The 72089-nt window shown below is 34.6% G+C and overlaps 3 protein-coding genes and 1 long non-coding RNA gene across 4 annotated transcripts in view; 1 reads left to right on the forward strand and 3 right to left on the reverse strand.

Moving 5' to 3' along the window:
* Positions 1-28400: 28400 nt before the first annotated feature.
* LOC137839441 (uncharacterized) lies at positions 28401-30909 on the reverse strand. The gene is made up of 4 exons (XM_068648556.1): positions 30766-30909; positions 30500-30571; positions 29119-29429; positions 28401-28842 (listed from the first exon to the last, which is right to left on the reverse strand). Exons 1-4 carry the CDS (start codon positions 30907-30909, stop codon positions 28401-28403), a joined length of 969 nt encoding a protein of 322 aa, XP_068504657.1.
* Positions 30910-46916: 16007 nt separating this feature from the next.
* Positions 46917-48631, forward strand: LOC137805839 (probable galacturonosyltransferase-like 4). The gene has a single exon (XM_068605747.1). It carries the CDS (start codon positions 47046-47048, stop codon positions 48090-48092), a length of 1047 nt encoding a protein of 348 aa, XP_068461848.1. The 5' UTR covers positions 46917-47045; the 3' UTR covers positions 48093-48631.
* A 17139-nt stretch (positions 48632-65770) lies between these two features.
* Positions 65771-67542, reverse strand: LOC137806940 (uncharacterized). The gene is made up of 2 exons (XR_011080453.1): positions 67149-67542; positions 65771-66209 (listed from the first exon to the last, which is right to left on the reverse strand). It is a non-coding gene; the product is annotated as an uncharacterized lncRNA (long non-coding RNA).
* A 2058-nt stretch (positions 67543-69600) lies between these two features.
* Positions 69601-72089, reverse strand: part of LOC137806941 (AP-5 complex subunit mu) — a 4765-nt gene continuing 2276 nt past the window's right edge. Inside the window, exons 5-8 of the mRNA XM_068607337.1 lie at positions 71542-72089; positions 70484-70540; positions 70113-70160; positions 69601-69979 (exon numbers count right to left, since the gene is read on the reverse strand). The exon at positions 71542-72089 is cut by the window's right edge and continues 348 nt beyond it. Of these exons, the coding sequence (XP_068463438.1) occupies positions 69908-69979; positions 70113-70160; positions 70484-70540; positions 71542-72089 (725 nt within the window). The 3' untranslated portion in view covers positions 69601-69907. The remainder of the gene's footprint in view (positions 69980-70112; positions 70161-70483; positions 70541-71541) is intronic.

A 72089-nucleotide genomic window follows, 5' to 3' on the forward strand; every position in this document is an offset into this window, starting at 1 on the left:
ATCTATAATTATTCAAATTCATATTAGTTTTAATCCATGGATTTTATCTCAATCCAAATCCATGTTTTTGTATTTTAAATCCAATCCATTTAATGGATATGAATTAGATATAAATTGGATACATTTTTGGATTATCCAAATTGCATTTTGAGTTGGATTTTGACTTGACCCAATTCAGGTTGAGCCAGGACAATCCGGGCCCAGGTTGAGCAAAGTCGGCTCAAGTCCACATCGAGCTGAGTCGTTCGGACCAAGTCGAAATTGAGTCGGTGTGGTCCAAAGTTGAGCCCAAGTCGTTTCGGGCCAAAGTCGAGCCGAGTCAACCCTGGGTTGTCGAGCTGAGTGGCCAATTGAGCCGACCCAAGTCGGTCGGGCCGATATCCAGCCGAGTTGGTCAAGGTCAATGTTTAGTAGAGTCGGTCCAGCCTAATGTCGAGCTGAGTTTTTGAGTTCGATATCGAGTCAAGTAGGCCTGGACCGATATCCAAACGACCGGGCCAAGGCTGATGTCGAGCCGAACAGGTCCGGGCCGATGTCGAGACGAGCAGGCCCATGCTGATGTCCAGTCGCCCCCGTGCCCAAGCCGATGTCGAGTAATCTTTGGCTTTGGACTGATGTTTTGAGCCGGACCCGGCCGATGTCGAGCTGAGTGGGCTCGGTTCGATGTCGAACCTAGCAGGTTCGGGCCGATGTCGACCCAGCGGGTCCGGGCCGATGTCGAGCCGAGCGGGTCCGGGCCGATGTCGAGCTGAGGGAGACTAGGGCGATGTTGAAGCGCGGTATAGGTCGATGTTGAACCGAGCGGGCTCAGGCCTATGTCGAGCCTAGCAGACTCGGGCCGTTGTCGAGCCGAGTGGGCCTGGACTTATGTTGAGCTGAGTGGGCCCGGGCCAATGTTGAGTCATCTAAGCCCGGGGTGATGTCGAGCCGAGCGGGCTCGGGATGATGTCGAGTCGTCCAGGCCTGGGTCGATTTCGAGTCGTCCAGGCCTGGGCCGATTTCGAGTTGTTCGAGCCCTGGTCGATGTAGAGTCGTTTGAGTTCGGGTCGATGTTGAGTCATCCAAGCCCAGAATGTTGGGTGGTCCAGGTACGGGCCCAGGTTGATGTCGAGCTGGTCCAGCCCCAAGCCGATGTGGAGTTGTCCGAGCCCGGGCCGATGTTGAGTCGAGCGGGCTTGAGCCAATGTCAAGTCGAGCAGGCACAGATCGATATCCAAACGACCGGGTCATGGCTGATGTCGAGTCGAGCAGGTCCTAGGCCATGTCAAGTCGAGCGGGCTCGAGACGATGTCAAGCAGAGCAATCCCGGGACGATGTCGAGCCGAGAAGGCCCATGCTGATGTCCAGTCTCCCGTGCCCAAGCCAATGTCAAGTAATCCTGGCTCGGACCTGTGTCGAGTTAAGCGGGCCCAAACTGGTGTCGAGCCGAACCCAGGCCAATCTCAAGCTGAGTGGGCCCTGGCCAATGTGAGTTGAGCGGGGCCCGGTCAATGTTAAGTAATATGGGCCCATGGTGATGTCGAGTCGTCCAGGCTTGGCCGAATTCGAGTTATTCGAGCCGGGTCGATGTCGAGTCGTTTTAGTCTGAGTCGATGTTGAGTCGTCCAAGCCCTGGATGCCGAGTGGTCCGAGTCCGGGCTAATGTCGAGCTGAGTCTTTCGGGTTCGATATCGAGTCAAGCAGTTCTAGGCCGATATCCAAACGACCGCGACCAGGGTTGATGTCGAGTTGAGCGGGCCCAGAACTGATGTCGAGCCGAACGAGCTTGGGCTGATGTCGAACCGAGCAGGCTCTGCCCGATGTCGAACCAAGCGGGCCTGGGATGATGTTGACTCTTATGGACCAAGGCTGATGTTGAGTCGAGCAGCCAAGGTCGATGTCGAGTCGTCTGGGCCCGAGTTGATGTTAAGTCGTCCACGCCGAGCCGATGTGGAGTTGTCCGAGCCCGGGTCGAGGTCGAGTCGAGCGGGCCCGGGTCAATATCGAGTCGAGTAGGCCCAAACCGATGTCCAAACGACTGGGCCAAGGCTGATGTCGAGCCAAGTAGGTTCGGGCCCATGTCAAGTCGAGCGGGCTCGAGCCAATGTCAAGCAGAGCAATCTCGGGCCGATGTCGAGTAATCCTGGCTTAGACCGATGTCGAGTTAAGCGGACCCAGACTGATGTCGAGCCGAGAGGGCCCGGGCCAATGTCGAGCTGAGTGAGCCCGAGCCATTGTCGAATCGAGCGGGTTCGAGCTGATGTCGAGCCGAGCGGGTCTGGGTTGATGTCGAGCCGAGCGAGACTAGGTCGATGTCTAACCGAGCAGGCTGAAGCCGATGTCAATTTGAGGGGCTCGGGCTGATGTCGAGCCGAGCGGGCATGGACTAATGTCTAGCCGAGCGAATCTGGGCCAATGTTGAGTAATTTGGACCCAGGGCGATGTCGAGTCGTCCAGGCCTGGATCGATTTCGAGTTGTTCGAGCCCTGGGTCGATGTCGAGTCGTTTGATTCCAGGTCGATGGCGAGTCGTCCAAGCCCGGGATGTCGGTGGTCCGGGTCCGGGCTGATGTGGAGTCATCCAGGCCAGGGCCGATTTCGAGTTGAGTCTTTCAAGTTCAATATCGAGTCAAGCAGGCCCGAGTCGATATCCAAACGACCGGGCCAAGGTTGATGTCGAGCTGAGCAGGCCCAGAATTGATGTCGAGTCGAACGAGCCTGGTCGATGTCAAACCGAGCGGGCCTGGGTCGATGTCGAGTCGTCCGGGCCCGAGCCGATGTCAATTCGTCCAACCCTGGGTCAATGTGGAGTCGTTCGGGCCGATGTGGAGTCGTTCGAGCCCTGGCCGATGTGGAGTTGAGCGGGCCTGTGTCGATGTCGAGTCGTCCTGGCCCGGACTGATGTCGAGTCGTCTTGGCCCGGGCTGATATCGAGTCGTCCGAGCCCGGAACGATGTCGAGTCGTCTTGGCTTGGGTCGTTGTTGATTCGCATCCAGGTTGAGTCGGTTTAAGCCCAGTTCGAGCCAAGTTAGTTTGTGTCCATATCAAAATGGATTTAATGTAATTGACAAAGTTGTTGAAGATGGTTGCTGCCCCTTCAAGATTGTGTTTGATGAAGACTTGTATGTTGTGTTTGATGAAGACATTTATGTACTTTCCATGTATTTTGTGCTTTGCTTTAAGTGTGTCTTAGTTAGTGCTTAGAGGTTGTCTAAGAGTTGCTTTTTGCTGGGTATCTCACCTCATAACCACTGGTCATGTGTTAAGAACAAGCATAAGTTTTCTAAAACTGTTTTGCACATGTTTTACACAAAAACACGTTTTACTGCATAAAAATAAATCTGTTCTTTCTAAATAAACAGATTCATTTTCTTCACTGATGCCTTGGCTAAAGTCTTGTAAAAATTGGATTTTTTGCATCAGGTATTTTGACTAAGTCTTCTTCTTTTCAAAACGACTGAGTTTCAAATAGTTAAACTTCCTCTGTTTTCGTTTTGAAAAATAAATCTGTTCATCTGTAAATGAATAGATTCTTTTTGACTCTGGTGCCATGTCATGCTTAAACGTTTTTCAGTTTTATCTCAGCACCAGAATGGTTGACTAAAGTCTCCTCACTTAACAGATTCTCTAACTGCTTTTGAAAATAAATCTGTTCATTTTATTTTCAATCTGTTCATTTTATAACAGCTTTAACTGTTTTTCAAAATTCTGTTATAAGCTGACTTTCTATAAAATGCAAACTTGTTTCTGAGGTTAATAACGATTCAAACAGTTTATACATTTGCAAAAAAACAAGTTTTAACAGCAGAGAGTTAAGTGTTTTCAAGGATTAGCATTTGTTCTTCAAAGATTTCAAAATCAAAAAGTGCTTGTTCTTGGTTTGGTTCCAAAAGCTTGGTGTGAGGTGCAGCTACTGTTCTAGCAATCTTGCCTACTGGTTTAAGGCAGATCTTTGTTACCTCAATCAGGTGTAGTCGTTTCACTTCTTATTACTTGTAAAAGTTTGGTTGAATCCTCTTCTTGATAGGTGTTCTTGGAGAGTGGATGTGTGTGTATGAGTGCTGAAATAGGTTTTTTCAGCAAGAGTACCTAAGTTCTTATAGGTTTCAAGAACAGTGGGAAGTGTACTTGATTGTACTGTGTTAGTGAATTCCACCTGTTGTTGGTGAAGACTGGATGTAGCTCAGGTTGAGTGAACCAGTATAATTGTTTATGTTCATTCTCTCCCTCACTCTGCAATTTCGTTTCTGCATAATTGATAAAACAGCAAAGAAATAAATCTGTTCAATTGAAAATAAATCTGTTCTTTCTGGGCACTGTGCATACTGTTCTTGATTTCTGAAAAAGCTGTTGTAATCTGATAAGAACATACATAATCTGCTAAAACCATTGGAACAGATTGACTGTGATAGGCTGATCAAGAAACTGTCAATATCATTAATTGAACCTTAAACAAATTGCTAAAAGTTGAAGCTTGCTGTTCTGTGATTAAGTGTTCTTAATTTCTGGAAAATTGCTTAACATCAAGAAGAACATTCATAGTCTGTTAAAGGCCACTGGAACAGCTTGTGTGCAAAGATCACTCAATTAATTAGCATACTATCAATTGAACCTTAATCACTTGCTTGAAATTGAAGCTTGCTGTTTTGTGTTTCACTGTTTTTCAAATCTGATATCTGTGTGTGTGCATCTGGAAATTCTCACTGCATAATCTTGTGATTAACCTTGCTGAATTAAAAGCTTTTCAAACAAAAACAGTGCTGAAATAAATCTGTTCATTTTAACATAAATCGATTTATTTTCTGTAAAACTGGGTTAAACACTGTTTCTGCGAGAAAGTTTTAAAAGGTCAATTCACCCCCCCTCTTGAACTTTGGCACTATTAAACCCAACAATTGGTATCAAGAGCTAGGACTTGTATTTTAATCAAGTTTGTTTGTAATAATGTCTGAGTTCAATGTGCTTTTTGCTGAAGGTTCTGCTGTTAATAGACCACCTATGTTTAATGGAATGAATTATGCATTTTGGAAAGTTAGAATGAGAATTTTTATGGAATCCATTGATGCATTAATTTGGGAAGCTGTGGTCAATGGACCTTATGTGCCAATGCAGGTTGTCAAGGATGAACAAGTTGAAAAGCCAAGATCAGAATGGAATGAGACCGAAAGGAGGAAGGCTCAACATGATCTTGTGGCCAAGAACATCATAACCTCTGCATTGACCATGGATGAGTTCTTCAGGATATCTCAATGTAAGTCAGCTAAGGAGATGTGGGAAGTCTTAGAAGTGACTCATGAAGGTACTGAAGATGTGAAAAGGTCAAGGAAACATGCACTCATCCAAGAATATGAGCTGTTCAGAATGCAACCCGAGGAGAGCATTGCTGATGTGCAGAAGAGATTCACCCACATTGTGAATCACCTCACTGGCTTGGGAAAAGAATTTGACAGAGAGGAGCTCAACACAAAGATATTGAAGTGCCTCGACAGAAGCTGGCAACCAAAGGTGACAGCTATCTCTGAAAGCCGTGATCTGTCAAAATTGGAAACTGCTGCACTGTTTGGAAAGCTGATGGAGCACGAGCTAGAGCTTAAAAGACTTAAAGAGCAGGAAACAACAGAGAGAAAACCCAAAGGGCTTGCACTGAAAGCAACTGAATTGGATGAGATCAAGGAAGAAAAAGAAGATGCTGAAGATGATGATACAATCAGCCTTCTTACAAAAAGATTCAGCAAATTCCTGAGGAAGAAAAGCAAAAATAAGAACCAGCAGAAAAGAAGGTATCCTAAACCCAATGATTTAAATTCCTCTAAATATACTTGCTTTGGATGTGGCAAAACAGGGCATATCAAAACAGATTGTCCAGACAATCAAACAAGGGACAAATCTGCCAGCAAGAAATTTGAAAGGAACAAAGGAAGAAGAGCCTACATCTCATGGGAGGAAAATGAAGTATCCTCAACTAGCAGCTCTTCAACAGAAGAAGAGGAGAACAATCTGTGTTTCATGATGAAGGATGAGGAGTCAAGCTCTGAATCAGTAAGTAATTTTTCTGCTGATTCTGATAACTATGATGATTTGCTTGCTGCCTTCAAGGAAACACATGAGGAAGCCAATAGGCTAGCTGTAATATGCAATAAGCTGTAAAAGGTAAATAATGTGCTTGCACCTAAAGTAAAAACACTTGAGGAAGAATTGCATAAGGCCAAAACAGATTTGGTAAGCCTTGAACTGACTTGCTTGCATGCCTCTATTAAAAACTGTGAAAACTGCAAAAGATTGGAAAAACAAGTGGAATATTTGTTGAAAACCCTTTCCAATTTCACCAAGGGAAGAGAAAACCTTGAGTCTCTCCTTGGATCACAAAATGCTGTTTTCAATAAGAATGGACTTGGTTATACCCCTGGAAATACAACCAATGTCAAAAAGCTTTTAAGGTTTTTTGTTCCAGCAAAATCAGTTTTTCCAGCTTTTAACAGTGGCAAAAAGGCATCTCATGTAACCTGTTTTTACTGCATGAAATCTGGTCATACATCTAGGTCTTGCATTGCTAGAAGACATCTTGTGCCTAAGAACTTAGCTAAATGGCTACCAAAGAGAAGGTGTTAATCTGTGCTGGACCCTATACTGAAAAAGGGTACCATTTGTGAATTTTTTTCTGTTTTGCAGATTGGGAGCAAGAAAAACCAGTGGTACTTGGACAGTGGCTGTTCCAAGCATATGACTGGAGATCTTACAAAGTTCACCAGCTTAAAGCTCAAAGCAGAAGGACATGTGACCTATGGTGATAATAACCGAGGGAGGATTTTGGGCAGAGGAACTGTTGGAACAGGGAATTCAACAACCATTGAGAATGTGCTGTATGTAGAAGGACTCAAGCATAGTCTTCTCAGCATAAGTCAGCTTTGTGACAAAGGATACAAAGTGAATTTTGAGTCAAGTGGCTGCACAATCTCAAGTAATTCATCTAGTAAGGCACTGTTTACTGGTAAGAGAGTGAATAACATTTACTTGTTGAATATCATGGAAACTAACTCTTCAAATGAGTGCTTGCTGTCCAGAAGTGATGAGTCTTGGTTGTGGCACAGGAGGTTAGCTCACATACACACAAAATCACTTGAATAAATTGAAATCTAAAGATTTAGTTTCTGGTTTACCTAACATTAAATTTCAGGATAACAGGCTTTGTGATGCTTGTGTGAAAGGTAAACAAATCAAATCCTCTTTCAAGTTAAAAGATATTGTCTCTACAAAAAATCCATTGGATGTGTTGCATATGGACTTATTTGGTCCATCTAGAGTTGCTAGCTTGGCTGGAAATTTGTATGCTTTAGTTGTTGTGGATGATTACTCTAGATTTACATGGACTTTATTTCTTGCACATAAACATGATGCTTATTCTGCTTTTAAGAGATTAGCAAAAATTCTGCAAAATGAAAATGGTTGCTGCATTAAATCAATTCGAAGTGATCATGGGGGAGAGTTTCAAAATGCTAAGTTTGAGAGGTTCTGTGAGAAGCATGGGATAGCTCATACTTTTTCAGCCCCTAGGACACCCCAACAAAATGGTGTAGTTGAAAGGAAAAATAGATCACTAGAGGAACTTGCTAGAACTATGTTAAATGAATCTAAGCTACCTAAGTACTTTTGGGCTGATGATGTTTATACTGCAGGTTATGTCTTAAATAGGACCTTAATAAGACCAATTCTTAAGAAAAAGCCATATGAATTGTATAAGGGCAGAAAACCTAGTGTGAGTCACCTTAGGGTATTTGGGTGTAAATGCTTTGTATTGAATAATGGCAAAGAAAATCTTGGTAAGTTTGATGCTAAATCTGATGAAGGTGTGCACATTGGTTATGCTTTGAATGGTCATGCATATAGAGTCTTCAATAAAAGGCTGCTTATAGTAGAAGAATCAATGCATGTTGTGTTTGATGAAACTGATCATAGTATATCTAAAGTTGCTGATGAACCTGACAGTAATGAATTTAAATCTGTTTTAAATCAAAATGAATCGATTCATTTTGATACTGCTGATACACATACTGTACAAGAATCTACTGCAGCTGCAGGTTTGCCAAAAGAGTGGAAAACCCCAAGAGACTTAACCCTTGATAATGTCATTGGGAACATTGAGAAAGGAGTGTCAACTAGAAAATCCTTGAACAATTTCTGTGAAGCAATGGCCTTTGTATCTCAAGTTGAACCCAAGAATTTGAAGGAAGCTCTCAAGGACAGCAACTGGATTTTAGCTATGCAAGAGGAACTGAATCAGTTTGCTCTTAATGAGGTCTGGACTCTTGTTCCTAGAATACCAGAGATGAATGTAATTGGAACAAAATGGGTATTTAGAAACAAGATGGATGAGCATGGAGTGATCACCAGAAACAAGGCTAGGCTTGTAGCTAAAGGGTACAATCAAGAAGAAGGAATAGACTATGATGAGACATATGTACCAGTGGCTCGGTTAGAAGCTGTTAGACTGCTGCTTGCCTTTTCATGCATCAAAGGGTTCAAGCTATTTCAAATGGACGTGAAGAGTGCCTTTCTAAATGGTTATATAAATGAAGAAGTATTTGTTTCACAACCACCAGGTTTTGAAGACCATCAACATCCAGAATATGTGTTCAAACTCCAAAAGGCTCTCTATGGACTCAAGCAAGCTCCTAGGCAATGGTATGAGAGGTTAAGTGATTTTCTCACCTCTCAAGGCTATGACAGAAGCACATCAGATAAGACCTTATTCATTAAGAAGAAAGGAGATGACTCAATTCTAGTCCAAGTATATGTGGATGACATCATTTTTGGATCAAACAATGGAGAATTGTGTGAAGCTTTCGTGAAAGTCATGAAGAGTGAGTTTGAAATGTCAATGATGGGTGAGTTGAACTATTTTCTAGGCTTGCAGGTCAAACAACTCAAGGATGGCATTTTCCTAAGTCAAGCCAAGTATTGCAAGGATCTGCTGAAGAAATTTGAAATGGACAAGTGTAAACCAATCAGCACACCCTTCTCAACAAGCTGTCATTTGGATCATGATGAAGCTGGAATTTCTGTTGATGAAACCAAATACAGAGGACTAATAGGATCACTGCTGTATCTCACTGCCAGCAGGCCAGATATAATGTTTGCAGTGTGCATGTGTGCAAGGTTTCAGTCTGCTCCTAAAGAATCACACTACAATGCTGTCAAAAGGATTTTGAAGTATTTGCAAGGAACTAAAGAAGTTGGCTTGTGGTATCCAGGTAATATTTCATTAAGCTTAACTGGTTATTCTGATTCAGATTTTGCAGGTTGCAAAATTGATAGGAAGAGCACAAGTGGAACCTGTCATTTGCTTGGATCAAGCTTGATCTCATGGCAATGCAAAAAGCAGGCTTGTGTAGCTCTTTCCACTGCTGAAGCAGAATACATTGCAGCAGGGAGTTGCTGTGCTCAAACTATATGGCTAAGACAACAATTGAATGATTTTGGTATCTTACTTAACCATATACCTCTGCTGTGTGATAATACAAGTGCAATCAACTTAACCAAAAATCCTGTCATGCATTCAAGAACCAAACACATTGAAATAAGGCATCATTTTCTAAGGGAACACATATCTAATGGAACATGTGATATTAAGTTCATTGGTACTGATTTACAACTTGCTGATTTGTTCACAAAACCATTAGCCAAAGATAGGTTTAATTTTCTGCTCAATGAATTGGGTATTATAAATGTCAATTGTACCTAGCAGTGAAAAATTAAATCTGTTTATTCGCAATTAAATGTGTTTATTTTCTGCACTGATACGCATTGATGACTAGGAAAGAGAAATTCTGATCTTTGACTGCTTTACTGACTTAGTGGGCATTAACCTCTGTACCTTTGACGGTTTTGGTCATGGTTATGTAACCGATTTGATGGTTTGGGTGCTCAATAAGAATTTGAGTGTATGCATCGTGACCCTAAAGATTTGGTGCTTATTTTCAAAGATACTCTGCACAAAATTCAGAAGCATAAAATCTTCATGCATATCTTCTCATAACTGCCATATCAATCCATTTATTCTGCTATAAATCTGTGTGAATACTTGCTACCCACATTGGCCATTCTCTTTCTATTCTCACCATTTGAAATCAAGAAAAGAATTCAGGTTACCATGGCTTCGTCTTCAAGACAAAAACAGAAAGGCAAGGGAAAGCAAACCACCTCTCAAGGTGTGTTAGAAGGATGGTTCGCTGGTAATGAAGAAGGCATCAATGCCTACATTCATGAAACAAGCAGGAAGCAGATCAACATATCCAAAGTGCTGGATTTCAACTGGCTGAAATCTGAAAAACTGATAGAAACAAGGGCTGTGTTGAAGCACCAGAAACTGAAAAAGATGCTGGAATTAACGGGTAATGTCTATCCTGACTTGGTTAAGGTGTTTTATACTAACCTCACATTGGATGGGAAGAATGTTGTCTCTTATGTGAAAGGGACAAAGATGAAGATCACAAGTGAGGTGTGGAATTCTGTGGCTGGAATAAAATATGCTGGACTGAAAGTAGGGAAAGGGAACACCAGTGGAATTTCAGAATTCAACAAGCTGCAATATTACAAAAGTTGCATGAGGAATCCTACAGAAAGCATAAACAGATTCCATGCAGGGCATTTGAACCTCACTCCACGTCTAGTTGCATACATCATAGCTTGGCAACTGATTCCTAGAGGGACAAACCATGCTGTCTTACATGAAGAGGATCTCATTCTCCTATATTGCATCATGAACCAGATTAAGGTAAACTGGGTGTTCATTGTCAACGAACACATGCTGAAGTCAAAAAGGTTGGCTGATTACAGATTTCCCTATGCTATTCTTGTTTCCAAATTAATTGATTACTTTGGTATTGATGTTACAAATGAGAGAAATGACCCTATCAAAGCTGTAAGTGAGATTGATACTTCAACTCTCACCAAAATGGGTTTTCACAAAATTGAAAACAAGTGGGTGGTCCTCAAGGAGAAGGACACTCAAGCAGAACATGAAGATGAGGATGAAGCTATTCCTATGGATGATGACTCTCCTGCTGCCCAATCTGAACATGAGGAAGTTGCTGCAAATGTCATAGTTGCCTATCAAAGTCCAGAATACCGTGGAGAACCAATGTCTATGTTTGAGAGGCAAGTGCTGTACCGTCTTGATGTCATGTCTGCAGAACAAAGGGCACACTTTGAGACTACTCATGCAAGGTTCCAACACCTTGATCATCAGATTGAAGGAGTTCAAGCACAGCTTGCAGAGCTTTACTACAAGGATCAGTAGTTTTCTGTTTTTAATGCTTTCATTATCAGTTTTCAAGTTTCTGTAATGCTGAACAATTTGGTTTTATGTTTCTGAACTATTATGATTGTGGTTTCTGCTTTATATCCCTTTACTCCCTATGCTTATATGCTGTTTGATGAATCCAAAGGGGGAGAAAAATAGCTCACCATGCTAGGTGAAGCTAGCTGAAATAGGGAGTTAATTCTGCACTTTAAAACCATGTCTTATGCTATGCGATACTGCTGTTTTTTCTGGTTTAAAATCTGGTGCAGTGCAGGTGCAAGTCTGGCTTAAAATCTGGTGCAGTGCAGGTACTTAAAGCAACAATGCTATGAGGTTTAGCTATGGGGATTTGTCTCCATCAAACAGGGGGAGATTGTTGAAGATGGTTGCTGCCCCTTCAAGATTGTGTTTGATGAAGACTTGTATGCTGTGTTTGATGAAGACATTTATGTACTTTCCATGTATTTTGTGCTTTGCTTTAAGTGTGTCTTAGTTAGTGCTTAGAGGTTGTCTAAGAGTTGTTTTTTGCTGGGTATCTCACCTCATAACCACTGGCCATGTGTTAAGAACAAGCATAAGTTTTCTAAAACTGTTTTGCACATGTTTTACACAAAAACACGTTTTACTGCATAAAAATAAATCTGTTCTTTTCTAAATAAACAGATTCATTTTCTTCACTGATGCCTTGGCTAAAGTCTTGTAAAAATTGGATTTTTTGCATCAGGTATTTTGACTAAGTCTTCTTCTTTTCAAAACGACTGAGTTTCAAATAGTTAAACTTCCTCTGTTTTCGTTTTGAAAAATAAATCTGTTCATCTGTAAATGAATAGATTCTTTTTGACTCTGGTGCCATGTCATGCTTAAACGTTTTTCAGTTTTATCTCAGCACCAGAATGGTTGACTAAAGTCTCCTCACTTAACAGATTCTCTAACTGCTTTTGAAAATAAATCTGTTCATTTTATTTTCAATCTGTTCATTTTATAACAGCTTTAACTGTTTTTCAAAATTCTGTTATAAGCTGACTTTCTATAAAATGCAAACTTGTTTCTGAGGTTAATAACGATTCAAACAGTTTATACATTTGCAAAAAACAAGTTTTAACAGCAGAGAGTTAAGTGTTTTCAAGGATTAGCATTTGTTCTTCAAAGATTTCAAAAATCAAAAAGTGCTTGTTCTTGGTTTGGTTCCAAAAGCTTGGTGTGAGGTGCAGCTACTGTTCTAGCAATCTTGCCTACTGGTTTAAGGCAGATCTTTGTTACCTCAATCAGGTGTAGTCGTTTCACTTCTTATTACTTGTAAAAGTTTGGTTGAATCCTCTTCTTGATAGGTGTTCTTGGAGAGTGGATGTGTGTGTATGAGTGCTGAAATAGGTTTTTTCAGCAAGAGTACCTAAGTTCTTGTAGGTTTCAAGAACAGTGGGAAGTGTACTTGATTGTACTGTGTGTTAGTGAATTCCACCTGTTGTTGGTGAAGACTGGATGTAGCTCAGGTTGAGTGAACCAGTATAATTGTTTGTGTTCATTCTCTCCCTCACTCTGCAATTTCGTTTCTGCATAATTGATAAAACAGCAAAGAAATAAATCTGTTCAATTGAAAATAAATCTGTTCTTTCTGGGCACTGTGCATACTGTTCTTGATTTCTGAAAAAGCTGTTGTAATCTGATAAGAACATACATAATCTGCTAAAACCATTGGAACAGATTGACTGTGATAGGCTGATCAAGAAACTGTCAATATCATTAATTGAACCTTAAACAAATTGCTAAAAGTTGAAGCTTGCTGTTCTGTGATTAAGTGTTCTTAATTTCTGGAAAATTGCTTAACATCAAGAAGAACATTCATAGTCTGTTAAAGGCCACTGGAACAGCTTGTGTGCAAAGATCACTCAATTAATTAGCATACTATCAATTGAACCTTAATCACTTGCTTGAAATTGAAGCTTGCTGTTTTGTGTTTCACTGTTTTTCAAATCTGATATCTGTGTGTGTGCATCTGGAAATTCTCACTGCATAATCTTGTGATTAACCTTGCTGAATTAAAAGCTTTTCAAACAAAAACAGTGCTGAAATAAATCTGTTCATTTTAACATAAATCGATTTATTTTCTGTAAAACTGGGTTAAACACTGTTTCTGCGAGAAAGTTTTAAAAGGTCAATTCACCCCCCCTCTTGAACTTTGGCACTATTAAACCCAACAAGAACGACCGGTCATGAAGTACAAGAAGCTATCCAAAGGTCCCTTGCACATGTCCCACTTCTAGCGCCTATAGTGAGGTATGAAGGGTCAACTACTAGAATGTTCTAAAACTAATATCTAAATATGCTTTACATAAGAGGTATCTTTAGGTTTCCCTCTTAGCACCTTCCTAAAAACTATATATTTAAACATTTTACATTTTATACAAAAGATACTACAAAAAGATAAAACATTTGACCATTACTTCCTAATTCTTTAAATTTGCTCCTTGTAATCCTTTGAGGTAAAAAGGATGATGAGCTAATATCCTCTTGAGAATCTTCATCTTCGGCTTCTTTCTCTTCTTGATCTTGATCTCCATCATCACCTTTGTGCTAGTTTCAAACCTATACCTTTCAATGAGGTCATTGTCTCCAGAAAACCATCCTTCTAGTCTCCCTCCAAACTTTACTGCTCTGGTTTTAACTCTCTTTGAAGTGGGAGGTGTTGATTCCATGATAGCAGAAAAAGGAGCAGAGAAAACTCACACAAGAAGAACAAGAGATATTGCAAGAGATGGCTCAATTGGTTGTTCTTGTGAGAGAGAACAACTGCAACAGATTTTAAAGCAAAAACTGAACCAAACAGCATTCAATGACATGAGTGGGTTTTAGATTTTCAGAGAGAAAAGACTTGACCAAGACCTGCACAGAAAACGTCAGAAAAAGTAGAAAATCACATGGTCATCACATGTGATCTTTGACTAGTCATAAAAGCTCTTAAATTTTCAAGATTGTGGAATATATTCCTTTATGACTTGTTGTAACTTCTTTCTAAACGTGATCAGCTTTCAACACAGCTTCATTGACCAAGGATTCTTTCACATATGTGATCTGCAACAGATAGAAATTCAAAAATAATTAAATCCATTAATTCCACAGTGTTGTCAGACACAAAACAATCGGTTGTTTCGAGGAAACAATCGGTTGTTTTTCTACAACAGTAAAACTGATTTTCAATTTTTAATCATGAGCAGAAAGGATTCAAAGCAGATGAGTTTGAACATTTTAAAAGAGATATTTAAGCATGAATATGAACTTAAATAGGAATTAAAGATAGAGATAAGGAAGGTCTTATCCTTTATGATGTTCCTTCAATGAGCCATTTGCTTTTGATCAAGAAGCCTCTTTTGACCATTGAGAGCCTTTGGAGAGATACAGAACATTGATTCAACTTCAATGTTAGTCTTTTTCTTCCAAGAACTTGATCAGATGACTCAGTCCCTCATATTTCTCTAGATTTCCTGCATAAACATGAATTCAAGCAACAAGGTTTGGTCCCCTTACAAATGTGGGTCCATTTGGTTTCTTTTTCTCATTTGAAATCTCACAACCTTTAGGAATCCATTTCATGAAGCCTCTAGGAACTAAAAACTTTTTTATTTTGCAAAATCTAACCGAATGGCCTTTTTTTCATGCAGTAAAAGCATGTAACAATCGGTTGTTTCGACTTAACAATCGATTGTTTTACTGGCTTTCTTGAGAAATTTTTTGAAAACTTATCTTGTTTGTTTTGTGGATTAAAACCTAAACCAGCTTTTCCAAAAAACACAGTTTTGAGATTCCAAGACATTCTCAAAGTTAGATTTTGCTTTCGAAAGCTTATCCACAATATTAACAAGATAATTCACTTTCTTTTCAAGGTTTTCACAATTTTCACAAATGAGAGTGTCACACTTGCAAGAAGAGTTTTTGAAATGAGTTTCAAGACTTTTAAAATCCGTCCAGCTCTTCTTCAAGTGTGTTGTTCACTCTCTTTTCGAGCCAGCTGTTAAGTTCTTTCAATCGGTTGTTTGAAAGAACCAATCGATTAGCTTCATCATGTGTTTCTTGTAAAGCTTCAAGCAATTCACTATAATTTTGTTCATTTAAAGAAGCACATGAACTTACTTCACTTCAGTTGCAAGACTCATCATCTCCTTCAGCAATCAATCAAGCATATATTTGCCCTTTCTTCTTCACTAGATGATGAGCTTGATGAGGATACTTCATTCTCATCCCAAGCTATGTAAGCCCTTTTAGTCTTTCCCTTCTTCTCTTTGTAGCTTGACTTCTTCTCCTTGCTTTCTTTGTTTGGGCAATCTGCATTTATGTGCCCTTACTCACGACAACCAAAACAAGTATAGTTATTGGAATAAAAATCACTGGATTTTTTGTTTCCATACCTTTCTTTGTTGTTGTCTTTGTTGCGGTTCCTTTTAAAGAATTTGCTAAACTTTCTAGATAGCAAACTAAGGTTCGCTTCATCACTATCATCACTGGATTCTTGCTTGCCTTTGTGCTTGACAGCTTTTAAGGCAATACTCCTTACATGCTTGTCTTCGCTTTCTTGAACATTGAGTCAATTCATCTCTAACTCATGTTCCCTAAGCTTGCCAAACAAAGAAGCCATACTCAATGATGTTAGATCTTTAGATTCAGATATTGCAGTTATCTTAGGTTGTCAAGCTCTATCAAGACATTTGAGAATCTTGATGTTTAGCTCTTCCTTTTCAAAGGTCTTGTCAAGGCTCATGAGATGATTGATGATGTGCGTGAATCTTTTCTAGACTTCAGCAATTGTCTCACCTTTGAGCATTCTGAACATTTCATACTTTTGTATTAGAGTATGCTTTCTAGCTCTTTTCACCTCATTGGTACCTTCATGAGTTACCTCCAAGGTGTCCCACATTTCCTTTGTTAATTTGCATTGAGAGACCCTGAAAAACTCATCTGAATTCAAGGCAGAGGTTATTATGTTTTTAGCAATGCAATCAAATTTGGCCTTCTTACTTTCAGAATCAATCCATTGAGACCAAGGCTTTTTAGTGGAAGATCCATCTTTTTCAAATTTTGGGACAAAAGGACCATTTTCAATTGCATTCCAAATACCTTTGTCAAGTGATTCCACAAAGATTTTCATTCTGACTTTCCAAAATTGGTAGTTCAAACCACAAAACAGAGGTGGTTTATTGATTGAAGCACCTTCCCCAAAAGGTAGTCTATCAGCCATTAAAAAACAGTTTTAGGATCACACTTGAATAAATTTCAAGAATGTATGGCTTTAAACTAAAGGGGGGGGAGGGGGTGAATGGTTTAAGCAGGGTTTTCGCAAACTTTTAAGTCAAGAATGAAATTACTTCGAGAAACACTTGAATCAAAATTCAGTTTGCCAAAACACAAAGCAAATAAGCACAACACCAGAAAAACAATCGGTTCTTTCGCAGAAAATATCGGTTGTTTATACCAAATCACAAATATAAAAACTGAATTTAAAGAGATTAAGGATAGAGAGAATGCACACAGAGGTTTATACTGGTTCACTCTAAACCCAGAGCTACATCCAGTCTTCCCAGAAACCACTGGGAATCCACTAAGCAATCAACCCTAGATTACTTACAACACAACCAAATAAGTGACCTTGATCCCCTCAAGACACACACTTCCTTTGGTCCAGCACAACACCACTAAGAATGCTAATCTTGATCCCCTCAAGAACAGACAACACTTCTCAGCTATACACACAGAGTTTCTTTCAAAGTAAAAAGGATTACACTTGTTACAGAAAAGATCTGAAATCAATACAAGATGAAAATCCTATCTCACACTCTTTGATTAATGCAATCTCTAAGCAATTCTCAACTTTTCAAAAGCTCCTTCAGTGAAAAACTCAATTTTTTTTTCTATATTTAAAACAAAGTTGTTTGTTGCATAACTTTAACAAACTATTAATTGCATTTAAAGATTGGTCAAAGCATTAAAAACTGGAGCGTAAATAGTTACAAAATCATTTATTGCTCAATCAAAGCACAAAACAGTTTTCTGTTATGGTCCCAAAACAAACAATCGGTTGTTTCCACGAATCAATCTGTTGTTTTGGTTTGACAGCAAGTCAACCATCAAAAACAGTTTTCAACCTTTCTAAAAACTCCTAAGTATAAAACAATCGGTTGTTTCGACAAAACAACAAGTTGTTTTTCACTTAGTTTGAAAAACACTTTTCAATTAAAAGGTTTAAGAATGCTTATGCTTTGGATTCAATCAAGAGTGGATATATACAATTAATCTACCCCAGATCCTATCTAAAGACAGCTCAGCAACACCAAGCACATTCAGTCTTTCATCAACCTTCAAAGGGTTTGGATTCTTCAAAGCCTGAACATACTTGGTTCAACATCTTTTTGGCCTCATAATTACGATTAGGTAAAGTATTTCCCTTTGGAAGCATATCCTTCAACAACCGAAGCAATTCCGTGAAGCTTTTATTAGTCCATCCATTTATTGCCTTCAAATTCATCAATCTTAACATCGTCGACAACCGTGTGAAGTTAGTTGCTCCAGGATACTATGGAGTCTCTGCATCGCTTGACATACTTCCATATCCATGCACTTTTGTAAAAGACTGAGCTCCCACATAAAGAATCATGTCCTACAATCGATCATCATGTACATCATCATGTACTGCATCATCCATGGTGGACCCCATATATTCTTCAGTTACGGAAACATGTGGTAAATTTAACAATTTACCATGCCATGTACAAGTTTTATAAGATCGAAGAAACTCATCACATAGTAGGTGCTCCCTCATTATCTTAACATTCAGTATTCTTCCATTTAAACAGTTAACGCAAGGACACCTGATCTTTGCTCCATCATGACCACTATTAATCGCGTTACGTTGTGCAAATTGTATAAATTCTTCTACTCCTCTTTCGTACTCATCACTTATGCCAAGAGAATTTTTCCAATTTCGATCCATTATATTCTGAAATAGTCATTCAGGTGTTTTCTAATCAGTGTTCTATCTCACGCGTTTGCCAAGGTCGAACACCCCTAGACTCAATATCAACACATATAAATTGTCGAGGGTGGAACACCCTCGGACTCAATACAAACACGATAATTTAATTCTAAACTAACAACTAACATAATATAAATACAAATTATAATAAACACTAAATAATATAAATTTTAAAAAATAAAAATTATAATACATAAAAAAAATCATAACATTAAAAAAAATCAAAAAATAGAAAACATCACCAACCTTGTGTGTGAAGGCAACGTTGGTCAAGAGTGGCACGTCAGCGGCAGCAGACACGAAGTGGACGCGGAAGCAACGATGGAGCACACCAGAAACCAAAGAAGAACTCACGAAAGGAATGCAACAGTACTTTGAGTTCAACAAACCAAACAAAGTAAGATAAAGGAAAAAAATATATACATTTATGAAGAAGAAAGAGAGCTCGAAGAAACTTACAGAGGCACAGGCACGATAGCAAAATCAATGAAGCTGCAAGAAGAGATGAACAGTAAGCGCAAATGCGAGCAGGAGCGCAAACGCGAAACACGAAGAGGAGAAAGAAAATAAGAAAGAGTAAGTGGCACGCTTATGAAATTAGGATAAAAATGATTTTCGAGTGCGACTTTACCTATAGTCGCACTTGTAAGTCAAGCGCTTGATTTACGAGTGCGACTATTACAAATAACCGCATTTGTAAATGAACTTAATTTCAAAAAGGTCACCATATTTTTAAAGACTGTGTCTGTTCATAAAGACGCACTTAATAAACAGTATTTGTTTCATTTTGCACTAGTGATTCTAAATGAATAAAAGACATTCCTCACGAGTTAGGTGTCATATTTCGTGTATTAAGTAAATTAGTTTATTTTAAAATAATTTAATATAATTTAATATCTTGTGTATCCTTTTTAATTATATTAATGATACTATTTTAATTTTGTAATTTCATTGATAAAGAGAATGAAGAAGACATGCCATCACCATAATGATCTTTAGTTGATAATAATATTTATGGAGTTTAACATATATGCTGATATATTTCTAGACTTAGTAAACTAGTTTTATAATATTTTTGTGATATTTTTGGACTTAGTAAATTAATTTGACATATATATTATGATATTTTTGAATTTAATAAACTGATTTGATATTATTTAGTTTGACATATATCTTGTGATATTTTTGAACTTATTAAACTGATTTAATATTAATTGGTTAGGAACATTTTATCGATAAAGAATATGTGGTGATATATATATATAATACATTTTAGCTAATTCTTTGTCAAGTTCGATTGCCTCAAGAAATTAATCACTTTTAAAAGAAAGCTAAATGGATAATTTATACATGGTGTGTGATATCATATCCAAAATAGGGTTCTGCATTCCGGATATACATATATGGAAGAGTTAAATGTGTTCTGGATATAGGGATGTGGAAGTATACTCATAACCTTTCAGACGAAGCCTTCCGCAGCACATAAATCACTTCCGGATAAGAAAATCTGGAAGTCAAAAATCACTTCCGCATAAAAGAATCCAGAACGCACAGGGCATGTTAAAACTCACATTGTCTTCTTCGATGACTTCGTTCTCTGTTGTTGTCGAACTCTCTCACAGACGATGCCTCAGTGACCACAACAATGGATGTCCTTCGCTCGTAGGTTCGTGTTCGTTGAGTAGCTCGTTCAAGTGAAGCTTCCGCTGCCTTAGAGGAGTAATGCGAACGGGAGAATGGAAAAAGGACGGTGGCTGTTGGGTTGAGTGCGAAAACGAAAACAAAGGAGGCAGTGACAACTGCTGCATTGCCTGCGAAAATGAAGGGGGTTGAGTGTTGTTATTGGGTACAAATTTCACTTAACCTAATTTCAATTCTACGAACCAGAAACTTCAACTGCAAATGTTAAAGAAGACAATGGCAGAATGGATTTTTAAAAAGTTCATCGGGTCAGGAAGCAATTGATTGGGTGAGGAAGTAATTGTCTAAAATTATTATTTTTATTATAATCAATTTAAAAATAATTTTAAGTAAAACAAATAATTTAATTATTGGTTATAAAATTATTGAAAAATAAATACATAAATATTTTTTAAAAATTTTAGAAGTTTAAAAATCTATAAACAATTTTAATCCTTCAACAATTGTTAAATGATAATAAAATACGATATATTTATTGGTAATTTTTAATTGTCAAAATATGATAAAAGATTATAAAATAAGTGTGAACTTTGTGGTTGTTTTAAACCACTAGTAATTTTTTTTCTAAAAAAATATCAACATTTAAAATATTTTTTTGACATATATAATTTAATGGTCATAAATTTTATTTGTTACTGTTTTAAGTGTTTAAATTTACCATTTTAACCTTCATAAATATCATATTTTATTGGAGAAAAAAATCTGCATATTTATCAATCAAAACTTTATAAATTTAGCTTAAATAGTTGTGCAAAGTCTATAATTTTAGGCTTTTTTTTTGGTTTCTTAAATTTTGATTCGTATATTTATTTATTTTTTAAACAATTTTTTTTATGAGACAAAGTTAATAGAATAATAAGAATAAAATTAAGAAACACTCATTTTTATGAATTTATTGTAATTTTAAGTTATTTATAAAATATTAAAAGGTATTTTATAAATTTATAAGAACTTGAAGAATTTCATGTATTTAGTTAAGGAAACCTTAGGTACTCTGTATCTTTATAGAATTAAGTGAAAGAAAAAAAAAATAATGATAGTGAGTGTTGATATTCTGGTAACCTATATAAAATATAAATAACATTTGATATACTAGGCTACTAGAAAGGTCATTAATTAATTAAATTGTAAGTAGAGCTGATTATTTGAACAAAAGTGTGGAATTATATTTTGCATCAAAACTATAAATGCAAGAATTAGAAATCTGTGTAAGCAAGATAATAAACAGGTTGAGCCCAAACATAGTTAGATAAAACATACTGAATCAATAAATTTAATGATATTTTGTCTTGTGTTGAAACTATTTCATATCTTATCACTTAGTTAATTGTTTGTATTTTTGTTTTTTTTTTTTCAGACTATTTTATGGACACTTAAAATGTTGAATTACATGTGTCTCTTTAACAAAAATAAATTGAGCTTGTTCAAAAGAAATTTCAAAATATCTACCATACTCAATAAAAAAAATAACAAAAAAAATGATAAGGTTTGAATTTTAAAAAATATAAATTATAATAACTAATTAACTTTTACTTATTACTTTTTCTTATTTCCCTCTTATATAACATTTATTCACAAGTATTAGGTATTGTTTTTTCCTTTATAAAGTTTAAAGCACACAGACACACAATAATCAACTTAAATTATCCTCACATAATACCTAATAAGAATTTTGTTAATACCCTATCATGTTTCACCTGTGTAATCCTTTCACCAATTTCTTTATCATTTTAAAAAAAATAAAAACAAAAACTCATTTAATAAATTTATTGGCAATTTTAAGTTGTTAGACTTAAATAAATTTGAGGTCTTGAATATATATGATGGCTTATGCAATAAATTTTCTCTTTAGCTGAGTACCTACAATAAATTAAACATCTTTATTTAAGTTCCTAAATAAATATATTTGTCAATAACTTTTTGGTTTAAGTTTATATACTTAGTTTTTTTTTCTTCATTTCTTTAATCATAATAACTAATATATTTTGCTACACTAAAAAAAAATCACTAGTAACTAAATTTAGAGATTAAAAAAATTTTGGTATCTAAAGTGATTTCTATTATTAATAAAAAATTATAAAATAGTATATAAATTGATATCCAATTTAGCTACCAAGATTTTAGCTACTAATACTTTAGATCTTAAGTTAGTCTTTAAAAGACTAATTTAGAATATAAAATAGTTAGTAACTAAAATCTTGGTAGTTAATGACTAGATATCAATCTAAAAATTATTTTATAAATCTTTATTAATAAAAACTACTTTAGATATCAATATTTTGTTTAGTTTATGTGATGGTATTTAATTTAGTTAATAGAGTAATTAATTATTTTATTTTTTAAAATTAATTTCTATTTAATGATTTTCTTATAATGTTATGATGAGGTATAATGTTGATATGTATGATGATAAAAGAGACTTAATATTAATAATATAAAATTCAAAAATGTAGGATACATCAAATTTAAAAAAATAATAATAATTAATTTTACTAGATACACAATTAAAAAATTATTGTTTACTAAAAAAAATATTATTAATGAAATTTATAGTGATTATAGCCTTTTAATTTTTTTATCAGTAAAATAAATTTAATAAAATAAAGCATTAGGGTTTGTGCGGTGCGGAGGCGCAACAACGTTAAGGTTTCTGTGGCTTGAGGCAACGGCGCTCGCGGTTGCTGTGAGGTGCGTCGCGGAGGTTGTGGACGAACAAGTGCCCTGCTACGGCGTCCCTGCGTGCGAGACGGAGTGACACGTGCGACCCTGTGCAGCGGATGGCGGCACGCGACGAGAACGGAGGGTGTTATGCGCGGGACGAGCGGAGGACGTTGTGCGCGTGACGTGCGCTGCTGGCGGCGGTCCAGTGCGACGGCGCGAGACGTGTTATGGTGCGCGATCTGCGGGTGACGAGATTGCATCGGAGCGCGACTAGTGCGGTGGTGCTGCGCGCGGCGATGGCGGTAGCCTTTATAGTAGGGGGTGGTGGCAGCAGAGGCTGGTAGTGCGTTCGTGGCTGGTTGGGCAGCGATAGTGGTTGTCGTGGACAGCAACTTGTTAGCTTTTAGGAATGGTGGAGGGTTCTAAGGGTTTTCTCATCTCATGGAATTTTTTATGGATCAAGAAATACCTCCCGAAAAGACGGTATATGCTAAGTCAGGACAAAGGAAAACTTTTGTTCACGCTTTGAGAACTACATGAGACAATCCTTTGTCCTAGTTACCTACTCCTTGTATTAAGGGAGACATGATTGAGGTTCAGATCGATGAGGCAGATTAATTGGCTAGCCTTGAGGTTGCAAAACCATCTACATGGTCGGGTTATTCTTTCTAAGAGGGATAAGCCTCTCATACACCTGGATTTAACTAAAATGTTCCAGCCGGTGTGGAAGGCTCTTGGATTGTGGAAAGCCTTTCCTCTCGGAAAGGTTTTTATGAGTTTAAGTTTGCTTCTTTAGAAGACATGTGAGGGGCCCTCGAGATGGGTTCCTTGAAGTTATCTTCGGGTTTCTTGAGACTGTTCTCTTGGACAAAAGATTTTGTTCTAGCTACCATGAAGAGTACCAAAATTCAGGCCTGGGTTCGAATCTACAAATTGCATTTGGAGTATTGGAGATCAAGGGCGATTTTTTCCATCATTAGAGGTCTTGGTACTCCTTTGTCTTTAGATGAGAATACTATGAGAAAGAATAGGGGTATATTTGTTAGAGTCCTGGTAGATATTGATATGTTGTCCTCTCTTCCCGATCGCATCTGGATTGAACGTCTATACTTTTGTAGCTGGTATGGAATATGAATGACTCCCTCCTTTTTGTTGTCACGGTAAGATAGTAGGGCATGAGCTTGCTTAGTGCTGGGTGATTCATGATCAGGGTCGTGTTCCTGGGCCTCAACATAAATCTTCTCATAAGATAATTTATGATGAACGGAATCAGGGGAGGACCACGGTTCCTAAACAACGTAAAGAGTATTGAAAGAAAGATTTGCAGGTGAAGCTAGTGGAATGCCCCACAGGTACATTGAACATTAATGTTCCTGGTGGGGCTAATGCAGGGTCACCCTTGGGCCACCTCACTTCTGATAAACCAGGTGGAGTGGAGGATGATTTTGCTGACATGTCTCCTCTTGAGGATGCCTCAGATTATGAATCTAGAAAGGGCTTGTCCACTCACACTTCGGATTTCCCCGAACAGGGGATGCTAAGGAATTCACCTGCTCTTATGCAAGCTAAGAGCTCAAAGTCTCATGCTTCTATTGAGTATCACCCTATAGAAGTCTCACCCCATGTAGCGGTACTATCTCCATTGCGTCCCACCTCTCCTCGGATGGCTAAATCACCTACAGACTCTACAACACCAATCAATACTCCAATTGATGGTCATCACATGGAAGTCTCTGCTATTGTGATTGTACCATCTCCGTCGCCTCATACCTCACTAGTGCAAAAAGAAGAAAAGGATATGCTTTATTTAGTGCGGCTTTTGCGCTACCCGCTTTCGTAAAAAACGCGGTGGCATTTTTGAAATTATTTTGATCTACGAATGCGGTTATTTGAATAACCGCATTCGTAAATCAAAATTCTTTTATTTACGAATGCGGTTTTACCTTTAACCGCATTCGTAAATCATTTTTTACCTTAAATTTTGAAGCGCACCACACACAATTTCAAACTTTATTTCTCGTCTTTGCCTTCGTTTCGCGTTCGCACTCTGAGTTCTTCTGCTGCATCTGCATTCCATTTGTGCAATGTAAGTTTTTGAACTCTCTTTCTTCCTCTTCATCTTCACAAATATATGTATAAATGTTTTTCGTTTTTCTTATATATGTTTTTTTCCTTGCATTGGTGGTCTCAGAGCACTCTTTCATTGTATTCGTGGTTTCTTGTGGATTTTTTGGTTTGCTCCGTTGCTGCTTCCCTGTCCGCCGTCGCTTCTGCTGCCGCCACCGTTGTTCGCTCCCGTGACTCTTCATCAACGTTGGCTTCACACAAGATTAACGATGTTTTAAAATTTTTATTTTTTTTTTAATGATTTGGCATATACAAGTGTGGTTAAAGCAAATAACCGCACTTGTAAATGGTATTTATAAATGCGGCTATATAGCCGCATTTATATTTCTTGATTTACAATTGCGTGTTGATCAAATGCGGTTGTAAAACCGCATTTATAAATTCGAAATAGCCGCATTTGTTTTATGTTTCTGCACTAGTGCCTCCTCTCAGAAGGCTAAATCTACTGGGGATCTTTTTCATGTGTTACCTATGTTAATTTGTAGAAAAGATGAGCACTAGAGATTAATATTTAGAAGTACGAACCCCGTAATCTTCATAACAACTAACTCCTTTTCAAAGTTCCGACAATGTAGGTGCAAGCCAACCTCCATTAAATCAATCTGTGCAAATAACTTCAAAAGTACCTGATCTAGGATAATAGGTCCAAAAGTTTTGTGTGCTAATACTATGAAAAGATAAAAGTTGATGAAAATTAAAAAGATAAATTAACTATTGCAATAAATTGCTATGAGGAGAAACTGTTATAAAACTTAAAATACACCTTATGTATATCTGATTGAAAGTGAAGAATACTACTTTTATTCAATTAGAGCAATCAAACGTTTATAAGCCCTTTACATGAAAACTGTTGAAAACTAATTCTAGTACATGGCTAAAAAGTAGGACACGTACACCTATGCACACCTAAAGAATAGCTAACCGCTAACTAGTTCAACCCTTAAAAATAGGGCTTTATTTAATTAAAATGCAAAAATAAGCTAACAATCCCTCCCTTAAGCTTTAACTTAATGTAGTAATGCCAACTACTGCAAGCATTTGTCGAAGTTTCTCAAAAAAATTTCAAGTTTCACAACCTTAGTCATTATATTCGCCACCTGTTCCTGAGTATTACATTATTTCAATTCAACCACGTGATCATTTACTAGATCTCTAAGAAAGTGAAATCTCACTGCAATGTGCTTACTACGCCCATGAAAGACAAGATTTTTGGACAGCTGAATAGTGGAGTTGTTATCACATAGAATTGTGATTACGTCCTTTCTTTCAATTCCAAAATGTTCTAAAGTTCTATGAAGCCAAAAGCATTGACAAGCACATCCAAGTCTTTCCAATGATCAGGGGAAGCATTGACCACTAGACCAGACAAGTTCTTTGGTCATATTATCATTTTTATTATACTTATACATATTAATATAATTTATACATATTAATATAATTTATACATATTAATATAATTTATACATATTAATATAATTTATAAATATTAATATAATTATTATTATTAATAATAATAAAATAAATTATATTCATATTATTAATATTTATTAATATTAATATTAATATTATTAGTATTAATATTCATATTATTAATATTATATTCATATTATCAATATTATATTCATATTATTAATATTAATTTTGATATAAATATACATTTAGATATTTATTGTGTGTGTATAGTAGTTTTATTTGACTTGAGTAATATTACTTTTATCCGGATATAGATAGATAGAGAGAAAAATGAAGAAATTATATAATATTAATATAACTTTAATACTATAAATACATATATATTGATTAATATATTTTTTTTATTTAATCATTAATTTTTTAAAACTCATGGTTAAATTTAAATTTACTTTCATATTATATATATATATATATATATATTAATATAAAATTATTTGATATCTTATTTTCAAATATAGGTTATTATAGGTAGTTGTGAAGTTTTTGTTAGATGGCTATATAGGTGCTTGTATCTTACACTTCTTTTCTGATTTGAGATTCTTGTATAAGGATTGAAATATCCTTAAAATGTTTCCTAATTTTTTTTATTCTTTGTCGATAAAAAAAATATTATTTTCAAATATTTACTTACATAGATTAAAATTGATATAATGTATAATTTTTAAAATATTTTAAATTATAAATTATTTAATCACTTTGTCATTATGAAAAGGTTATTTAGTAACAACTTTTTACATAGATTTATGAAATAATTAATATAGTTTAAACTATAATGATATACTAACTAGTAATCTGTATTAGAGATTTAATTAATAGTTAATGTAAAAGTCATCATTCTATGTTAAAAGATAATATTGTTTGTTGACAATATTCTTTACTATAACACACAAGTAAAACCAACTACCTATAATGAACTTAATTAAGTCAATATGATCGTAAAATAATAATTAATATGATAGTTGATTTTAATGTAATAGGTAATATGATGACTATGAGTATGACATATATTAAATGTGATTCATACTAATAGATAATATAATAAATTATGTTTAGATTCAAGTAGATTATAGATAAATTAAATGTAATTCATATGTTAATATTGTTAGTATTGTTAATATTGTTAGTATTGTTAATATTTTTAGTATTGTTAATATTGTTAATATTATTAATAATAATAAGTATAATAAAAATCATAATAAAACTAAAGAATTTGCTTGGTGTAGTGGTTAAATTTTCTTTGGTTGCTGAAGGAACCTGGCTTTGAATCCCATTCACTGCTAATTTTGATCCGTATGTAATAATCTGTATGTAATTCGCATTTTTCTTGTAGTGTTCCCAAAAGGGCCAGTCATCATTTTAGCTTGTTCTTAACCCTTTAGGAAGGCAATTTGACCTAATTTCTAGAAGGACAAGCCTAAGGTGCGGGTTTGACTTATTTAAACCCTAAGGCTGCCCATTTTTTCCCTTTTCCCATCCTACCCCTATTGCTTGTTTTCCAAGTCTTTTTCACCTATAAATAGGAGGCCTACCCATTGTATTTTACAAGTTGAATTTGAATGAAGTAAAGAAACTTTGGACAAATTGTGTGAGCTCTTAGTGAGGCTTATGTCCTCTTAGGTTTGAGGTCTTATCTTGAGTGATTTGTGAAGCTCTGAAGTGGCGGCCAACACATTCATCTTGGAGCAAAACCCCTTCCAAGTGGCATGACATTTCTCACCCACAACCATAAGTTTTCTCATTCTATTTTTCCTTTCATTTCTCCATTCCATTTATGTTTTTGTCTCTTAGTCTCTTGTTTGTTGTTTTTGGGTTTCACTCATAATCATGAGTATGGTGCCATTTGGGAGGCCATGACCACCATTGATGTTTACCTAGTACCCATTTCAATTCCGCAATTGCATCTCATCCTCACTATATCTTGTTTTTCATCTTCGCCTTTGTGAAGTGAACCTTCACACTTACTTAACAACTTGGTTAAGTTCGTGTCCAGTGGGAATCTTCCTTAGGTCCTCACCCTTAATTGTTAAAATCCTAATCTTAAGTAAAAGTGTCACCATAAATGAAAACATTTAAAAATCAACTCACATCACCTTTGGCCACCAATCTAGCGTTATATTTCTCGATCCGACCACTTTCATTGAGTTAGGTCTTAAATATCCACTTCATGTCGACATGCGTAATTCCTTTTGGAAGATCCACGAGTTCCCATGTGTGGTTCTTTTCTATTGCATTGATTTCAGTGTACATTGCAGCTCTCCATTTTGGATTTATGTGGCCTTCTTCAAATGAGGGAGGATCTTCAAATTTGCACATCATCATGGCTAGTAAACTCTCTTCCTCTTCTACTATCTTGTTGCCCTCCGGGTCTGAATCATGATTAATCAGTGGTTCTGAACTGGTGTCATGATTGATTGGAACATGTGGGGCAGAGTCTACTAATGTATCTTCTAGAACTGGGGGTTCACCTTCTCCAGTATCAAATGTATCTTTTAGAACTTTCGGTTCACCTTCTCGAGTGTCATCCATGCACTCCTTTAAATTGTCATGCCAGTTCCACCTTTTGTCCTCCTCAAACACTACATCCCTGCTTATGAGGACTTTATTGTTAGTAGGACTGTATAGTTTGTAAGCTTTTGATTATTCACTTACCCCCAGAAGTATACACGGTTGACTTTTATCATCTAATTTGCTCCTCTTCTGATATGGAATATGAACGTGACCAATGCAACTGAATATTCGAAAGTAGCCCACATGTGGTTTGACTCCACTCCAAAGTTCTTCTGGAGTTTGGTGATCTATTGCAGATGATGGGCTTCGATTTTGGACGTGAACACACCACTGGACAAGCTCAGGCCATTACAATCTTGGAACATATTTCTCATGTAAGACTGCTCGAGCTGCATTCAGGATAGTGCGATTCTTTCTCTCTCCAACCCTGTTTTGTTGTGAATTGTAAGTTGTGGTCTTTTGTCTTGAAATCCCTTGATGATTGCAGTAATTTGCGAACTCCTCAATGGTAAATTCACCACCTCTATCAGTTCTTAGAAAGATAATGGAAGCGTTGACTTCTTTTTCCACACGAGCTTTGAAACTTTTGAATGCACTAAATGTTTCAGATTTTGCATGTAGAAAGTAAACCCATGTCTTACGAGAGTAATCATCAAAATTTACCTTTTTTTGTTGTCAGATAAGGGCGAAATGGGACCACACAAATCAACATGAATTAGTTGGAGTTTTCTCAAGGCTCTCCAAGAACTTTGTTTCGATATAGTGTCCCTATGTTGTTTGCCAGTGATACACAAGGTACATACTTCTTTGGGAGACTTTAGAGAAAGTAGACAAATTACCAAATGATTGTTGGCAAGTGTGCAAAGTCCTTGAAAGTTCAGATAAGCAAACCTTTTATGCCAAAGTTGTGCTTTTTGTTCTGAAACTTCACTTACGATAAGGCACTGTGATTTGCAAAGATTCATTGAAGATGTTAGGTAAAACATCATATTTCCTTTCATGTTGGTATGAAGAAGTAATCCACGGTTCGGATGGAAAATTTTGTAGGGATAATTTTGAATCAACACAATCAATCCTTTCTGTTGGAGTTGCTCTAAACTTAAAAGATTGCTTTTAAGTTCTTGTACGTAATATACATCTGCAATGATATGTGAGATGTCGTTGATACAAACTCAAATGTCCCCCTTTGTTGTGGTGTCATTTCCAAGTTTGACAATGTTGCACAAACCCTGTTCGTGTATCTTGGTAAACCACTGTTTATTTCCAGTCATATGATTACTACAACTAGAATCAAGAAACCAATCTTCTTGTTACACAAATACATTTGTTGCTTCATATGCTACCAATAGTATTTCCTCCTCTATCTCTGATGAGTTCTCATACATTGCATAATGCGCTTGCTTTTCCACTCGTGGGCACTGGTATTGGAAGTGTCCTAGTTTGTGACACCAAAAACATTCTATGAGTTCTTTATTCAGTGATTGTCTTTCACGACCTCTTCCACGACCACGACCACCACCTCCTCGGCTGTGTCCACGACCTATTTCTGATATGTTATCATGTGTAAATTTCAACACTTGTTCATCAGATTGAGAGTCCTACATTCGCTGCTCATGAACTAGTAAGCTTCCATGGAGTTCATCAAGGCTTAGCTTACTCAAATCATTGGATTCCTCTATTGAACATACAACATAGTTGAACTTTGGGGTGAGTGATTTGAGTATTTTACTTACCACAGTACTTGAGTCCATCACCTCTCCATTCGACTTCATCTTCTTGACAATACTAAGAGTGCATCCCAGATACTGATCAATGGTTTCCACATATTTCATGGTGAGTAATTTAAACTCATGTCTCAAGGTTTGGAGCTGAGCTTGCTTGACCCTAGTTGAACCTTGTTATTTTTGTTGCATGGATTGCCAAATCATCTTGGACGTACTCGTGTCTAAAATGGTTTCTAAGATCTTCCTATCAATGACCTAAAATAAGTAATTTTTACCTTCAAATCTTTGAATGTAGCATCTTCAATAATCTGCCACATCTCCTTGCTGCGTAAGAAATTTTCCATGGTCATGGACCAAAACTCATAATGACCATCAAATTTCAGGATGACAGGTTGAATAAATTTCTCTAACTCAGACATCCTTCTTCCCTCTTGCTTATGCACTCACTATCTCCCAAACCCCACACTCCTTTCCCTCACACTCCTTTCACTCGCGTTCACACCTTATCAGGCCCCTTACAGAGCTCTGATACCAATCATTATAAAACTTAAAATACACCTTGTTTATATCTGTTTGAAAATGGAGAATACTATTTTTATTCAATTAGATCAATCAGACTTTTATAAGCCCTTTACATGAAAACTGTTGAAAACTAATTCTAGTACATGGCTTCAAAGTAGGACACATACACCTATGCACACCTAAAGAATAGTTAACTGCTAAACTAGTTCAACCCTAAAAAATAGGACTTTATTTAATTAAAATGCAAAAATAAGCTAACAGAAACAAGGAATCAAACAAAACACTAGAACCACCATTTGAACATATCTATTTAGAAGATTGTTTTAACAATGGGAAAAAGGGACAAATAATGTTTTTTTTCTTCTAATATTACAAATGGTAAAACAAGTTAACTTAAATGAAGAAAAAGTCAAGAAAGAGTTTTTTCTAATGCATGAATATCCATAGTTAATAGTGGACATATTGGTTTTATTAGATTTGTGACATTATTTCAACCACTATTTCAATTTTTTTCACAAAATACGATGATGAAAAAGGGATACTCAGTATCAATGAAAATGAAAAACAAGTCATGAAGCAAATATAAATGAAGGAAGAGTGAAAATCAAAAGAAAGGGTATATATCTATCACAATTCACTACATTAAAGATAATTAAACCTTACAAAATATCCTTTTGAGATAGATTTTTATTTATTTATAAATTTCTCAATAATTATTGTTCATGCACCTTTAGAAATGATATATGTCGTACAAAGTATTGTTTAATTTATAGGTTGATTTATGTTCTTGTACCTTACATAACTAATAGATTCAAGAACTTAACTCTTGAAAAATTAACTCTGTTTTAAAGTTTGAACTTAACTCTTGAAAAATTAACTCTCTTTTAAAGTTTGAATGGTCAAGGATATCATCTACACCTTTCACTAAATAAGTAGACTGGTATACTCCTTAAAAGAGAGACATTTTTGTCTTTTTAGCTTCATTTTTTAACAGATTCAAAAAGTCAAGGGGATAATTCCCACTCTCACCACACAAAACTCGAAGCTTCTAAAAGAAGAGAATTTGGTAAGAATGTAATCCTAATGTATATTTAGAAGTAAAGGTTAAAGTAGATCAAATTTTTAGTGCAATGTAAATGTTAAACAATGTGTAAAAGAATCCCTAGAGTTTGAACATTATACTACGAAGGGTACTAAAATATATTTATTTAGTGAATTTGACGTTATATATATATATATATGAAGGGTGCTAAAATATATTTAGTGAATTTGAATTTGTTTTTAAATTTAGGTAATTATAATTCTTTCGTTGTTATTTATTATTTTAATATTAAAATTTTTATAATATTATGCTTTTTATTTTGTTTTTTTATATTTTTAAAACAAATTCATAAATAGTTGAGAGGGTACTACAACAAATATGAGTATATTCGATAAGAAAAAAAATATACATGCAAATTTCATATTATACTACAAGAAAATGCTTAATTAATTGTCATACATTTGTCTCAGCTAAGCGTTGACGCTATTCCTATTGGCCAAATCCACGCAAAGCCGATGCAAAATTGATTTTTATGGACACTCCGACACATATTGAACGCATAAAGAGAATAAGAAAAATAAAATAAAAATAATATTGCGTTCACCTATACCGATGCATAATTTAAGCCTTGCGTCGGCCTAGCAGATAATAAGTTAAAAAAAAACATAATATATTGTTACGGTCTTAGCTGACGCAGTGGTATATTTAAATATTTTATTTTTTAAAAGATTATTTATTTTAAATTTATGTAATTTATAATATATTAATAAATATTTAAATTTTGAATTGTTTATAGCATGTTTAATTTTATTATATAGATTGCTTTATTTTAAATTTAATTATTTTTAAATATTGTAATAAATATTTTTAATTTTTAATATTTTAATATAAGGTATTTTATTTAAATTTATTTAGTTCATTAAGTGTTTAATTTTAAAATTATTTAAAGAAATTATCATAAAAAGTTTAGAAATAATTGAAAAATGTAGAAAAATAATAATTGAGTAAAAAAATATGTATTCAAATTTTGTAAATGTTATATAAAATTCAAAATATACATAAATTTAGAAATATAAATTTAACCTAAAGTAATTAATTAATGTAAAATTTAATGGATGTATTTAAAAATAAATAGTCAATTTTATCATAAAATCTGAAAGTAAACTTAAGAAAAGAAAAAGTGAGATAAAACATATAAAACTTTTGATTGGTAACTTAAATAAATTTGAATCTCATATCTCTCTGATAAATGAAGGAACTGGTGATTTCTATTTGATATCCATTCTGTTCTAAAAGAGGTTATTTATCTTAAATGAAGCATAAAATCGTCTTAAAGATTTATCAACCAAGTATGTAATACAAACATTAAGAATGAGTGAGTGAGTAACTTATTCTTAATTATTAGATTACTACAATATCCAAAGTGTCCAAAACTTCACGACATGTCTATAAATGCAAATTGAATATATAACAAAATTATTCTTTAATTATTAGACCTCTTTTTCATTTTCTTATGGAGGAAGATGTGACTAATCTAGAATATGAGTGTGTTTTTACAAGCAACGATTTAGGACATACCATGCAATAATGAATTTTTTTAATTTAAATATAGTAATAGTAAAAAAAGAAATAAAAAAAAACATGAATTCTTATACTTACTGAATATGATCTCAAAAAGAAATTGACGTTTTCCAACTGAAGCGCATAATAATGTAGTAAAGTTTTGAGTCACAAGATGACACATCAACAATAATCCATATAAGTGCGTTAATATAGTTTCCCAATGCACTGAAGAATAGATTCATATATTTAGCTTCTTTTATTGTATGTCATTGACCTCCTTTTAAGCAACATAGATGTTGTACCACGTAAAACAATCCTCATTGCATGAATAATAGGTTTTTGACATAGTAATTTTACTAGACTTTATAAATGTAACATATATAACCCCATTTTGATTGGGTCCGGTATGGAATGAACATAGAATCATGGAATGGATTTGATCATCAAATTTTGGATTATATGTTCATAACACTAGCCCATTGCCATTTTGGGTGGAGCATATGTACTAATTTTTTTTATTGGAGTTAGTAAGGTAAGAGTTGAACTAAGAAATAGATTGTAAAGGCTAAAACAAGGTATTTTGAGCAATTACAATAATAGGGTTCATTGATGTTCCTGGTAGTAGATGCTATCACATATACAATTATAATTAATTCTATGAAATTGTTTGATCGAAAAGATAACATTTTTTTCAATATCACACCTTAAGAGTTATTTTTTGGTTTCGTCCAGACATTAATAAATTGATTATTTTTAGATAATAGTAAACACTTGTAATGATAAATAGTTTTCTAAACCAAAGTTTAATTTAATTATTTATTTATTTTTGTTGTATAAATTAAATTATTATTTTTTTGTATAAATTAAATTATTATTTTTGTTGTATAAATTAAATTATTTTTTTTAAGTTTTATTTGATTTTATTAAGATTTAATTAACTGTTTAAAATATTACGAAAATGGTGAATTAAATATATATTAAATTTAGTGATTTATGTATTTTTGAAAGAATTTATAAAAATATAAATTTATATGTAATCTTTGTTAATTATATATTGAATTTAAAATTTTTTATTTTTTTTTTATATAAGTAGGGGTTGACATCGGCCTGTCAACGCAAAATGCGCGTCCATCTATGTGTCGGACGTGACCGATACATACATTGTGCTATATAAATAGCACATTTCGCTGCCTTGCCCTCGGTTTCCCTCTTTCCCCATATTATAGAACCTAGTTTTTCTTTCCTCACTCTTCACACGCTGCCCCTTCTCTTGCACTTCCATCCATCTCTCGTTGTCATAGCTCTAACATTCTTCATCGTCGGTGTGTTCTTTCTTCTTCGGTTGTCTTGTCTTGTCTTCTCTTATTTTGTTAACGTTTTGTTCTTCTTCTCCATTTCATCTTTTTCCTTCACCACCGTTGATCCACCAAGCCCAGCTCCCAGGACCTTCACTGTTACTGCTCCAACGTGATTCATTTGAGGTAAACTTTTAAAATTTCTTAGTTTTTTATTAATTTTTTTTTTTTTGTGATTACTGTAGTTTATGTGAATGTAGGTGATTGTTGTTGAGTTTATCTGAATGATTTTACTGCAAACATAATTATATTTTGAAGTTAAAAAAATCAAAATCTATAATGGAACACTTTGAAAGCTGGTGTGCATGAAAGTGGGAGAAAAGAAAATTGTTGTGCGTGTACAAAATTGATCTACAAAACGTTCATTTTAATTTAACTAAAATTGATGTAATAGGATTTAAGTTTTCAATTTGACCAAAACTGATTTAATAGGATGTGAAGGTCAAAGTTTTCTTATAGAAAATAAATGGAAATAAGAATAAAAGGAAAGGTCATTAATAAAAGAAGGAAAGGTAATTAATAAAAGAAGTGATAATTGGAAAGGAAAGAAACTTATTACCGTTTAAAGAATGATTTAGGAAATTATGTTTCAAATTTTTTTCATTATCTTGTAATAATTAACTACATTGTAGATTTAGAAGTTTTTTTTTTCCATTGATTATGTTGTAATAATTAAGTACATTATAAATTTAGAAGTTTTATCTTTTTCCATTGGTTATGTTGTAATAATTAAATACATTTAGAAGTTTTTCATTTTTCCATTGTGTTTTAAAAATATTATTGGTGTTGCAGAGAGTAAATTTTTCCATTGGTTATTTCAAAGAAAAATTAAAAGGTGAAGGGTGTACAAATAAATAGGTGGCAACAGATTGGGCCAAGTTTTTCAAGAAAATGTTACAAATAGATGTGGGGGGTGTATAAATTAAATAGGGGCTTGAGAAATGATTGTCGAACATTTACAAATGAGGAAGGCCCATACACATTATCAATTTTGAATAAATGTGAACGCTCAAGTGGTTCTAGGAAAGACTATTTGTTCAGTGATAAAGAACATCGTTCTGCCCATGTTCATGTCCTCATCAATTGCGATAAGGCCAAAACATTACTTGAGTAAGTTAAATTGTACATAATTTGAATTAAATTATTGTAGGTTGTGTAATTTGCTAACTAATTTTGATTAATATTCAAAGATTGTTCTTACAAGTGTACTCAATCAATTATGAAAACGCTTCCACAATCATACATATTAATTTTCCTGAATGGTTAAAGAGTTAAGTAAACGTAACCTAAACCCATACATGCTTCTTATTTAATTGCAATTTCATAAATAAATGTAATGTTATCTTATCACTACAACACAGATTCATGATGAAAAGAACGTAATCAACCCAAACTTGAAGGGACTTTATTGGGGACCTAATTCAAAGAGAACATCATGGAACATGTACTTATTAATGGATATTGTTGAACAAGGTGCTTTGATGTCTCCAAATCCAAGTGGAATGCATGAAGATCTTTGTTGCTAGTTATGTGTGTGTGTGTGTAGAGTCGTTGAATTTGTTAATCCACTCCAATTGATGATCCAAGGTTGTTTGATTTTAATCCTTTTGAAAAATATGTGTTTTCAAAGGAAACTGAAAATTCAACCTGTTGAAATTTTGATTCAACCAGTTGTTTTACATTTAGTGTATTTTGAAAATGATTTGAAAAAGCTTGACTTTGGTTGACTTTGTTGTCAAACAAATTCAATCGGTTGTTTCGCGTTTTCAACTTATTGTTTTTCTGAAAACCTTAACAGAATTTTGTTAAGTGGCTTCAATATGTTTTAAATGATTTAAATTGTTTTGGCTCTTGCATTAAATGCTTTAACCAACTGATTGGAGTTTAAATAAGTTGTTTTACGCTCATGGTCTTAATTAATTCAAGAGAAATCATTCAAATCAGTTCTTCCAAGATTGCTAAAAGCTTTGAATCTTTTCTAAGAGTGGAATAAGATTGTGGTGTATCAATTGTGCTTTAATCTATAATTGTACTCAGGTGTACTCCATTCCTTCTTTCTTGACTACTGTAATTCTTTGTGAATTGTTGTTGTGCAGTTTTAGAGGTTGTTCTGAAAACTGTGGTGTATTGCCAAAGATGGTGTGTGTTCTTGAAGGGTTCAAGATTACCACTTTGGTGTGTTGTGTGTAATCAAGGTTTTTTAGTACTTAGTGAATTCTCAGTGGTTGCTGAGGAATAGATGTAGCTCTTGGTAAAAAGTGAACTAGTATAAACTCTTTGTGTTAATCTCTTTTTCCTTACACTCTTTAAACTGCTTTAATTTTGGTTTTCAACACTGTTGATATAAACAACCGATTGTTTCGCAAAAACAACTGGTTGATTTTCTCCAATCAAATTAAAAACAATTTCCTAATTGGCTTAAGTGATTTCTAATTGATTGATTCTTCATTGTCTTTCACTCTACCTTCAATATTTGCGAAAATCTTTCATAAACAATTCACCCCCTCCCCCCTCTTGTTTAAGGCCTACATTTCAAACAGATATAAGTTTCATACAAAGACATGGAATAATGGTAAGAAAACAACAAATAATGGGTTGTATGTTAAAGGTATCACTGGCGGAGGAGAAGATGACTTTTATAGTACAATTCATTATATATATGAATTTTAGTATGTTGCTCTCAATAAGAAGATCTTGCTATTTTATTGTGAATGGTTTGATCCTACAATTAATGTTGGGACTAGATTTCATTCAAAATATACTCTAGTTGAAATCAAGTTAAGTGGAAGATATGGACCCTATGATCCATTCATTCTTCCACGGAAGGTCAGACAAGTTTATTATGTCACTTATCCAAACATATGTAAAAACCTTCGTGGACGGTGCGTTCCATTTAAAACAAAACCCCGAGGACATGTGCAAGTTGACAACATCAACGATGAATTGCCATAACAAGCTGATGAAATGTCTAATGTGTTACCAGTTACAAGAATTGAACATTTACAATGTTTAGCTTAAACATATAATGTCGAAGTAGTTGATGACGAAGATGATATTGAAGCACATAATCCTGACGATGATGAAGATGTTGAACTCTTAAATGAAGATTATTCAGAACATCATATAGCAAAACGATTCAGAGTTTGATAACAATGATGACTAACGTATATTACTTTTAATAAACTATAAACAAACATTAGATAATTATACTAATATTATGAACGAATACTTTTTCTGGAAAGACGGTTAGGACTAGAGAGAAGGATCGTTCCATTGTTAGGCATGGTCAGCCGAGACATGGAGTTTCTAAATCGATGCATGGTTAGCTAGCTATAGACCTAGGAAGCATCCCTTATTCTGGTATTTTTTTACCAACGTCTAATGTTGGTAGTCCACATATTTCATGCCATTCCTCGACATCATCTTCTAGCCCTTCTTCCTCCACCCCCTCTTCCTCTGGCCATGGACAATTTCGATATGCTTATCCACACCCCACTATATCACCTCATCACACACATATTTTATCTTCTTCACACCCTCCTAGTATTCCAATACCACCAAGGCCATCATTCTTTGTTCTGACTTACCATCACAGTTTCCCTGCACCACTCCACTAGACTTGGAGTTTACCACTCCAGCCCAATCCCGGGTACATTTGTGCAGGCCAGTCCTTATCCCATTGTCCAAACCACATCGTCTCCCTATGTCCCGACTACTACTGCCTTTGTGCAAGACCTTGTTGACCATGGCGCTGCTACTACTTCAGAGCACGACCTCCCCTGATGGAGATCAAGCTCAAAAAGAAATAGAAGCCCATAATCAAGGACAAGAAGAGGTAGAGGCCCAAGTTGTAGACGCTCAAGAAGTCATTAGCCCACCTCATAGGCTTACAAGGAGCAAGTTCAAGGAATTAGGAAATAGTGGAAGGTTGTTTTCTCTTTTTATAATATCTTTTGTTTTAAAATGTGCTTAGAGGGAAACATTAGACACCTCTTTTGTAAAAGCATCTTTAGGCTTTAGTTTAGGAAATTCTAGAAGCTTGGGGAGTGAGCTTAGTAGGGGGCGTGAGGTAGAAGTCTTTTGGGTAGCTTATAGAGTAAGCTTTGTAAATGACCAGCCCTTGCTCCTATAAAAGGAGGGCTTAGGTCCTTCATAATTCAGATTTGAGAATTAATATAGCAAAACTCTCCCAAATTGGTGATTGAGTGTGTGAGAACTTGTCTTCTCCTCTTCCTTGTCTCATCTTGAGTGCCTTGGTTCTCTCAAGTGGCGGCATTGCTCACTTATCTTGGAGCCTTCACACTTCAAGTGGCGTGACCATCAACCAAGCTCTTCATTCTCATATGTTCCTCTCTTCTCCATCTTTTCATTTTCATTTCCATGTTCATACGAAGCTTAAACATGTCTTAGGTTCCTTTTCTTGCAATTTCATTCGGTGCTTTAGCTTAATTCTAGTTTTGGTTCGGTTCTTCTTCTCTTTAACTGGTTTCATTTGGTTCTTCTTCATTTCCTCTTAATTTGTTCGGTGCATTTCAGTTTCTATGTTTTTTAATCGGTGCTTTTATATTCTTACCCCTTTTAATCGGTTCAATTGGCAAGAAATGAGTCTTCCATGTGAGTTTGGTGTTTGGTGCAAGTTTTGGTGAGTTCATGAGGGCTTTACCAACAAACTTTCTTTTCATTTCCATGGTCACAAGGTTACTTTGAAATCTCTCTCTCCAAGAGAAGTCCATGAGGACCAAATTCTTATGAAGAAAAAGAGGGAGAGTGAGAAAGTTACAAGTCCTAAGCCTACGCTTCTTGTGTCTAGGCATGAGGTCCAAAGGGAGATAGTGGCTCACAATCCTATATTCTTAGCTATCCCTAGACCTCTTAAGTTAGAACCACTTGTTGATAGTCCTCATTGCTTGGATAATTTTGTAAAGGAGTTTCAAGATGTGTTTCAAGATCCTCCAAAAGGCCTTCCACCTTTGAGAGGGATTGAGCACCAAATTAGTTTGATTCCGGGATCTTCTTTACCCAATCGTCTGGCCTATAGGACCAATCCAAGTGAGACCAAGGAAATTCGCCAACAAATTGAGGCTTTAATTGAAAAAGGTTGGGTTCAAGATAGCATGAGCCTTTGTGCTATGCCTATTATCCTTGTCCCTAAGAAAGATGGCACATGGAGGATGTGTTCGGATTGTAGGGCTATCAATAACATTACAATTAAGTATAGGCATCCCATACCTAGGCTTGATGATTTGTTGGATGAATTGCATAGTTCCAAAAATTTTACAAAGATTGATCTTAAAAGCGGCTATAATCAAATCCGTATAAAACCGGGTGATGAATGGAAGACGGCCTTTAAGACCAACTTTGGTTTATATGAGTGGTTAGTTATGCCCTTTGGTTTAACTAATGCTCCAAGTACTTTCATGCGCCTCATGCATCATGTTCTAAGAGCTTTCATTGGTAAGTTTGTTGTTGTTTATTTTGATTATATCCTCATTTATAGCTTATCTTTGAATGACCATAGGATGCATGTTAGACAAGTCTTAGAAACCCTTAGGAAGGAACACTTGTATGCTAACCTTGCTAAATGTATGTTTGCACTTGATCATATAGAATTCCTAGGGTTTGTTGTGAGTAGCAAAGGGGTCCATGTGGATCAAGCTAAGGTGGTGGCCATTCAAAATTGGCCTACACCTACTACTATGAATGAAGACCGAAGTTTTCATGGACTTGCTTCTTTTTATAGAAGATTTGTACCTAACTTTGGTACAATAGCTGCACCTCTCAATGATATAGTGAAAAAGGATGTGGTTTTTCAATGGGGAGAATCACAACAAAAAGCTTTTGATGTTTTAAAAGAAAAATTGACTAATGCTCCCATTTTAGCCCTTCCTAATTTTGCTAAAACATTTGAGATTGAGTGTGATGCTTCAAGTATAGGCATTGGGGTTGTTCTCCTTCAAGAGGGCCACCCCATAGCTTATTTTAGTGAGAAATTGAAGGGGAGTCATCTCAACTATTCCACTTATGATAAATAATTATATGCACTTGTTAGAGCTTTGTTTACTTGGCACCATTATCTTTTTCCTAAAGAGTTTGTGATTCATAGTGATCATGAATCTCTTAAATATTTGAAAAGCCAAAACAAACTTAACAAGAGGCATGCTAAGTGGGTGGAATTCCTTGAGCAATTTCCTTATGTGATCAAGCATAAGCAAGGAAAAATTAATATTGTGGTCGATGCACTTTCTAGACAATATGCTTTGCTAAATTTTTTGGGTTCTCAATTTCTTGGCTTGATCACATTAAGGATCTTTATCATGATGACCTTGATTTTTCTCTTATCTATCAAGAGTGTATCAAAGGAGGACACAAAGATTTTTTTATACAAGATGGCTTTCTTTTTAAAGGAAAACGTCTTTGTGTCCCTCAAAGCTCAATTAGATTATCTCTTGTTAGAGAAGCACATGAGGGAGGTTTAATGGTTGGGTCACTTTGGGGTTGCAAAAACTTTGAATGTGTTGCATGAACATTTCTATTGGCCTCATATGCATAAACATGTTCATAGTTTGTGTGAAAAATGCATAACTTGCCGCAAAGCTAAATCTAGAATGCATCCCCATGGTTTATATACTCCTCTCCCTATCCCTTCAATGCCTTGGGTTGACATATCTATGGATTTCATCTTAGGATTACCAAGACATCAAAGGGAAAGGATTCCATTTTTTTGGTAGTGGATCGTTTTTCAAAGATGGCTCACTTTATTCCTTGCCACAAAGTGGATGATGCATGTCATATTGCAAACCTCTTCTTTCAAGAAGTGGTTCGTTTGCATGGGATTCCTAGAACCATTGTGTCCGATAGAGATTCCAAGTTCTTGAGTCACTTTTGGAAGACCTTGTGGGGTAAGCTTGGTACTAAACTTTTATTTTCTACCACTTGTCACCCACAAACCGATGGTCAAACCGAAGTGGTAAATAGAACTTTGGGACAAATGTTGCGATGCTTTATTTCCGGGAATCCTAGAGTGTGGGAGAATTTACTACCCCATGTTGAATTTGCTTATAACCGTGTAGTAAATTCTACCACCTCACATTCTCCTATTGAGGTTGTCTATGGGTTTAATCCCTTAACACCTCTTGATCTTCTTCCTATTCCCATACTTGATGATGTCTTGTGCAAAGATGGGGATGAAAAGGCTTCTTTTGAGAAAAATTTGCATAAAGACATCAAGTTGAGAATTGAGAAGAAGGTTGGCAAGTATGCTGAACTTGCCAACAAAAGGAGAAAAGCATTGTTATTTGATGAGGGTGATTGGGTTTGGCTTCACTTGAGGAAGGATCGTTTTCCTACTCAAACGAAGTCCAAACTAAAGCCTCGTGGAGATGGACCTTTCCAAGTCCTAAAGAGGATTAATAACAATGCTTATGAGTTAGATATGCCTGATACATACCTTGGTAGTCATACTTTTAATATCAATGATCTAACTCCTTTTTCTGTAGCTCTCCAGAATTTGTGGTCGAATTCTCTCCAACTCGGGGACTGTGATGGAGATCAAGATCGAGAAGAAATAGAAGCCAATAATCAAGGACAAGAAGAGGGGCCCAAGTTGTAGACGCTCAAGAAGTCATTAGCCCACCTCATAGGCTTACAAGGAGCAAGTTCAAGGAATTAGGAAATAGTGGAAGGTTGTTTTCTCTTTTTATAATATCTTTTGATTTAAAAGGTGCTTAGAGGGAAACATTAGAAACCTCTTTTGTAAAAGCATCTTTAGGCTTTAGTTTAGGAAATTCTAGAAGCTTGGGGAGTGAGCTTAGTAGGGGGCGTGAGGTAGGAGTCTTTTGGGTAGCTTATAGAGTAAGCTTTGTAAATGACCAACCCTTGCTCCTATAAAAGGAGGGCTTAGGTCCTTCATAATTCAGATTTGAGAATTGATATAGCAAAACTCTCCCAAATTGGTGATTGAGTGTGTGAGAACTTGTCTTCTCCTCTTCCTTGTCTCATCTTGAGTGCCTTGGTTCTCTCAAGTGGCGGCATTGCTCACTTATCTTGGAGCCTTCACACTTCAAGTGGCGTGACCATCAACCAAGCTCTTCATTCTCATATGTTCCTCTCTTCTCCATCTTTTCATTTTCATTTTCATGTTCATACGAAGCTTAAACATGTCTTAGGTTCCTTTTCTTGCAATTTCATTCGGTGCTTTAGCTTAATTCTAGTTTTGGTTCGGTTCTTCTTCTCTTTGGCTGGTTTCATTTGGTTCTTCTTCATTTCCTCGGTGCATTTCAGTTTCTATGTTTTTTAATCGGTGCTTTCATATTCTTACCTCTTTTAATCGGTTCAATTGGCAAGAATTGGGTCTTCCATGTGAGTTTGGTGTTTGGTGCAAGTTTTGGTGAGTTCTTGACACATAGAACATTGATCCAATTCTATTAAAAGTGCCTATTCATTCTCCAACTCAAGTTGATTCCATAAGATGTCAAAGAATCATCTATATCTAGCTATTGGAATCATATCATCCCCCCTAAGGATGTCCAGCGTGACCCTACTAGTATGGTCATCATCCAACTTCTTGGTAAAGGGTAAGTCATCCTAAATTTATATTTATTTTTATATTCATATTACAAATATCTGTAATTTGATTTGTTTGTATTGTAGTTGGATGCCAAATCAGTATGTTAGTGATGCCATTGGACATTGCATTCGGTCTCAATTTAGAGGTCCGTATCATCATTATGATGCCATGACTGAGGAGGACAAACTAAAATGGTGGACTAACATTAATGTAATTTTAATTTTTAATTACAATTTCATACAAATCAACCAAAATGGGAAAACTGAAAAGAAATATTTAGAGTCACTTGGGCACCTCAGGATAAATGACTGATTAAAAAGGTCTATGAGTCTAAAGTCAAAAAAACGACTTTGTAACATGTTGACCAAAGTCAGGGCAAAGGATGTCCGACATACTTAGATAGGCGAGCGAGCATGGGTTGAGCTTCTAAACTATTGGGATATACAAAAGTTCAAAGATAAATCCACTCAGAGTAAAATGAATAGGGCTTCAGTTCGTGGTGGAGCATTGCACTCCACATGTTGAAAATCACATTCAGATATTGCACTGACTTTGGTAAGTACTCGTCATTGTCTTACATGGAATTCATTTTACATTTGCAACATATATTGCTTCTAATTGTACAACATTATTAGAAACGTCAATATGGTCGTCTCTCTGAACCTGATAAACTATTTATGGTCACCCACACAAACAAGAAAGGTGATTGGGTTAATACTCGTGCTCGTGAAACTTATGTAAGTTATTTTTCTAAGTTATTTTTCTAAGTTTTTTTAAATTTTTATTTTAATTTTGTAACATTTACATAATGACCTATGTAGGAAAACTATCATGAGTGCTTGAGGACCCTTCAAGTAAATAATTCTCAGGACTCTAGCACTGATGTCCATCAAGTTGATCCAACAACAAAGTTTCAAACTTGAAAGGAAGCTATCGATGGAAAGAGTAAAGGTCGAGTGTATGGTAAAGACTTGGCTGGTAGCTTCCGCCAAAGGAGTCTCTTCCCTCACTCAACCCTCTACTTTTGGTGCTTCACAATCTGATCAGTTAACTAGAAATCAACAGCTCCATGCAGAACTTAGTATGTGGGATAAAAAGTATGCACATTTAGAGGAAGAAATGAAGGTCATAAAGGAGCAACTTGTCTCAGGGTTGCAACGTGACAATGCTTCCACTAGCACAAGTCAATTCCACCACCAGTATGATCCAGAGCGTGATGACCAACCCCTCCCTTAAAGTGCATCCCTGACTGTAAGTTTAATTATTTCATATTTTTATTATATACTAAAGATTTTAGTTACTCACATTTAGTTATTCACACGGTTTGTATTTTTTTACAGGTTTTTACATATCACATCATTGTTATTTCTACTTCGTGAGATGCGTTTTATATTTTCATTTGCACTCTTTTTATGTAATTGTATTATCGAACATTTTAAGTTCTAATACTTTCAGTTAATTTCTAAAGTACAATTTTATTTTTATGGTTTATTTTAATTTTAATTTCTATTTTATGTATTAATATTTAGTTTGAATGATTTGGATGAATAAAATTATCTGAATGACTTTGTTTACCTATTTGGATGATTTTTCTATTGTGAATCTGGTGTAAATGCTGGGGATTTGTTATTTTGAATTGTGAATTTGATTGGAATTTGTTATTCTCATGGTTATAGGTAAAAATGGTTAGAACAAAAATTAAAATGTTTTTTTAAACCATTAATGCGTCGGTCAAGGCTACGAAAGTTTTTTTTCTTTTTTACTTAAGTAATGTGTAGGTCAAACCCACGCAAAATCTAATGTCATTTTTTTTTCTTTTCTTTGTCGGCCAAACCAACACATACATGTTTTTCTGATACATTTGTGTTTGACCCATGCATAAGCCGACTATATTACGTCGCTTTTACGTCGGACTAGCGAACGACATTTGTGTCCCTTTTTCATCGGCTTAATTAGCCCACACAAATTGCGTCACTCGTGCTAGCCAACGAAAAAAACTACTTTGTTTTTGTGACTTTTTCGTGCTTTGCTGATGCAAATCTGACGTTTATTCATCGGTTTCGATTCATTTGCGTTCGTTTTTTATCGACAAAATACAATATTTTTCTTGTAGTGTTAGTTGGATATCAAAGATGAGGACGAATGTGTTTTTACTTCAAATCCTAAACTATAAACCCTACTTCACATTCACATTGGAAAAAAGTAATACTAAAAAAACCATTAATTAGACTATTAAAAACCCATTAGTGAGGAAGTCTATCAGACTCTAACCTGTTGGATTGAAAGAAATATTCTCAAATTATAAATTATCGTCTATGCATCATGTGTTTGGTGTAGTAGCATGGGATATGGGATGTTCGAACTTTTGGTTTGAAAATTGGCTTGGAAGGGTCCAATGTGTGAAAAAGTTCCGTTGTTCAAATTAGACACAGAACTTGTGATAGCAGATCTATGGAGGTTTTTGCAAATTATGTCCAAAAGTTTTACCCACCAATAACAAGCATGTTACCGAGATGCCATTCTAGGGAGGTAGCAACACTGCATGCGCTGTGGGACTTCCCCCTTCCAAAGCTCTATGAGACACCTGGGATTCAGTTTGAGTCAGGATAACCCGCTTTGGTTTCAGAAATACTTTCTCACAAATTTCAATCCCTATAAATGAAGGAAGAATGTTTTTGCAACAGAGAAATGTGATGCTTAGTGCGTCTGGAATATGATCAGACACATAACTACAAAATTGCCACCTAAGGCTCCTTGTGTTAAACTTAACATTGACGGATCTTGGCTCAAGTGTTGGCATTACATGATGGATCCAACTTGCGTTAAATAGACCATATGGAGGTTTTCAACCTTGTCAATGAACCCAATGAATCTACAAGATATTCAGTTCCAATGTCAAAATCAAACTCCTAATAGAGTACCAACATGATAGTGAAAGGATATGAGCATTAAGTGCTGAAGAATTTTGTAGTTAGTGTTGTTCTTCACCCAAAATCTGTGCGTTTTGTGCACAGTAGGTACGCAGATGCTCCTCCTGTTGTTGTGTTGTCCATTTCCTTGTTGTTGTGTGCTCCTGAAACAGTGGTTAGTGTTGTGTTGAGGGTGAAGTGAGAGTGAGTGTGAGCAATTTATTGGGGAAGAAGAAAGAAAAAGAAAAGGAAAAGTCCAAATGAAGACAAGATTCGAAATAGAGATTTGAATTGCTAGAAAAGGAAAAAGTAAAAAAAGGGGAAGGAGATTTGACGCAGAATCTAAAATAGTGAAAGGGAAGTAAAAGATAGGGTTGATAGGGTCCGAGAGATGCTCTCTTCCTCAGAAATGGGAAGTGAGTCGCAATCTCAATCATCTAATCTCCCAACCCACGAACGCACTGCTTTACCTCTCTTCAAACCAAATCTTCTTCGCTATATTCTCTGATTAATAATATCATTAATCTAATACTACGGATTAGTTGCGTTGTTGATCGAGAACAGCCACAACACCAACATACAACCTTAGTTCGACAGGATGGTCTTTCGGAGCTCCACCTCCCTAATTGGCCTCCTGTCCCTCCTCATCCTCCTCCTCCGCCCCGTCTCCGCCATCCGTCTAGGCCTCCTCATCCGCCGTCCCTCACAGGAGCTCCCGCACTTCCGGGAGGCCCCCGCCTTCCGCAACGGCCAGGAGTGCGGCTCCTCCCCCGACCGCGTCATCAACGTCGCCATGACCCTCGACGCGAACTACCTCCGCGGCACCATGGCGGCGGTCCTCTCCATGCTCCAGCACTCAGCCTGCCCGGAAAACCTCTCCTTCCACTTCCTCACCGCGCACGACGATGCTCCCGAACTCTTCTCCAGCATCAAGTCCACCTTCCCTTATCTAAAGATGAAGATTTACCGTTTCGAGTGCAACAGGGTCCGCGGCAAGATTTCCAAGTCAATTCGCCAGGCCCTCGACCAGCCCTTGAATTACGCTAGAATATACCTCGCCGACACTATTCCCGAGGACGTGAAACGTGTGATATATTTAGACTCTGACCTTGTGGTTGTGGACGACATAGCCAAGCTCTGGAGCGTGGACATGGAAGGGAAGGTGGTGGCTGCGCCTGAATATTGCCATGCAAACTTCACGCTGTATTTCACGGACACCTTTTGGTCGGACCCCGCTCTAGCGAAAACGTTCAAGGGAAGGATGCCGTGTTATTTCAACACGGGGGTGATGGTGATGGACGTGGACACGTGGAGGAAGGAGAAATACACAGAGAAGGTGGAGTCATGGATGGCGGTGCAGAAGCAGCAGAAGAGGATCTATCATTTGGGGTCTCTTCCACCGTTTTTGTTGGTTCTGGCGGGGAACATAAAAGCGGTTGACCATAGATGGAACCAGCATGGTTTAGGTGGAGATAACTTTGAAGGAAAATGCAGGAGTCTGCACCCTGGTCCCATTAGTTTGCTGCATTGGAGTGGGAAGGGAAAACCCTGGTTGAGATTGGATTCTAGGAAGCCATGCATCGTGGACCATCTATGGGCTCCTTATGATCTATATCGCTCTTCCAGACACTTTTTTGAAGAATAATAGAAAATTAACATGAATGAATGACACGGAGGTGAGTGGGTTCGCGCAAGAGAATTATTCGTTTGAAGGAGACTATTTTATTAACCACTAATTACGTTCATGGAGAGGATCTGGTGGATAACATCATATATTTTCAGTTTTTCTAACTCATCAAATCACTGCTCACAACAAAGGAACGCTACCAATGGGAATGGGAATGGGAATACCTTCTCTCTCCTTTCTAAACAACTTCAAATTTCTCTCACTAAAACCATACATATATAATAAATATCATTATCATTCTCAACAGCATATTTTACAACATTATATCTTCATATGTACAGATATGAATTGCTTAGCTAGGTTCCAATTCAGATGCTGTCTGCACATACTAACAGGTTCTTTCAATTCCTCTACCTGCTTCTTATAGTGCAGAGGTTATGTTCGCCTGTACTCATCTTCAATCAAACATTAAGTCAGGGAACTAACTGAGGGAAGGTGTACCATAATTCACAATTTGTTTCAATATTTTCATCATATATGACACAAGGCTATGCACATTTATAATAACATAAAAGAGTTTAACTTCTAATATATTATGTTGTTGGAAATTAATCTAACAATTTTCAGCTGTAAACATACTTCTGAATACAATCTTTAATCTAAAAATCATATATATACCTTCTGTCCTTATATTCTAATATTATAAGTCATTATCAATATAACATTGAGTGCACATCCTAACATTTAAACACTCATTTTACACTTTCCATATCCCCTTTTTTTCTTATTTTATCATTTCACTTTCTATATCTGTTACTTTCTTCTCTCTCCCAATATACATCACATCATGTCTATTTTTTTTAGAAATAACTATTTTGACAATCAATATTCTGTGTTTCAATCATTTAACCCCTCCAAATAATAATTCTAAAAATATTAAATTAAATTATTTAATTAAAATAAAAATAATTGTAGAATGATAGTATAAATTTTAAGGGATATCAAATGCATTTTTTTAATATCAATTCGATAGTTAGTTTGGGTGTGGCGCTAGTTAGTGATGTTTGTAAAAGTGAGTCACTGAAAATACAGTTAGTATATTAGTGGACATACTAATTCATCGGTGACAAAAGCCCCGAAATAAAAGGGTCTCGGCAAGAAGAACCACTTACATATTAATTCAAATTTATAAGAAAATAATAATTGGTTTGAAATAAATAATTCAAAATAAAATAAATACTAATTGATATTGATGAATAAGAAGTCACGATGGGATTTCATTAAATTTTTCATATGCAATCAATTAAAAATTAATCTAGTTCATATTTGAATTATATCAACTCGCTTAATTATATATTGAAAAAATCAATCCTCAAGCAAACGAATGTAAATCAGTGTTCTAACAATTCCAAGCAAATAATAAACCTTGTAGATCAGAGTTTAAAAATAGTTAATTAGAATAAACTTATTGTAAATATTAATCTCAATTAGATATCTTCCTAAATTTTTGTTTTGAAAACATTTTTTTTATATCAATGAAATCTTAATTGAAAGAATACAAAGTCATCAATTTCAAACATCTATTAGACACGAATAAGGAAAATAGAATCAAATACAAACTATTAGATTAATATTAGAAAATGACACAAGTTTGATTCTATTAATAGAGGAGAATTTAGGTCCTCGTGACTATCTTATTGAGACACAAAAGGAAGAAGATGAATGTAAGGAAAGAAAAAAACGATTAATACTAAAAGCACAAAACTATTATTATTTTTTCATACATGATTACAAGAAAAGAGGGAACAAATAGACTAATAAAGAAGGATAACAAATTCTCCCTCCACCTCTATACTAGGGTCGCACCATGCAGGTCGATCTGTGGCCCGTCACTAAAAAGTGCGGGACAAGTTCACTAATCTAGTCCACTGACCCGTTTTGGTCCATCCCGCAAAATACGCAGTCCGCGCAGGCCAACAACGGGGCGAGACGGGTTGGCCCGCTAGCTCGCATAAAAAAATAATTATTTAATCTTTTTTTATAAAAAAAATAATAGCTCATTCACCCATTATTGTAGTGTGACCTTTTTTTATTTTATTTTAAAAATATTGAATTTAATGTACTAAGAAAATAAGTGTTTTATTTTAATCATATAAATGAGTTAGTATTAAGAGTGACAGTGGATTTAGTTTTAAGCAAAGTCTTATATTTAAAAATTTGTTAATAAAAAAATGATATAAAGAAGAGATGTCAATAGAATAGTTAAAAAATTAGTTACATTTATTAAAATATTTTGTAGCAAAATTTTGGTAAGATACTCTTGTACATTTACATACATATATAGGAAAAAATAAATGCAAAGCAAAACTTAATTATTTTTAATCCAGTCTTCTAACAACCCTCGTACTTGAATTTATATTTTTATCATAATTAAATAAATTGAAACACAAATAAAATTTTAATTTTTCAGTTGTAGGAATAAGTTTTTTTTATAACTAATGAAATTTTAATTTTTGAAAAAAAAAAATCCTATGTGGGCTGGCCCACAAGCCCGGAGGTTACTTTTTATGTGGGGCGGGCCAGTGAAATGAGCCCGCACTCTTAGCGAAGGGCGTGCCTATGCGAGGCGGGTCAGCCCACATTGTCACCCCTACTTTATACCTTTCCTATGCACCTCCATATTAATTGGGAAAAGTCGATTTTAACATTTTCAAAATATTTAAATAACCTTAAAAGGAAACATAATTTAACATTTTTAAATAACCTCGATTGTATCTCTGCACCTCCATACATCCCTTCTAGTCGCAACACTGTCATTCGTCTTCAGCCGCAGCGTTTGAGAGAACAATTCCATCATTTGAGCGTGTGTGAGAGGGTTGGCGAGAATATTAATTGTATGTGACGTTCCCGGTGCGAGGATAACCTTTTTTTAAGTTTTGTACTCCATTTTTGCACCTCCCTGATTTTTTTTCTGAGCTTTGTGGCTTCAAAAAGAATGAAAAAAAAAATAAACGAACAAAAACACAGCCACCACTAATGAACACATAACAAAAATTACCTCAATTACCAACATTCACCACTAGCCACCACAAGCAACCACCACTTGAAAATGAAGAAGAAAATACCACACTTTCCACCATACTGATAAGGGTGTCGTTGGAATTAAAAAAAAAAAAGTATTTGCCGAGAAGGATTGACCAAAGGAAGACTAGCTTGCCCAAGCTCAACAAGAGACGATCCAACCAACTAAATCGTCTACTATAACGCAAAATTGGTTTTCGTTCCTAATCCAAACTTTAGACCATCGAGGGGCTTGAATGGATCCCTGACAGCAGACGGCATTAACATTTTTCTAATGTGGCAAACGGAGTACCAACATGTACTATATTATACTATTATAACATTCACGTTAGTAGTGAGTTGTTGTCTACGTCAACATGAAAGTTCATGGATTAAATCCAATTTTACTTTATTTTTTTATATTTTTAATATAAAAAGATTTAAAATATTTAAAAGATATATTATAATTAATATTTTTTATTTATATTAAAACATGATCTTCTAATTATAATGCATATTATATTAATATAAATATGAATAATCAAACCGTACATTTTTTTCACAAAAAAATATTTTTTTAACTTGGAAAGAATTTTTAAAATAGGGATATAGAGGAAGCCTTAAAATTAGAGAAAACAAATTTGCACAATAATGAAAGACAAACAAAAATGCAGTCAATTTTAATAATTAATATTTTTAAAAACATTCATGAAAATATTTAATGGATAAATACTTGAAAAAAAAATGAATCTAGATTTAAAATTTGAAGAAAAAGGTTGAGATTTCATCCCATTTTAACTATTATGATTTAGTTTTATTAATAATATTTTGTAATGGAATGAAAGAAAATGGTTGGTATTTGACCGGAACAATGTGTCCCTCTCCCTCCTTGAAACCTCACACTCCCTCTATGGTTGATTGCCCAATTCTCAATGTCCATACACATTTCAGCAAAAAAATCTTGTTTAAATTAAACCATTCTCTTTACTTTATAACCTTGTGTTTTGGTTTGTGAACATTCTCAAAAATTCAATCCCCGCCAATTTTCCAATCCCCTCTTTCTACCACCCCAAAACCCTAAGGTCCAAATTCTCACCAAACTATAACAAAGTTAAATCCCCATTTCGCAGAACCCCCTTCCCACTTTAACTATCTTACATACCACTGCTGTAAGAAATATTATAGTTAAATAGTTTTAACAGTATCACAAGTTATGCATAGCGGCGACGACATTGTGATACAAATCATCTCGACAAATAAATGACTAAGGACACAACAGACACTTCACAATTCAGTCAGTCATCTCAGCATCTAAGACAAGGCCCCACCAAACTTCAGAAGGACCTCAAAAAAATAAGAATTGGACATAGGTCAGAGCATCATGTTGAACAAGGTGCTTTGATGTCTCCAAATCCAAGTGGATTGTTTGAAGTTCTTGTTGTTGGTTGTGTGTGTTTGTTGTGTAGTTTGAATTTGTTAATCCACTCAAATTAAAATCCAAGGTTGTTTGATTTTAATCCTTTTGAAAAAGATGTATTTTCAAAGGAAAGTGAAAAATCAACATGTTGAAAATTCGATTCAACCGATTGTTTTACACTTAAGTGTATTTTGAAAAAAGATTTGAAAAAGCTTGACTTTGGTTGACTTTGTTGTCAAACCAATTCAATCGATTGTTCCGTGTTTTCAATCGACTATTTTTCTGAAAACCTTAACAGAATTCTGTTAAGTGGCTTTAATCTATTTTAATTGATTTAAAACAGTTTTGGCTCTTGCATTAAATGCTTTAACTAATTGAATGGATTTTAAATAAGTTGTTTTACGCTCCTGGTCTTAACTAATTCAAGAGAAATCATTCAAATCAACTCTTCCAAGATTGCTAAAAGCTTTGAATCTTTTCTAAGAGTAAAATATGATTGTATTGTATCAATTGTGCTTTAATCTATAATTGTACCCATGTGTACTACATTCTTTCTTTCTTGACTACTGTAATTCTTTGTGAATTGTTGTTGTGCAAATCCAGAGGTTGTTCTAAAATTTGTGGTGATTTTGCCAAAGGTGGTGTGTGTTCTTGAAGGGTTCAAGATCACCACTTTGGTGTGTTGTGTGTAATCAAGGTTTTTGATTGCTTAGTGAATTCTCTGTGGTTGTTGAGAACTGGATGTAGCTCTTGGTAAAGAGTGAACCAGTATAAACTCTTTGTGTTGATCTCTCTATCCCTTCTCTCTTTTAAAATTGTTTTTGCTTTGTTTTTAACACTGTTGGTATAAACAACCGATTGTTTCACAAAAAGAACCGGTTGATTTTCTGCAATCACATTAAAAACAATTTTGAACTTGGCTGAACTGATTTCTAATTGGTTGATTCTTCATTGTCTTTCAATCTACCTTCAATATTTGCAAAAATATTTCATAAACAGTTCAACCCTTCCCCCCCCCCCCTTCTAGTTTAAGACATGTTCTTTCTTTTGGTCTTTTTAAAAGACAAGTTTATGTAAGTGAATTGGGTTCACTTTGGGGGTCCAAATAGAAGAATAAGCTAGAGTAGGGTGTGTTTAATAATTTGAGTAGGGTGTGTTTAGTAATTTGGGATTTCATGACATGTGCACCTAGGTTTAGAGTTTCTTTGACCTACCTTCTAGAAGGTTTCTCACAAATGACACTCCTACCGCTCTATCTTGCTCTCCAAGACACCCTCTCCTATAAATAGAGTTTCTTGCCTCATGTATTTCATACATTGAATTTTGAATAGGAAAGAAACCTTGTTAGAGAGTTTAGTGAATCTTGAGTGCTCTCTTTTTTTAGGTCTTATCTTGAATGTTTGTGCACTTCAAGTGGCGGCTCTTCACCACTCATCTCGGAGTCTCCCACCACTCCAAGTGGCATGTGTTGAACCTTGTGATGTTCCATGTTTTGAAGAATCCAAATCCTTTGAAGGATGTTGAAGCCTCTGCTTTGCTTGTTGTTGCTGTGCTGGTTTAAGCTTTGTTCTGGGGTAGTTTATATGTTGTAATCCACCCTTGTATTAAATCTCAAGCAATTAGCATCTCAATCTTTAAGAAAGTAAAATGTTTTTCAAACTAAGTTGAAACAACCGATTGTTTTGTCGAAACAACCGATTGTTTATACTTAGGTGTTTTGAGAAAGATTGAAAACTGTTTTTGAATGGTTGAAACTGTTAAGTACCAAAACAACCGATTGATTCGAGGAAACAACCAATTGTTTGTTTTGGAACCATAACAGAAAAAATGTTTTGTGTTTGACTGAGCTTTAAATGCTTTAACTGAATACGCACCAGTCATTAAATGCATTGACCAATTTTTTAATGCAATTTAAGAGTTTGGTAAGATTTGATAACAAACTACATCTTTGAATATATTAAGAAAAACAGATTTGAGAATTAAGAATCTTTGACAGAGTTTTTCTAAAGAGTTTTTTTCAAAGTGCTGAGATTGCTTAAGAGTTTGTGATTGATCAAGGTGCTGGAATAGGATTCTACTTGTATTGATTTCAGATATTCATCTGTAACAAGTGTAATCTTTGTAATTTGTTGAACAATTTGTTTCTGTGTTTGTTGATATTGGTTGTTTGTTCTTGAGGTGTTCAAGATCAGCAATCTTAGTGTTGGCCAAGGAGAGGGTGTTTCTTGAGGTGTTCAAGGTCATTCTCTTGGTTGTTGTGTAAGTGATCAAGTGGTGATTGCTTAGTGGATATCCTCAGGGTTTCTGAGAAGACTGGATGTAGCTCTGGTTTGGAGTGAACCAGTATAAACAATTGTGTACAATCTCTCTATCTCTATCTCTTTAAATTCAGTTTATTTGTTGTTTGCTGGTATAAACAATCGATTGTTTCGCTAAAACAACCGATTGTTTTTCTGGTACTACAACTTTTGCTTGCTGTTTTGGCTAACTGAATTGCTGAATCAATTGGTTTCTGAAATAAATTCATTCTAGCTTTGAAAAGTTTACGAAAACCCCTTTAAACAATTCACCCCCCCCCCTCTAGTTTAAAGCCATCTTTTCTAACAGCATGACCATCATCTTCATCCATAAGTTTTCTCTAACTCTTCATCTTTTCTTTTCTTTCTTTGCGCCATTTCCATTCCTTTTTATATTCTTGTGTTCTTCCTTTCCTTTTTGGTTTCCATCTTATTTCTTTCCATTATATGTTCTTTAATTCCGCACCTCATTCTGCACCTCATCATCATCAACACCATATAATTTTGTTTTTCTCTTTGCCCTCTAAAAGTGAACCTTCACACTTACTTAACCACTTGGTTAAGTTCGTGTCCAGTGGGAATCTTCTTTGGGTTTCTCACCATATTCTGCTTAAATAAAAAACTCAAAAAAAGTGCAAACCTATAAAAAAATTGTGCAGTTCTAAAATCAACTCACATCACATTGTGATGAGGCCCAAGGAGAGAGGGCGTCTACCCATGATGAAGACCAAGCCCAACCCATGACCTCAGCACCCACCATACCTCAAAGGATTACTAGGAGTAGAGCATAGACTATGGGTGTTGAGCAAGAACTGGTCTCTCTTTTTGTAATTTCCGTAGAGTAGGTCTATATAGTATAATTAGGAGGTGAAGACATAAGAATGGGCCTATGAGATGTCCATTAGGGTAGGAAGGAAACCCTACCTTCTAGAATAGGTTGAATGGTGTGGCATTGACCAAGGTCAACACCCTAGCCACACCATATTTTGTTCCTTCCCCTTCTACCCTCTTTTCTTCTTTTCCAAGGCTCTTAAGTCTATAAATAGGAGGTCTCCCCCTTTGTAAATACAAGTTGAAATTATAGTAAAGAAATTATGCACAATTTTTGTGTGAGTAGTGAGTGAGTGAATCTCCTCCAAATTGGTCTTATCTTGGGTTCATGATGCTCCCAAGGGGCGGCCTCCTTTCACTCATCTTGGTGATTCCATCCCATCAAGTGGCGCGATCCACCATAATTCCACATCCATAAGTTATCCTTTTCATCATCTCTTTCATTTATCCATTTCCATCCATTCTATCTTAAACATGTTCTTAGTTTTGCTTCTTTGAATTTCAATTCGGTCTTCTCTTTTGTTCCTTTATTGTTTGTTCAATTCCACACCATATTTGTCATCATTCTCACCATATAATTGTGTTTTCCTTTTTCCTTTGTGAAATGAACCTTCACATCTACTTAACCACTTGGTTAAGTTAATGTCCAGTGGGGATTTTCTTTAGGTTTTCACTCTTTCATTGTCTTAAAATCTCAATCATAAATATCAAAGTGTCACCTAATGATCAATCCTAAAATCAACTCACATCACATTGACAGATCATTACTTTGAGAACACGATTCCGAGCATTGTCACATTTGCAATAGCAGGTGGCGTAGTGTCTTGTGATCTTCAATGGTGCATGGAGCAACTGAACAAAAGCGTGATGACGTTCAACAGTGCTACAATGTGTCGTAATGTTTTGAATTTGGAGTCTGAACCAATGTGTGTCAAGTTGGGGAACCATGATTGTGTCACTTTGCAAATGGAAAACTCGCCCAGATTTTCTATGTATGACAATTATTTCAGATGTGCAGAACGGTGGAGCCACCTCTTCTAGAACCTTCTTGTTGGGGTGGATGAACACTCATTACGGTTTTACATACTATGTTATATGCATCATTGGACCTCTTTTGTAACCAGTTGGTAAGTGTCATTATTAAGTGAAATTTCATGCAAAAAGTTTGACATTTATTTATTTTAATTGTTGATTAAGTTATGACTCAACCTTAATTAGAAAAATTAGAATTTAATAATATATTTTGGAGTTATGAGTTAATATAACTCTTTATTCTCAATTTTGTGTTATTTTCTGGGATTTAAGGAGAGATTAAGTAAAGGGATATATTATGAATAGAGATGTCGTTTCGCCCAATCCCAATTAGGTTAAATAAGAGCGTAAAGCAGAAAGAAAGAAAAGAGGAAACTCTAGGAAATAGCCGTCAAGGAGAAATGTTCTGGATCTCTCTTTTTTTTCTATGGTGCATGTAATGGCCACCATGATTAATGGCTAATTTCTATCTTTCGAGATTGAATATAATATTTTCAAATTATGATGAATCCTGGTAATATTGATATATGATATTTTTTTTCTTCTTTGATATTGGTATTGTCATTTATGCTTAAAGCTTGATTTTTTATTCATGAACTTGATTATTGTATTTTGTGCTTAAAGTTTGAATTTTCATTCATGAACTTGCTTCTTGGATCTTGTGCTTAAAGCTTGAATTTTATTCATGAACTTGATTCGTGGATCTTGTGCTTAAAGCTTGAATTTTTATTCATGAACTTAATTCTTGTAATTTGTGCTTGAAGCTTTAATTTTTATTCATGAACTTGATTATTGGATTTAACTGAAAAGTACTTTTATGGATCTGACCTAAGTGGGAATACTTTATATGTTTTGATACTAGACATAGATTAAAATATATCAATTGCTATATAACATATTTTCTTAATGAAAAGAATGTTTTCTAAATATTTGAGACATCAATGTTTAGGAGATCATCTTAATAATTTCATAATTGAGACATCAATATGAATGACTCTTATATGTTGCATCAACTAATTCAAAATATTGTATGTTTCTATTCATCCATGATTTAGAAGAGTAAGAAAGATTAACTTCAATCCCAATTTTATCAATTGAATTCTTTTGATCATTTACTTTGTTTTCCTTTAATTTTCATGCAAATTTATTTTTACAATATCAATATCTTCTCAATTAAACTTTTGCACATCGTTCAATATATAGTGAATATTATACATTAAAATTTTAAAAGAATGGTTTCGTGTGGGTTCAATATTCGTCTTTTGAAGACAAATTATTACTTCTAACTCGGTATACTTACTTAACTAGGTCAACAAGTTTTTTCCCAAGCCCATTCTAGACTAATACTTTTGTTATTCAAACTCTGCTGACGTGGACAATAACGCTACAGTCCACCTTGGAACTCATTTTCCACATCAGAAAAAATTTAACGGTATATGTTGTCCATTCCAAACATTTCCATAATGCACCTCGATGATCTAAAATTTAGATCAGGGGTGAAAATCAATTTTGTTTTGTAGAGCAGGGACGAAAAATATATTTAACCCAAAAAAAATTATATAAGGAGAAGTAATAAACTAATAGGTTCTAATGATGATTAAATTACCTTTTAAAATTGTATACTATGCATACAAGCATTTTATATATAAAAAATAATATACTATAATATATTTATAAAAAGAAAAAGCATAATACACTTAAGAACCCAAACACAACAAAATTGTTATTTCGTTGCCAAGAATGAAGAGGTTTGTCAATGAAGAGGTTTGTCAATTTCCTTTGACTTGAGAAGTATAATTCTATCACGAGGGAGCGATAAAGTAGAAGTCAATATCCTTCTATTTGCATAAGACACATTATTTTTGGAAAAGCTCTTAGCAGAATGTAGAGACTATAAAGTCTATTATAAGATGTTATGAACTCGCATTAAATTTGATCCTGCCTGTTGACCAAAACGCTGGAGCTTTGCCTCGTCAAACTTGGATCGACTTCTGCGCCGTGTTAGCCTCCGTCCTTCATCGCGATCCACCTCAAGAACTTGCAAAAGACGAAACGGTGCCGCTGCGGCCGATCACGCTCTGACGCCCAAGTCAGCGACTGAACCACCAATTACTTAAGAGTAAAAACTCAAGAACTCTAAGGAACCATGACCAGTTCTCTCTCAGCGTACTCAAGACTCGCAAGCGTAAAGAAACAATCTGAACGTGCGTACCTCAGAAGTTCGTTGGAAACTCTTATATACCTGGGCACTTTCTCTCTCCTGGCAGTTACACATCTGGATACGTGGCTCGCATCCAGCTGTACACGTGCCATCATCTGGAGCATCCTTGACTTGGGCGCTATTTCTTACTCTTCAGGTTTTTTGGCTAAGTTACTTATGCATGATACAGCTCAATGCATAGTTGCCTTGGAGCGTGATCTCTTCTGGGTGGCAAGTTCGGGTGCCTTCGTACACACCTTCCCTGTGGTCTCGTCGGCCGCCTTCATGATCTACCCTACCTGTCTCACCGTATATGCTAAAGTAAGTTGTCTCCCGACCTCAGCCTCTGGCCAGCTGGGAAATGGCTATCTGCCTTCATCTTCGGCGATGTCCTTGTTTCGGCGATCTCTAATCACTTGGTCGCCTGGGTTCACATCTGGCGACTTCATCTTCAACCCGGTGACCGCCGGTTTAGGCATGCTGGAGATCGGAACATGCCAACTTAACAACTGGCGACTACACGAACCCCCCGACTTCCTTCCCTTCTGCCAACCAGGCGCCCCATCCAACACGCCTATATAACAGCTCGATGCCACGTCATCACTTCCGACTACCAGGGCGGTACAAAATTTAAAGATAAATATTAAGATACTAGTACAAAATAAGGTATCAAACAATAGTAATTAACAACATTTGATAGAAAATTGAAAAAAAAATGACACATTGACATTTTCCTAGTAATATCAACATTTTTAACAACATTTGATATTCAAACCGTTGCTAAATGTGGACTGGTAGACAAACGAAAATGGTGGTCTAAACCATCACTGAAAGTTATTATGATGAGGAAACAATGATATTTGGTCCTACAATTGTCGTTAAAAGTATTGTTCTAAAAGTTCATTCCCCTCTTCATCTTTGTGTGCCTCCTTTTCTTTCCCTCCTTCCTCACTTCTCTTGGTCCGCACACCCCCTGCATCATTGAGCCCTACCGCACATATGCACCCTCCCATACTACCACCGCCACCTAGCGGCCCTCTACCGCCCTACCCCCTCCTCATGTCGTTATGCAACACCTCCCCCCTCCCCCTTCATTATTCTATAGTCTTCTTTTTTTAGTTTTCTTTTTCTAATACCAAAGAGGCTGCTAGTTCCTTCCTACTATGCAGACATCCTCCAACGATGTCTCTCTTCTAATTCAAGTTAGTTTTTTATCACTAGTTATTATTTGTATTTGTATGTATTGACTAAAACGCATTGAGATTGAGTTTGGGAGTGTCTGACCTTCGGCAATTTTATTTAGAATTTATGAAATTGTAATTTATGTTATATTATGCTCAATCTTTATTTATATTTGTTCATTGAGTGATCCTTAGTTTCCCGTTTGAGAATTAATATTAACTTGGATTATGCTTGGACGAGGTAAACAAGATACGTATGGATTTCTAGACCCTCAACTCATTCATCCACCGAGTAATAAAAGAGCAGGAACACACTACATCACCAATACCTTAAGGGATGAAAAAAAATTATAGTGTTCCGTATATCCACGAGTAAATCCATTTTTATTAAGTAAGTTTAAATAAATTATTAAAATAAGGGAGAGTAACTACTTTTCAATGTATGCATAATTGGAAACTACTGATCATATTTGTTCAAGATCAAACTGTTGCATGATTTTCCTCCTTGCATAAGAAATCTCCTAACTATTTTAAAAAAATAGTAGACTAGTTAGACAATTTCATTTAAAATATATTATTACTTCTACATTGCATAATGTTATGTGTTCTAACATGAAATCTTGTTATTTCAATATGCATACTCTTTATATAACATATTGAGTGGTAGACCAAGTGCAAAATCACAAATGCTCACTTGGATGCACCTGAATGTATATAAAGTAAATATGTTCACTCACTTCAATGTGTGTTATTGACTGATCTAGTAATATTTGTTTTGACTTGTAGTGCAATAAACAATATGGAAGTTATGTGTGTGATTACTATGTGATGCAATGGATATCAACCATTGTGCGAGCTAGAATTGATAGAGATTGGGATCATGTAAAACATCAATGCACTAATAAATTGTAATAGTGCTTATTAATATGGACTAATTAAAACAATTTTTAAATGTTGTAGTTTTTCAATGACCCACCATCGCGATACTCAGAAGCAATGGAGTATGTTAGAATGACATAATCAAAATATTTTGTAACCATATACACCACCTTAGGATAGATGACTAATTAGAATCATATTAGATTTTTAATGTACTTTTTTATATTCAATTTTTGTTTAAATTTATGATGTTTTATGGAGTTTTTTTATATTTAAAGTTTGTTTAAATGTAGCATTGTTTGATATTTTTATACATATTAAAGATGTGAGGATAGTAATATTTCACCATAATTTAAAAAAAAAAAAAAAAACTTACAACGACAACGATTATAAAAAGAAACATTGTTGTATGTAGTTATAACGATAGTCCTACTTACAATCATCGTTAAAAGTGGAAAAAAAATTACAACGACGAACATTTCTCTACTCATTGTTAACCATCATTTATATAGATTATTTCTTTCCAGAATCGTTGTTAAAACCCTTATATCAATGACGGTGACGTTCATCTCAAAAACAATTGTCTTATAACAACACCTCGTTCTATGATAATTTTATAATCATTTTCAATTTTCATTTTTAACCGTCGTAAAAAAATTGTTTAGAATCATTTTGGATGGTTTGGGCTAAATAATAAAATTATGAATGAAATGGCACATAAACTAAATTGTGAAATTTTGGAGATTTCTTTCACTTTATCTAGGTTTACCTATTATTGTTAATCAAAGGAAGGTATTAACTTGACTTCTTGTTCTAAATAAAGACAAGAAGAAATTGGGAAGTTAGAAGAGAAAATTGATTATTGTGGTGGCATGCTTTAAGATCTGTGTTGTCAGCCATTCTACTATTTTATCTATTTTTCTTCCAGATACCTAAAATAGTGATGAGAAACCTAGTTAAGTTGCACAGTAGATATTTATGGAATATTTGTGGGTAGGATGCCATGAGAGGAGAAAGATATGCTGGAAAAAATAGAAGAACATTTGTAAGCCTAAGGGAGCAGGGGATTAAATTTGAAAGACTTGGTTTTGTTTAATACGTCATTGTTGGGTAAATGGAAATGGAATAAACTAAAAAATGAATATTCTATGTGGTCTAAAATCCTAATATCAAAGTATAGGGGTTGAATATAAATGGAGGCAATCAAAATACTATATAAGGCTTTGGGTGGTGGAAGGATTTGCAAAGTGTGTTCAGAGGAGAATAAGAATAGATGGTTTGATAAGCATATTAGCAGGGAACTTATGAATGGGAAATGGGTGAAATTCAAGTTTGAAACCTAAAAGAAGTAGCAACAAAATCCTTTGTGTGAGATATATGATTGGTTGTTTACAATATTATAACAAAAATCGATTACTTTTTCTGAAATGGGGAGTTGGGATGAGGGAGTATGGAAGTGGATGTTTGAATAGAAAATATAATTGTTTGAGTGGAGAAATAGTACTTGAGGGAGTCAGAAAATACCTTTAAGTTGGGTAATAATTAAAACAGGAAAACATGATAAGTGGAACTGGAAGACAAACTCTAGTAGGGATTACCCAGTTAAGTCTGCTTATGCAGTGTTACAATTGCAGAAGATCATAAACCAACATGATAGAATCTATAAAGAAATTTAGGACACTATCTAGGTACCACCAAAGATAAGATTTCTTTTGCATGGAGAATGGTCAGAATCAAATTACCAACAAACTTCAGGAGACATCTGATAGGATTTGTGCATTGTGTAAGCCTGAACTATAATTTCTAGTGCACTGTTTGCTCAGCTATACAATGGTGGGTTGGGTTTGGAAAACAAGTTATGGTTAGGTGAAAATAAACAATATTTTGAGAGTTAATGGAAGTACATTTTTGGCATCATAAACAAGGACAAAGTATGTTTAATAGAGAAATATGGGGTTTAATGTGGTTTGTAATTATGTAGTGTATATGGAAAAAGAGAAGTAGGTGTGCAATGGAAGGAAAAGAGTTTTGTCAGCAATATGAAGTTATGTTTATGGGAGTTTTTAAGGATCGTAGACAAGAGTAGGTGTCCTATGTTCATTCAATGGTGTGTCAACTCTTGAACATGTATTACAATTTTATAATGTTGATTTTGAAAGTATTATGGGAGTGTTATGTCTGGAATGATGAACACAAACATGGATGGAGAAATTTTGAGAGGTTAAGCAAAAGACCATGTTTTATAATTCATCTTTTTTTTTCTGTTTTTGATTATATATATGGGATTGTGGTACTTCCTATTATAACTTTGCTTATATACTTTCAACAGTGGGGTGATGATAGGCTACAGTGCTACTCATCAGATAGAGTAACAAATATTAAAGGAAGTAAGTATAGTGTTAAGAGTTGAGGGAAGATTGTTTAAAGGGTGTAGGGTTTTGGCTTTGTCCCTTTTATCTTCTTTATTGTGCATGTGCATATTTGTATATTATTTTTTAATATAATTTTATTTAAGTTGACTTTGTTCTTCTCTTCAAGAGTCATTAAGATTGCTCTCTCCATGAACTGTAGTTGTCCTCTTTTTATGGTTGTGAGCTAATGAAAGCATCGGTAATGAATGAAAAAAAGAAAAATAGGATTCATATAGGTATCGTTTTAGAAGGGATGAGGATTCTTTGTCGGTAACCATTATCATAGAAGAATAAAGCACATAAAAGAAAAAGAGAGATAAAAAATACAAAAAAAATAAGAAAAAAAAACAAGAAAAGAGAAAAAGTATTCTTGTAACACCATATCCTGAGTATAAAAAGAAGAAAGATTCTTATTATTAAGACAAAACTAAAACCTTGTCTATAAAAAAAATTGTAAAATAATATATGTACAACGACTTAACATTGAATAGTTAAGCTAATAAGATAGAACCATAGGAAGAAATAAGACTATATCCATTGAACACGTGACGAGAGTATCAGATGATCACATCTGTTGATTCAATTGCATTATCCTGAATATATGGCCCCTTAAGAGGAGAAAGAACCCAATGTCAATAACTTCACTCGAAATATCATGTATCTTACAAGAAATCAAAGGTAAAGATGAGGTAAAATACACCTATAAATCTTATTTGTTTGATGAAAAATTCTGCAATACGAAAACAAACTTACAAGCAATCTGAAAGGGTTCAAATATGTTATATAATCTCCTTTCTTAAGGAAAATAAGAGTCCTTTCACTTGTTTGAGTTATATGACTTCCAAAATGTTTTACCATACAATATTTTTTATGAGAATAATTTACAATGTTTCTAAAGTGAAGTTCCAAAGAGATAAAGTAATATGCTTGTCAATTTTATATTATTTCGATATTAATCCATTTAATGCCCATTTAGAAAAAACATTCATTGAATATGAAGTGCAATAGTTCTTTTACCATGAGGTTATGTTACCAGTCTTTTGGTTAGCTGTTCTTTTGGGTTGTTTCTCCATACACATCCCTAACGTTTCTTGACATTCTAAAAGATCAGGCAAAAGACTAATTTTTCTTTAAAAATACATTTAAAATTTTACAATAATATATATATATATATATATATATATATATATTTAGAAAGTATTTTTAGATCTAGAAATATCATTTGAATAATATAATCTAATTATTTTTTTTCAAAAAAATACACCTTAGATTACAAAATCCAAAAATGTATTTCTAAATCCAACAATATTTTCAGATTTTTGTAATCTAAAAATACTTAACAAATTTTATAATCTAAAATATTTTATTTTTTTTGAAAAAAAAAACTAATTTTGAAAGGTATTTTAGATTTTATAATCCAAAAAATTTCTATATCATCCATTCTGAAATAAAAAATACCAATAAAATAAAGAATATTTTTGTTTACATAAATATGGATTGACACAAGAAACTATGAGGTGTATGAAGAAAGAGTCGTTCTTTCGTTGTTGGCTTGGGGCAGGTCCCATCAACTTGCTCAATAAGAAATTTGTCTCTATAAATTATTTTATAATAATATTTTGAAGTCATTATCAAATGACATCGCCTAAGCAGATTTGTGGTTTGTCTGTTGAGTTTATGGAAATGAGTGATGGGTATGTGTATTGGGAACAATATCAACTCTCATTTTCTTACTTTCTGATTCTATTCTTATTCGAGTTAAATACACTCATTTATGGTAGCTATTGAACAAGAGATTCATGAGTACTATTGCACTCAAAATTGGGCAAAAGGTAAGACAATTTTGTTCCCAACTTAGAAATACCAAAAAGATGGATGCAAACATACAACAAATTACTAGTTTCAAGCTCAAGAAAGTAAAAAGGGAGAAAATAATATTAACATGTTTTTCCAAATAATGTAGTAAAGAAAATTACGAAACAATATTTGTCTATTAGAGTTATATAACAAAAAACAAAAGGTTCTAAACCAAACACATGGTTGGTTTGTGACTATTTTCGTTTGCTTACAAGGTATCATTTTGAGACAAATTAAAGGTGCTACTTCATTGCCATCGAGTTTAAGGGAGAAACGACAGATATAAAAGTGACTTTAGGTGACTGTTCATTCAGTATTAATTTCTGTTATTGAAATCGATTAACTTAGTTTGTTAGTAGCTATTTGCTCTCAATTGTTTGCTGAGCCAGCAATACATCCTACTCTGTAATCTGTTAAAATAAAGCATAAAGATTCTTTTGACACTGCAAGTAAAATAAATCCCGAGCAACTTTGAAATTCCACAGATGTCTGAAATTTCACACTATTTCTCCACGCGTTCGCAATACTGAATGATCAATTAAAATAAATGTAAATTATTATCATTAGTTAGCTACACAAACTAAATTAGAGAATTTTGTAATAGATTATTTCTATCATATACATCCACAGATTCATGAACCCTGCAACGAATCATGATGAGTCACAACCAAACTCTTACCGGCACTTGCATCATCCGAAGTAAAACAGTCTTGAGCAGAACTAAGGAATAAGCAGGTTCAAGTGAAAAAGAGAGTGGAGCAGAAGCCAAAATCTCATGTTTACAGGATGCATGTCCTTTGTTCTTCGTATCTGTCTTTACTTTGGGGGAACAAGAAGGTATAAAGCAAGACCAAGAACAACTCAATCCGGAATATAGTTTTAGCTTTTAAACTTTTGGTTAACAATGGTCTTGGACCCTATGCTTTCAAATTGACGTGTTGATTCCTGTACTTTAAATGTTCTTAAGACCCTGTACAATCAAATTGTTGTGTTTGATTCCAATACTTTCAAAAGTAGATGAATTTAATGTATGCAGGTTTACATAGTAAACTCCCTTTCCAACATCGTGATTTTTAGTTATAACAGATGATTCCGTTGTACGTAGAGACTAATTTCTTTTTTCTGCAAGTACACATATCAAACACATTGCCTTGTTGCACAAGAACTACGACCACCGAAAGTACGAAAACACTAAAAGCACAAGTTTCGCAGCATGATTATAAAACAGATCATGCTTTTGTTTAAGAACAAAATAAAGTTTCTTTGGAATAAACAAACTAGTTATAAAAACAATAAAGAAACTAGTCCTTTGCTTCACAAAAATGATTTCTTTTGAAGAGAATAACAAAACATTTAATATCAGCCAGTGGGATAAATATCTTGTTGTTGTACTGCATTTAGAGTCATATGTGAAGATAGTAAAGGAAAAAGATAATTGGATACACAAGAAGAATCCACATCCAAAGAGAAGAAATAGGAACAAACCAAAAATAAATAGATTACATGGGTTGTGTCGGAGTGAATTCTACAAAGTTTGCAAGAAAAAACAAATAACTAAATATAATAAAAATTTAGCTTAAAAAGCCCAGTCTCCAATAGGGTCAAGGACTCTTCTTTGGTAAGTTTGTCAAGTTCTATTTGCGAAGATCAATAGTTCATTTGGTTACAAGAAAAAGAGTAAATAAAACAGGTCTTCTTTCAGTATGAAATGAAAATTTCAATAATATTGATTTGCATGATTAGAGGATCCTAGTGTTATAAAAAAAATATACACATCTGAAGGTAAAAGACAATTAGAGAAAAAACAATTGGCACTGTAATTATGTTTTGAAACATGGACGGAAGAACTTAACCAATAGAACAATTGAACAGGTCATATTGGGAGTAAATGGAGAAAACAAGTGTTTACCCATAAAGAGCGAGAGAAGAGGGTGTGGGTGATATAAAGGTCCTCCCCAACTGAAATCAAATTGAAGAACTCGGGAGTCTTATCTTCCTTCACAACAGTTTCAAACAAAAACAGTGTATCCTTGTTTTCATCTTAAAATAGGCATTGGAATTGGAAGACGCATCGAAATGTAATGCAATGCCTATTTTCAAAATGAAAACAGGAAAGCCCTGTTTCCATTCAAAAGAATGCAGTGAGAAGGTAGGCAAGGTGTTCTTCAATTTGATATCAGGGGAGGAGGAGAAGTCACATGGCCTCATCTCCTTCTTCTCCTGCATATGCAAAAACCTAAACACTCTTCAGATCTGGTCTCATCTAACCTTCAGTAATAAATAGCCTTCACAGCGGCTTCATTACGTCAACCCTAGTGTTTACTTCTTTTTCCCACTACCTTCAACAACTTCGCTTCTCATATATAAATACATTCATTTATTTAATTAATTAACCTTGAGTATCCTAAAGTTCATTCTAAAATTTATTTAATTGGCAACACTAAATTCTTAATAAATTTCTAAATAAACTTATAAAACCCACCCATACAAATATTAAACTTATAAAATTTATAGACTACTATAATTAACTCTCTCCTTATTTTCATAGGCGGCAAAAGTTAGATATGTGAGATAATTGAGTAAAAAATCTAATAATCCATGAAACATATTGATTTAATGGGTTTATTTTATACAAAAATAAATAAATTATAAATGTTACTCTTCTTTTTAAAAGTTTGGTTTCATTAATTAATACATTTTCAATTCCTTTTAAAGTTAAATTTGTTAAACTTGTATAAAAGAATAAAATGCATCAATAAAATATTTTTTATAGAAAATGTTTATCGTTCTTTTAACATTCCATAAAAAACAAGAAGAATTTAAATTTTACAAGTTTTATTTTATAACAATTTTTAATATGTATTGTGATTATATTTTAAATGTTTAAAAATTAATTTAATAAAAGTAATAGTGCTATTTTACGTCCTGATACATAATAAATATATTAATTTTAATAATAATCATGTTTAAGTTATAATGAAGTTTATCTTTTATTAATTAATGGTGTATACATAATCATTAAACTATATCCAAATATAAAATTTACATGTGATTTTGATTTGGATGGTTTGAATATTAAAAAAATTTGAACCAAACCAAATTAAGTTTTACAATTTGATTTGAATAAGTTTTGTGATTTAATTATATATATTTTTATTAATATATATATATTATGATGTAAATTCTAGATAACTCATAGGATCCACTTACAGGTCTATAATAATATTTTAATTTTGTTTCTTAGACTAATAATATAGCATTCACACTGTTAGGATAATTCTTCTTCTACATAAGTTAAACATGTTGATTTACAAATTTATAACATGAACCAAGTTAAGCAAATTAAATTCTTCTCTTATATATATATATATATATATATATATATATATATATATATATATATATATATTATAAATTAATAATTAGTATTTAAATAATTAATTTCGATTCAACTTATATCACTACCGAAATTTCAAACTGCAAATTAATCTGAACTGCTCAATTCTGAAAAAAAAATCCAAATCAATTCAAACAATTTCGATTTTAATCCACTATCAATGTTTTAAATAAATCTTCAATTTATTTTTTAATCGATTCCGAATACCCTAATGATAAAAAAAATATGTACTAGTTAGGATCATTTTCTTCAAGAGCGACTAAGTAGTAAAAAATTCTTGTACAGAATAAATGTCACTTTCTATATTAAATTTCACATGTTATATTTTTTCACCAATATATAAGGGAAAAAAGGCATAAAAATATGCTTTTCAAATTTATCCCCCTCTTATCTCTTTCCACAATAAAAGAAAGTACTGTAATTTTCTTTCAAAGTAAGTGATAATTTTTTTTTTCATTTTCACTTCACTTTTTCCACAAACATCCAAACATATTTTTCACTTAATTTTATCTCTCTTTTACTTTTTCATCACACTTTCTTTCATTTTCCTTCTTATGTTTTCTAACATGAGATTATTACCCTATTTCATTTTTTTTATAAAGGTTAATCACCCCATTTTTATTTTTTATTTTTTTTAACTGATAAAAAACATATTTTTCTTTTTTTATAAAGGTTAATCACCCCATATTTTTTTATTTTTTATTGATAAAAAACATAAGATTATACTCCCAAATTATAATTATTAAGAAATATAATGCTAACTGTTGTGATAAACTCGCAGCAAATGAAATATATGCAAATGTTTAATAACTTTTATAAATGACAAGTTTTATCAACTTAATCATTTCATTAAATAAAATAATATTATCCGGATGATCATATATTAACAAAATTAAATAATTTAAAAGTCAAGAACATGTGAAATATTATAATTGTACCTATTCAGAATCTAATTCATTCTAGGTAAGAACAATAGTAATAGCTTTTCTTATATAATAAATAGTAAAATGTTTATTAAAATAAGATGAAGCATAAACATACCAATTAATTAAATTGTATGAAAATCTCTAAACTAAAGGCTGAAAACGGTGTAAGTTTGTCAAGTAATCCCATTCTAATTACAACAACTCCAAAAACATTTATTACTTTATAATTGGTCATTCGGGAGAAGGATTCAATAACAGTCTGTCACCACAACATTCGGCAAAGAAGAAAAACACCATTCCAGAGCATTCCACATCATTTAGATATCTCTCGGTGGCCATTCATACTTAACTTTTTATTGAGGCTACGTTTGGACACTTGCCCAGAGTATTCCACAGAATATAGTCCCCAGAAGTAACCTAGTTATGACCAGAAATAATTAAAGACATGAATAGTATCATTCACACCGAAGGGAGCAGAAAATTTAGGGAGATTTATCATATTAAAGTATGAATCACTGATCCTACACAAACTAGTATAGTAAATATATACCTGAGTCGAAAATTCCATAGGTGCTTTTACAGCCGGGTAGATGCTCACCTACAAAATATGCAAACTATCAGATAGATAACAAAAGGAAAAAGGAGAGGCTTCCAAAGCGTAAAAAATTCAGTATTGTTAGATCAGTTCTCTTCTTGATATATATTTTGAAGAAAAGATTCCATGGAAAAATAAGAATAAATACGATAAATAAACTACATGAATGGCTGTGGAACAACAACAAAAAAACATGAGAACATAACTTAATAATCAATAACATACTAAACTAAAATAGCATAAATTTGTGAAACTGAATCAATGTTATATGGATCTAAATTGTTTTATCGAAAAAAATGGCAGCAAAAATAGATTTTTAGACTCACAGATTTAGGATCAACGGCAATTCCGGATACTGATGCCCCAACAACCTTGAATGATACCTATAATAATGAAAATATTAAAGAGAAAATCTCATCTTTATGGCATTACAGACTTAAACACACTTTCAAGATATGTAGTATTCTATGCATATTCATCAATTTTACAGTTTAAGCAACATAAAGTCAATTTTCTGTAACACTGACAGAACAAGGATCAAGTTCACATTTATTATATGGCCAACCAACACAGTAGTTATTAGTTACAAGGATGGGTGCATTCAATTTAAAGAACATAAGAGTATAACCAGCTAAAGAGAAGCCAACCATGCATACCACGAGTGCATGAACTAATTGATAATTGGTAAACATGGTAAGATTATCAAGAAGTACCAAGACTGGCACAAACAGCTAACACAGGAAAGAAAGACTTTGACAGATAAAAAAATAATTAAAAGATAAATGAGTAAACTATTATATAAGAAAGCACTAAATTACACAATATGCCAAAAGCTATTTGCTTTGCGATATTAGAGAAAACACTAAATTCATAAAAGCCTAGTATTCCTAGTTTGATCACATCACGAAGGGGAAAGTAGGACAAATTAAAAACTTCAAATAATGAAAGCTAAGCAAATCTGGTAACAAATTTAACTGATAGAATATTTGTGATATTAGAAAAATGTTCAGAAAGTAAATTACGATGTTTATTGTTAACATTTTTACTGGACGAAAGGTGTAGTTATGTTAGAGGTCCAATCGGGCTGGGTTGGTGTTAGGTGTGTATTTGTATCTGGCCTACAGTATTAGTAGAAATAGGAATATTCAGACTCCTATTAGTTTAATATATTTTTTTTCTTTCCTCTTTTCAATCAATCCCTAAATTTCAGCACTAAGAATCTGATTATATGACATGGTAATATAACCAAAAGCATCAACTAATAAAAAATCAAAAGAAAAAAAGTAAGCAAATTTCCGTCAACAAAAATGCAAATTCATTAAACTTTAAGAGATAATGTAGATGCCTTGCTAAAAGATCAAAATCAAAATGAGAAGGTGCATACTTTAGCATAATTGTATGCCTGCCAGCAAAATGGCTCCTCTAAATCAACTGGAGGAAGATCCTTGTTCATTTTCTCCATCAAATGTTCTTCATTGACCATGTTACTAACATTCTCTGCCTCATTATCACTATCCTCGTCAGCAATGATTCCAAAGGATGACCTGGAGGAAGAAGACAACCTTTGGTTTTGCCATGGTGCAAACTTGACTGTTCCAGGGAAAGTCACTTCAATACTTTTTCCAGTCAGTCCTCGGCCACTTGTCACAATTTTCCATTCAACGGAGTGCTCGGAAGTTGAAACTGTACCCACAGAAGGAGTCCCGTCCAAAGATACAATCCTCCTCCTAGGAAAGGGCATAGTCACGGTACAGAACTCCATTGTCAAAGGGGCCCTATATCCTTCCATTAAATGTAACTTGAATAGAAATGCACCTTTATCCTCAGAAACCATAGACAACTGATAGAATCCCTTTAAGGGGGGTCCAAGGGCACAAGTTGCCTGATAACGCATCAACACAAAATTACCTAACGGTGGAGAAAACATCACAC

The sequence above is a fragment of the Phaseolus vulgaris genome, chromosome 3, assembly GCF_000499845.2.
Source record: "Phaseolus vulgaris cultivar G19833 chromosome 3, P. vulgaris v2.0, whole genome shotgun sequence".
Taxonomy (NCBI): Eukaryota; Viridiplantae; Streptophyta; class Magnoliopsida; order Fabales; family Fabaceae; genus Phaseolus; species Phaseolus vulgaris.

Excerpts from the sequence above, each read along its gene's own strand:
- LOC137805839 (XM_068605747.1), top strand. The coding sequence starts at position 47,046 with ATGGTCTTTCGGAGCTCCACCTCCCTAATTGGCCTCCTGTCCCTCCTC.
- LOC137839441 (XM_068648556.1), bottom strand. The coding sequence starts at position 30,909 with ATGTCTGAGTTAGAGAAATTTATTCAACCTGTCATCCTGAAATTTGAT. Across the intron at positions 30,572-30,765 it reads CTACATTCAAAGATTTGAAG|TATCTGGGATGCACTCTTAG; the intron begins GTAAAAATTACT and ends ACCATTGATCAG. Across the intron at positions 29,430-30,499 it reads TGATGGACTCAAGTACTGTG|GTAAATTTTGATGATTACTC; the intron begins GTAAGTAAAATA and ends CAACAAAAAAAG.